The following is a 72,089-nucleotide window of genomic DNA, read 5'->3' as shown; positions in this document are numbered from 1 at the left end:
AACCGTTAATAGCGGCTTAGGCTTTATTACTCTATATAAGCTCTCTAGAAGGATTATTCTTAGTCTTAGTAAGCTTAGTTAATAGTGCTATATAGCGTAAATAGCCCTCGATAAATCGGCGGTAGAAGTTAGTAAAACTAAGGAACTATTAGAGTTCCTTAACCGTTATTAGTATAGGCTATTTAGTAATAGTCTTTATACGGCTAGGATTAGCCTTAATGCCTTTATTAGAAACTAAGAAGCCTAAGAAGGGTACCTCCTTAGTAGCGAAGGTATATTTAAAGGGCTTGCAATATAGGCCGTAGGCTTGCAAGCGGTTAAGGACCTTTCTAATAGCAGCCTAATAGTTAGCAATATTAGGTAAATAAGTGTAGATTAATATACTATTAAGGTAGACGATATACAGGTAATCTAGTAAGCTAGACAAAGCCCTATTAATATAGGATTAGAACGTTATAGGGGTATTAGCTAGCCTACAAGGCATTACTAAGTATTTAAAATAGCTATAATAGGTACGGAACGTAGTCTCTTTTCGCCGCCCTTGCGGATACAAATACGATAGTATATATCCTTTAGGTCTAACGTAGTATAGAAGTAGGCACCTAATAAGCGGTCTAATGTCTTATTAATAAGCGGGAGTAGGTAGCGGTCTTAAATAGTAATAGCATTTAGTCTACGATAATTAATATATAGGCGTAGGCTACTATCCTTCTTTAGAACAAATATAATTAGTATACTAGCGGGGCTATTACTATACCTTATTCGCCTATTAGCAAGGTTCTTATCTAGGTACTTACGAAGGATAGTTACTTCTCTTTCGCTAAGGTTATATAGTAGGCCGAAAGGAACCTCCTTACCTTCTATTACTTTAATCTTATAATCTGTCTCCTTTTATAGTAGAAGTATAGCGGCTAGATAGTGCTTAAATATATTAATATAGGTTTCTCGGATTAGTAGGGGAATACGCTCGAGTTAGTTAGGCTCTATACTATTAGGTAGCTCTTCCCCTTTAAGGAGATCGGTAGTTAGTTTAGTAGCTATAAGATTGCTAATAAATAGGACCCTAGCATTATTAGGGCATTTACTAGGGTCGATATAGTCGATGTCCTCCTTCCTAGCTATTCTAAAACGCTATTATTAGCTACTAAGGTCTATCTTTATAGTATAATGCTTTAGTACCGGATTACTAAGCACAATAGTAGCTCTATAATAGAGGTTGTCTATATCGATAGTATAGGTAGTAAAATCTAGAATGCTCTCGTTACTAATATTATCCCTTATAGCTAGGTTAATATAGTATATCCCGTAGGTCTCGTATCTAGTCTAATTAAACTAAGCAAGGATTAGTATATTAGTTCGGGGTAATTGCTTTAGATCTTAGTATTTAGCAGTGCGGTAGTTAATAAGGGCACTAACTAAGTTTCCCGGGTCTAGTATAACCGTAGTCTTATAATTGCTATCGTAGGTATTACTAATAAGACATTCCCGGATAATTGCTAGTAGTATATTAATAGTCTTACGCCGTACTAGGCTAATAGTTAGTGCAGCGCTTATTCTTCTTTCGAGTAGCTAGGAAGGGTTATCGCTACGGGAGTAGTATTCGCTATTATAAGCTTCCTTCTATAGTCGGTAGTAGTACGATTAATTCGAGCCTAGTCCTTCGGCTTATTATATATACTAAGTAAGTAGCTAGTACTATTACAATTAAAGCATTCAAGGCTAGTTAGTAGTATGCCGCTAGGTGTAAACTGCTTAGTTTATTAGTAGGGGGATCTATCTCTCTTATAGCCCCTACTTCGCTAGGTATTGCCCCCTCGATATAGCCTAGACCGGTAGTTGCTATAGCCTCGCTAGGGGGTACTATTGTTATTATTACCCCTATCGGATCCCTATTGGGTTTATTAGCTCTGCCTTAGTAGCTACCCCTTCTACGGTTGCTACGGTTATTATTATTAGGCCGGATCTTCGACTCTAGTCGTTTTTAGGCCTATATAGCCTTTTTAGCTAGGTTAACCTCGACTATAAATTCGAGGCGACTAAAGTACTATTTAAATATACGGCGGCGGTCTAATTTAAGAGTAGGTTCCTACCTAAGTTTAGGTCGTATCTCTATAATCTACGTAGAATTATCCTTAGGCGGCAGGTCGTCCTTAAGGGCCCTAAGTCGGGTTTAGAAGGCTCGAGTAGTCTCGTTAGGTTTCTATTTTGTATAGGGGAATTGTTCCTAAGCCCGCTATTGCCTTAAATAGGGGTTGCTAAGCGTATTTAGTATAGTGTCCTTATGGGTTTGCTAGTCGATTTTTAATAGGCCCTCTAGGGAGTTAAAGTAGTTATCGTAGGTTCTCTTAGGGTCTCTATCGATATATTATATAGCGTAGACGACTAAGGCGTATTCGGTTAATAGTGCTTTTAGTGCATTACGCTAGTTAAGCTTACAGTCGCGGATATAGTCGTTATACTGCTTCCTAATAGAGCTATTAAATATAGTATAGTCCTTAAGTTTAGTATCTTTCCTTAGTACTAGCTCTTCTACTATAGGTGCGCTAAGCTTAGCCGTAAGGCGTTAGATAGCCGCGAAGTTATTACAGACTTCCTTCTTACGTTAGAGGGCTTTAAGCTCGTTACGTAAATAGGTCCTTAAGGGTGCGAGGTTAGGTACTCTAAATAGTAGGTAGCTATCCCGTTAGCCTATAATAAAGCCTTAGCTTTATAATATTGTTATAGTTATCTATTTTAGTCGGTACTCGATTAATTTAGTCGAATAGGTCGTATAGGGGGCCTAAGTTAGTAATTTGCGCAGTCGGATTAGTAGTTTCTTACTATATAGGTCTTATTCTTATAGGGGGCTAGTTTTAGGACAAAGTTAAGCCGTATTCCTCGATTAATTAACTATCTAGCTATAGCCCTTAGAGGGTAGATCGAATACTATATAATATAGGTTAGGTAAGCAGGTAGATAGTATAGTCAAATGCGTATAGTATTCGATAAGGTCTATAAAGGAGAGAGAGGAAGGTTAGGAAATTAGGCTAACGCTAAGCGCTAAGCCCTACTTAAGGTACCGAGACCCTAGCTTTACTTAGCTAGTTATATACCTTTCTTATACCCTCTAATATAGGCTAATACTACCTCCGGGGTACTATTAATCCTAACCTAAGGCACTAGGACCCTAGCTTTACTTAGCTAGTTACATGCCTATTATATGCCCTCTAATACGTAGCGTAGATAGCTACTAGTACCCTTCCCTTAGTTAGCTCGTCCCGAGCTAGTAACTTATTCGCCCTTAGTATTAAATTAGGATTAGAGCTATAGAGCATCCTAAAGGGGCTTATACGTAATATAGGATAAACGCTATTATTATAGGCAAACTCTGCCTAGGGTAATAGTTTAGTCTAATTATCCTAGTTCTTAGAGCAATAGTATCGTAGATATTACTTAAGGGTCTAAATCGCGCGTTCGGTTTACCTATCGGTCTAAAGGTAGAAGGCTATACTAAGCCTACGCTTTATATACGCTTCGAAGTAGAAGTCGCTCTAAAACTAGCTAATAAATAGCAATCTACAATTGCTAATAATACCCGATAGTACTCTAAAACGCCTAATTACCTCCCTTTAAAGGATATCTGCGAGTTCTACTATAATATACTTAAAGACTTCTTCGTCGTTAGAATAATAAGGCTTATTTTTATATAGCGGTCGACTATTACGAGGATCGTAGTATATACGTAAATACCGAGCTTGCTCGGCGGGAGATTAGTAATAAAGTCTATTATTAATTCTTACTAAGGTTAGGTCGGTATAGGTAGAGTAGCGAGCTCGCTATATAGGCGATAGCGCTTTGCCTTCGACCGTTAATAGATTCTATAGGTACGGATATAGGCTATAATATCCTCGGCTATCTTCGACTAGAAGTACTTTAGATATATTAGGTCTATAGTCTTAGCTGTACCGAAGTATCTAGCTAATAGGTTATCGTAGTATATACGTATTAGTTGTATACGTAATACGTGGTTCTTAGGAATATATAGCGTATCGCCGTAGTAGATAAGATTACTACGACGAGAATAGCTAGCTAGGAGGTTAGAGCTACTTAAAGAGCCTAAGCTACCTGACGGTAAGCTTATCTCGTCTAAGCCTCTTCCTCTCGCTTACTCTAACTATTATAAGGTACGTACGAAACTAAGGATTATATTAGGTATCGCGTAGTAGGGTCTATCGTTCCTAACGATAGTAGCCGCTACTCTTACGGGACTACTAATAAAACTCTTACGTTCCGCTAGCGCCAAACTAGCGCCCCGCATTCCTATATATATAGTAGAGATACGATTCACGATTAGCTCGATATCCTCAGGTAGATTTAACTATAGAGCAAGTTTCGAATATAATATAGGGAGAAGGTTGTTTACCGTCTACGACTCGCTCTCGCAGTCGCCACGCATATCGGCCAGATTTCGCTTACTAGCCCGATATTTAATACTAAAGTTAAAAGGTATAAGGAAGGTTGCCTATCTTACCTGCCTTCCGACTAGCTACTTTATCTTTATAAAGCCCTTAAGATTAACGTAGTCGATAACTATACGGATCGTATACTAAGCGCTATTAAGGTACGGGCGCTAATACCCAAAGGACTCGATAACCGCTAGGAGCTCCTAGTTATAGGTCTTATAATTAATCTTAGCTAGGATTACTTTCTATAAGTCGAAGGCTAGGGGATACTAATTCCTATCTTTACTCTATTATAATATAATCCCCGCTAAGGCGAACGTAGAGGTATTAGTCCTAATACGTAGAGGCTTCGTAGGATTACAGTATCGCAATATCGAGGCTAAGCTAAAGGCATCCTTTAGCTAGCGGAACGCTTACTCCTCGCTTTCGCCCTACTAAACCTATTCTAGCTTTTAGCTATGTACGGCACCTTTTAATAGGGCGGATAGTAGTATAACGGTTTAGGAGTAATTAGGGATAAACCTCTAATAGAAGTTATAGAATCTAAGGAAGGATTAAACCTCCTTTAGTATTAACGGGCGTAGCTACTCGTTAATAGCGTTTACCCTACGCTAATCTATCGATATACCTTCGGTACTAACGATAAACCCTAGGAATTCGACTTCTTTCTTCTAGAAGGAATATTTCTTTCTATTTATATATAATATAAACTTTCGGAGCCGCGTAAGGATAGCGCGTACGTCTCGTACGTAGTCCTCTCGCGTTTTACTATCGATAAGAATATTATCTAGGTAGACGATATAGCAAATGTTAACAAGGCTAGCTAATGCCCTATTAATATATCCTTAGAACGTAGTAGGAGTATTAGTAAGCCTAAAGGGTATTACCTTATACTCGAAGTGCCCGTACTGCGTATAGAACGTAGTCTTCTACTCGTCGCCTCGCTTAATATAGATACGATAATGTGTATCCTATAGGTCTAAGGACGTATACTATTTGGCGTCCTTAAGCCTATTAAGCGATTTGCTAATAAGAGATAGGGCATAACGATTTTTAATAGTAATCTCGTTTAGCCCCCTATAATCGATATAGAGTCTTAGACTACTATCTCTCTTTAGTACGAATAGAATCGGCGTACCTACCTCGCTTATACTAAGCTATATTTAATTATTCTCTAAGGCTATACTTAGGTAATTACGAAGGTCGCTAAGCTCTCTTTCTAAAGAATAGTAGAAAGGTTTATATAGTAGCTTCGTACCGGGGATTAGGTAGACCGTATACTCTATGTTATCGGGGAGCTTATATCGCGCTTTAGGCGTTATAGTAAAGACGTCTTCGAAGTCTTTAAATTCTACTAGTAAGGAGGAACCCTTAGCGGTATCGCAGAGCTAGCGAACGCTAATCGTATATACGTATAGGGCGTTACGTATATCCTTCTAGAATTCCTATAGTTCCTATACGCGTATCGTACGCGCTACGGCTTCGGTCCTATAGGTCTAGGTATCTATTAAGCTATCGACGACTACCTTTTAATCGCGCCTCTAAGGCCTACTAAGAATAATACTAGGGAGGGGCATCTCGAAAGTATAGAATACTCTAGTAGTAATACGTTCTTAGCCTATAGAGTCGGCGATCCGTAAGCGTAGGTTACGGTAGGTAATACGCTCTATAGTAGTATTCTTAGTTACTCTAGAAACTATCGGTACTAGGTAGTACGGCATTAATAATCCGCTAAGGCTAGTATCGTAGAACGAATTCTTAAGATACTATATTAATATTAGTAGTATTATCTAGTAAGTATTCGACGGCGACTTCCCCTTCTTATATAACAATTACTCTGCGTACGCGCCCTATCGGTACTACTACTACTAAGCTAGTTTATTAGGATTTAGTACCTATCCCTAGCTCTTAGGAGGTGCCTTATCTTTTCCCTTAGCCTTCGAGTTATTTTTCTTTTCTTTAGCGTTAGCGGCGACCTTACGTACTATAGGGTTATCGTCCTTCTAGAGATAGCGGTTCGGATATATACTCTTATAATAGCCTTTCTAACGATAGCTATAATATTCGACCTTGCTAATATTATACCTGTCTTACGAGTTATCGCCCTTCGAATAATTCCTACCTACTCTACGGTTGCGATTAAACTACGACTTATAGGCGTAACTATTAGAACGACGCTTTTTACCTTTACTATCTCTAGTTTTATCGTAGTCGCGATCTTTACGTTTGCTAGACGGCTTATTAGGGGTCTCGATACGCATCGTAAGCTCTACGAGTTCGTAACGCGTTATTAGTACCGCGTAGTATTTAATAATCGCGCTACGAATCGCCGGCTAGAGTTTAACGAGGAGGTAGCGAATCCTATACTCCTCGCTATAGTCGCTAAGTTAGTCTTCGAGTACTACGAGCTTAAGGGCAAAGCTTTAGACTAACTATCCCTTACGCTAACGGGCTACCTTATACTCGAGAGTTACGTTAGGTATACGGTTTATAGAGTCCCCGACGTAGTCCCGATAGAAGGTTTTAAAGTCCTAGTAGGTATAATTCTATAAGTCCTTAAGGCTGTTTTTATTATAATATCGCTCCTACGTATTGCCTACAAGGTATATAATACTATAAAGTACCTTACTTTCGTCTATATAATAGATAGCTCTAGATAGCGTAAAGGTAATAGAAAGTTCTTAAAGGAATTGCCTCGATTCCTTAATCGTATCGCCTTTAAAGGGCTTAGGTTCCTTTAGGCGAGGCTTAATAGCCGTAAGACTAGCGACTACGTAGCTTATACTAGGTATAGTAGCTACGCTTAGCGTACTTCTAGAAAGAGATAGTCGATAAGAGAGAGATTTAGCTCTCTAATATTTAGGTCTCTAAATCGACTTATTAGCTAACTCTACCTCGTTTTCGTCGTCGTCGTTACCTAGGAAAGGGGTTATTATAGGACCCTCGCCGGTGGTACCGCTACTTAGAGCCTATATATCGCCGGCGTCCCTAAGGGTACGAAGACGCGCATTCTCTCGCTTAGCTTCTTAAGCTTATACTTCTAGCCCAAGTACTTCTTACTTAGCTAGGACTCGTTCGAGCCGTAGGTAGGTCGCTTCTTAGCGCGCCTAATATTCGGCTTCGTATTATTATATCGCCGCGTCGTTCTCTAATACCGCCGGCGCTTCTAATATATTATTTTAGTATTCGGATCGCTTGCGTTTATCTTTCGGGGTTCTACAGGCCGCTACGAAGGGTAGACAGTTTAGAACTATAAGAAAATAGGTCTATAGCAACGTATAGAATACCCTCTACTAATCGCAGTAGTAGATAGTAGAACTAAACCGTACGTACCTAAGAATAGGGCAGAGTGTTTGCTATTAACTAAGCTCGCCCGGCTAGCATATCTACCGAGCCGGCTACCGAGTATATCTATACGAGCGACCGGGCTTCTCTACGTATATACTAAGTAGGCTTTACGCTAGCAGGTTAGTATTATAGTATACGTAATAATATTATAAAACTATTATATAGGATTGCTAAGGCAGAATAGGAGACTTTACTTGCTTAGGTTCTTACAGTAGCGGCAGTACTCTAAGCTGTAGTAGCGCCCCTCTCTACGTTAATCTCCCTACTCCTCTTATACGTAGTATATCGACCTATCGCGGTAGCAACACTATCCATATTCTAACCCATAGCCGCGGTAGTAGCCGCCGTCTTTAATTTCGAGGCTCCACTTCAGATAGCAACACCTTATCTAATTTCTCGAATCTAGGAGGCTACGCGGAGTATATACGCCGCGCTACGGCTTTATCCGCTCGCGTACCTCCTCTATTAAATAGGCTACCGATAGAGCCGAGTTATATCGCTCTATTATAAATAGCGATTAACGATATCGAGGCAAGTATTTACTAGGTAGATAAGACGGACTAGGACCTACGCGCGTACGTAAACGAGAATTTTAAGGTAGGCTATATCGATCTCCGCGGCGCTATATACGAATAAGATAACTAGCGTATCCCTTTCGAAACGTAGAACAACTAGTATAATAGAGGCTACCGCGTCGATCGTACTATACGCGATCGTATAGTAGTTCTTTAGTCCTTTAACCTACGCTCTAGCCTAGTACTAATACTAGGCCCGGTACTACCGCCTCGATTTAGCGTAAGTCTAACCTGCGGCGGAACCTATTATCTCCGCTACGAGGCTCTTATTAGAGGGGCTCGCTATACTTCTAGCGAATCTACTTCTAGCGCTAATATATTCGATAATACATAAGAAAATATAGCGTAAGCAATAAGAAGCGCCTCTATCTCGCCTTTAGATAGTAGTACGACGGTCTAGTAACTAGGCCCTAGTAGTAGTATTACTATAGGCGGCACTATACTAGACTATTATACTACTCCTAGCCGTACTACTACTCTAGGCAGGAATACGAATATAACTAATAATACTCTATAGCGGGTAGGTAGTACTCCGTAGCGACTAGTCTTTCTAGGCGCCGATCCTAGTAAGCGGATTCTACTAAAGTATTAGGCGCAAAATATACGCGACGTAGCGTATCGTAGTTAAGACCCTACGCGGCGGCTATAAGATAATATCTTCTAGTAAGAAGCTATAGAAAAGGCTATATCTAAGGATAGAGCAGATACTACCCTAGCTAGGGTACGTATATAGAAGGAAAAGAATCGCATTGTACTACTAGGTAGTAGCGGTAATAATAGCGGGTACTAGCGGCGGTAGTAGCGGTAGTAATAGCAGGTACTAGCGGCGGTAGTAGCGGCGGTATACGAACTCCGTATAATTAGACTAGGACTCCGTAGCGATCTATACCGTTCTCCGGTAAGTCTAATACGTCTATTATATCGCTACCGATATCGAATATAGTACTCTCCTAATATATAATATTAATACCTCCTCGATTCGAAGGCTACCTACTACTTATAGGTCTATATAACTATAGTCGCTACTTAAAGGAGATCTACGACGGCAGTATAGATCCGAGATAGGCTAAGACTATATATAGTAAGGTTAGTATAGGTATACGATAGGAGATATATAATTAGTACTACGCCGGATAAGCGAAGTAGGGCTACGACTAGCTACTACGATAGTCGACTAGATAGGCTATCTAGGAGCGAATAGATAGGAGCTTCTAATTTACTAAAGTTATCTTTAATTATACTTTTAATGTCTTAGGAACGCTACGTAAATTAGCCGAGAAGGACCTAAAGGTATAGGAGAAGAAGTAGCGCGTATATAGATATAAACTCTATAATATTATCGAGAAGTTCTATCTCGGATCCGGCGATACCCTTAAGAAGCTCCTTAAGGGTCTTAATAAGGAGCGCAAGGCGAATAGTAGGTAGGTATAGAGTACGATATACGCTAACGGCCGCTCGGTCTACTACGCTAGTTATAACGGTCTATCTAAGAGCCGCACTCTCTACCTATTACTCCCCCTAGCTAATATCGTTATCGACGAAAAGATTAAGTTAGAAGTGCGCCGTTACTTATAGACTATTAGTCCTAAGGTAGCTCGCGAGTAGTATTATAGTAAGAATATAGAGTAGATACGGGCTAAGGCTAGCCCGCTATAGACTTCGATAGTTAGATAGATAGTTTTGCTTCTATAGTTTTGCTTCTATAGTTCTGCTCCTATAGTTTTGCTCCTATAGTTTTGCTTCTATAGTTTTATTTCTCCTCTAATATTTTACTAGCTCTAGTTCTTTTAGTATCGGTACGATAGACTAGATAGAGTTTCTCGAGTAGTATTAGTATTATTCTTATTATTATAGAATGCGATACGAAGGCCGAGTAGAGCTATTAGATACTATAAACCTAGATAGAAAGGCATTCTACTACTCCTCTCTTGTCCGTAGCGGCCTAAAGCACTTCCGTAGTAGTCTCCCTCTTATACGAATATTCGTCCTTTAGTAAAGGTTTTAACCTTCTAATTCGTTCGAGCTTTAGGATATGGGGTATAGGTTCGGGAGTATAGTAAATCGAAGGGCTTACGCTCTAAGAGGAGCCGTTCGCCGAGTAAGTATTTAAGCTAATACGCGTAATCCTTCGATATAATACGTATTAGTATAGCTACGCGGCGGAGATATTTTATTGTTTTTAAAAAAAACCGCTAAAGTCGAATTAAGTATTAGAACCTCGTATTAAACTTCTAAAAAATAGACGTTATATAATTAAATTATAAGTAGGTCTAATATATCTAGTATTATATCTTCGATATTTTAAAATATTGTATCTTAATCTATATCTAGTCCCGTATCGTAGGTATCTAAATCCGTATCGGGTACTACGGCTATAGATACGTCTTTATATAGATATTTTATATTAAAATCCTATACTTCCTTATAGATTTTATTAATGCCGGCCTAGTACGGGTTAGGTATAATAGGAGGATTATCTACGCTATAGCACTAATCGACTACGCCGCGGTATATAGTAAATAGACAAGCGGAGAGGCCCTAAATTTCGTAGGTTATATCCTTATAGGAATAATTAGTAGTATTCCGGATCCCGAATTCATCCTCGAAAGTATTATTTACTTATATAATAGCGAAAGTAGTATACAAAACACGATTAAATATTTCCACTATATTATTCGTCGAATTCTTAAAAATTTCGTATATCGTTTTTATACCGCAAATTAATTAATTCTAGTAATTCGTCTACTAAGATTCCTTTCCTAGGCCTACCTATTATATTTACAACGCCGCCGGCTAGAATCGCGCTATAGAGATATAGAGATACGCCCTTTAGTAGCTAAATTAGATATAGTATCTCGCGCCTATAGTTATATTATCTAGCCCCGAAGAATACTACTACGAGCTAGGGTAAGAGGCGTTCGATATAACTAATATCTATATTCCGAGTCGTATATCGGAAAGTTAGCTAGAGCTCGGTTGTGTAGAGTCGCCGATAAAGTATAGTCTATACAGGATCGCGGATGTTTAGCTATACTTACGGAATAGGTTATAACCGTAGCGGAGTCCGGCGTATCTATTACAGAGAGAGTAGCTTTGTTTTAGGTATACTATATACCTATTCCTATTCTCTCTCTAACTATACTAAAGGCCGTAAGTAGCTATTATATATAGCTACTAAGAACTAGATATATTTATCCGCGGTACGACCTATTATAGTAGGTATAACTGCTCTTAGTTTACTAAAATTAGGAGGTAAATCCGTAGGGAAATATTTGCTATAGTATATTTGCTTAATAAATAACGCGATAATCCTCGCGGAGTAGCTATAAAGCGTAACGGGACGTAGTATCTAGTATTTTAGTTTTTTCTTAGTTAATTCTTTCGTACTAAATGCCTAATTAATATAAAAAAGACTATATTTAAACCTAGCATCCTAACTAATACTCTAGAAAAGGCGAACTAGTATATAATAGAGGTTTATAGGTAGTATAGAAGAGTCCTATAACGGGCATTATCTAATCCCGCCGTTCGAATAGCCTTATACTTTTAACGTTTTTACCTTTATTACTCCGTATACGCTATAACGACTATTAATCTCCGTAAAAAAGCTATAACTGTATAAAGAAGTCTGCGACTAGGTTAAGGCGTAGCTTACGTAGTATAATATCCTCCTATACCGCGGCGTTCCTATTAATAGTACTCTTACTATAGTAAATAGTACTAAGCGGGTAGAATTCGGTTTTAGAGACCCGTAGCGGATAGAGTCCTAGCTACTACATAATAGACTTAATACGAGGGTCCTCGACTACGGTTACGACCTCGTTTTCGAAGATACTTATAATCGCTATATATATATAATATATCGACAATTTCCGAGACTATATATCTTCTCTAAGCGTAGCGGTATTATAGATATCCGTAGTATCTAGTCGCGTCTCCGATTTTAAATCGTTAATACGTAGGCTAGTCTCGGAATAGCGAATATACGAAGTAAAGCGTATAAGTAGCGCTATCGTAAGATTGCGTATAACCGACTAATTAGATATAGTCTAATTCCGAACTATATCCTAGAAATTAATATTATTATAGACTACGTACTATATAATATTATACGCTAGCCGGACGAGTCTTTCCTATATAGAATAAGTGTAAGTTGTATAATACGATTAAATAGCTACCTTCTACTCGCTTCGGAAAAGTTTCTCCTTATAGTATAGTACTATATACGTAGCGATTAAACCAATCCCCGATAGGATATCTAATGCCCTCCGCTTTACGCTATTTAATAGTAGGTACCGACTAATGCCTCTATAAACTAACTAGATTTATTATAAGAGCGAGTATAGAGGATGGGGATAGTAAGGATAAATATTCGTATATCGAGATTATACGGCTCTTTATTGCGCTATCTAACTAATACGCTACGGGCAAATTAATACTACGCTAGAGCAGTATCTCGGATAACTTCGTATATATTCTTAAACTACTAGACAGAGAATTGATTATCGAATCTGTTACTAGATTCGAGTGCTATAGCGGCCTAGTCGCCTGCTACGGCTTCGGATACCTCTATATTAGATCGAAGAGTCCTCCGCTATTTCCTATATAGGCTCTTTCTAATTAGCTAATAGAGCTTACGAATAATATTACTATTCTCGCTACTAGATAGCTTAACTTGCTTCGATTTACGTAGCTCTATATTAAATATAATAGAGAGCTAACTAACGTAATATATATAGGACTTACTCCCTAGTATACTAGCCTAGTACCGTACGACCTTCCCTATAGTAAGGTTATTTTTCTATATCTTACGTAGTACTTCTTTATAGCGCTCTCTTTTATCGCGACGAGAGTAGGGTTAGTAACGTATATAGCGGGTCGACTCGTTATTGCTACTACCTACGCTACTACTATCTATACTACTATCTACTTCTAATTATAGGCGTCGCGCTAGGTCCTTCTCTTTAGTAGACTCGTTACCTAGATACTTATAAGATATAAGACTAGAAAGATTAGAGGAGATAGATAGACTAGAAGGAGAGTAACTAGATATCTATCTATAGCGGACGATAGAGATAGATCTATAGAAGTAGACTAGAAAGCTATAGAGGATATAGTCGTAATAGAAATACGCGATAATATAGCTGTATCTACCTAGCGTATATCGCGATATAGGCGCTACGACGACGATATATTTATACCTAATTCCTTGTCGAAGAGACTTCGGGAAAAAGATAGCGATATAGAGGAAGGTATTCCTACTATAGAGAGAAGTTTTTACTATAGAAAATAGTCGTTTTAGTATTAAAACTAGGGTTATACGATTCTCCTATAGAAATATTTAATTTAATATAGGAAGTCGAAATCCCGATAGAAACAGCTTAGACGAGAATAGCGATTTCTATATTCCGCGCCCTAATTAGTAGAAAAATCATTTTCTACTTAGCTCCGTATAGTTTTTACTTAAGCCCGCTGCGGAGTAGTCTATATATAGGACGCGGACCGTGTTAGGACCAAAGAGGTTACACGTAATTAGTATGTAACTAGGCTCGAGTAAAGCTAGGGTCTTAGTGCCTTAGGCAGGGCTTAGCGCTTGGCGTTAGGCTAACTTGCCTACTATCCTCCCTCTCCTCTTAGACCTCTATCGAATACTATACTAATTTACTACTACCCTATCTACCTGCTAACATAACCCGTCTTATATAGTATTCGATCTACCCTTTAAGGGTAGCAGCTAGATAGTCCTTATTTTAAGCTTTTAGCGGTATAGCTACGAATAAGACTAATCTAACTATATTGCGCCCGAAGAACGGGACCTATACGTACTATTTTATCGAAACAACCGTACTAATCACTAAGCAAGGCCTTCTATACGGCCTATTATACTAAGTTAAGCATACTAGGCCGATATCTACTAATTCCGCTATATCCGTATCTTAGGGGCTAATAATACATTATTAGTGTCGCCCCTTATAATAGCCGGTTTATTACAAAACAACAACCGTGCCGCCGCTAGTAGCGCTAGCAACGACAACGCTAGTAGCACAGTGCCTACTAAAGTGCCTACTAAAGCACCTACTAAAGAGCCTACTACTAGAGAGCCTATTACTAGGCCTGTTAAAGAAGAACCTATAATTCTAGGTAATAATCTAGAATTGCCTGTTAACGACATTCTTAACAACATTGTTAATCGACGATATAGCTAGCTAGCCTTTAGCTCTTAACTAGTAGGGAGACTTTAAGAAGCTACTTAAAACAGGCTTACTACCCTACGTTAAGAACAATAGCTAAAGGATAATCTCCTCGAGATTCGCCGCCTATAGGAAGCCCTAACAACTACTGCTAGACTAGAACTAGTAGCAGGACCTTCTATTTAAAAGAAGGATGCTAAGCTTAAGGACTGTACCGTGTTTAATAGCTCTAGCCGCAAGCAGTATAATAATTATATACGCGATTGTAAATTGAACTAGCGGAATGCACTAAGGGCCCTGCTAGACGACTATTCGCTAGTCGTCTATACTATATAGTACATTAATAGAGACCTAAAGCGCACCTAGGATAACTATTTCGACTCCCTTACTAATTAGACCGCTGTTTAGTAGCAAGACTACAAGACTATTATGCTAGACACCCTTAGAAACCCTATACTAAGGCAACAATACGCTTAGGACTAATACCTTCGAGCTAAACAAAAGACTAATTAATCGGCTCGCTTATTTAAGGCCTATTTAAAGACCCTCGAGGACGATTTGCTAGCTAAGACCGACTCTATCCAGATTTCCGAAATACGCCCTAAATTGCGATAGGAATTAGTCCTCGAATTAGACCGTCGCCGTATGTTCGAACAAGTTAATCTAATACGTATTTAATTTATAGTCGAAGTGGAAATAGCTAAACGAGCTGTTTAGCTTTAATAACGACTAGAATTGAGGATCCGACTAGCTAGTACTAACCGCGGTAACCGTAGTGCCCGCGGAGGAAACTAAGGTTCTTACTAAGATAACAATACTAATAATAGGAATAGTAACGACCGTAGAAGGGGCCGTAGCCGACGACTATATAGAGGAGGCCGCGATAGGGGCCGTAGAAGGGGCTCGTATCCCTATAGTACTAATCGCTTAACTAATAATAGTAGCAATAGCGGCTATAGCAATCCCCTAACTAGATTGAAGTGCTTCAACTACGATAGTACTAGCTATCTACTAGGGTAATGCGACAAACCTAGGGACTAGACCCGAATTAACCGCGCTGCCGCTAAGCACCGGAAAACCCTTTTAGCCGCTAATGCTACCCCTATTAGCCCTTCTAACTATTCGAAAAAAGAATAAGCGCCGTACTAACTATTAGCCTCGTACGGCGTAAAACTATCGACATAGTGCTAGCTATTATACGCACCTGTCTTATATAGGATATATATAGAGACAACTATAAGACTAAGGTTATACTAGATCTAGGAAATTCGGTTAGCGCCCTTATTAATTACCGCCTAGCTAAGCAATTAGACCTCCGACAATTGCCTAGAACTAATATACCAACCCTTGCTTAGTTTAATAACGCTCGGCACTTAACCTATAGGGCCTACTATGTTCCTATAGTTCTAAAAGACGACCTCGGCAATAAACGCTTGCTAGATTTTACTACCTACGTAGTAGATATAGACAACCTTCTATCCGATATTGTTATTAGCAACCCTGTTCTTAAGCACTATACTATAGTTATAGACTTAGGCAGTTAATAGTAGCGATTTGGAATCGCTAGGAGAGAGGATATTAAACACATTAATATTAGCGAGTGTCCCGACGCTATCCGGGTCCTATTTATCGGCAACCTAACGCCTGCCTTAGCTAATCCGACGGCTAACCTTCTTGGTAGAGATAACGATAAACCTATACCCCCTAATAGTATAGATCCCTAATTAGCTCGCTCGTATAAATCTACTTATTAGACGAGACTTATATCGACGTGTTAAACACTACCTAGCATCGACATTGCTTATATTTAAAGAGACGGACTATAAGATCGATATTATATAGGGCAAAGAGGTCCCCTTTAGGCCCCTCTACAACCTTAGTAAACGCGAGCTTGCTGTACTGCGTAAGTACCTAGATAAGAACCTAGCTAATAGTCGAATTTAGTATAGCAACAGCCCTGCTAGTGTACCTATCCTCTTCGTACTAAAGAAGGATAGTAGCCTGCGCCTATATATCGATTATCGTAGGCTTAATGCTATTACTATTAAGGACCGCTGTCTACTTCCGCTTATTAATAAGACCCTCGACCGCCTTTCTAGTGCCTACTACTACACTATATTAGACATTAAGGACGCCTATTACCGCATTTGTATTCGTAAGGGCGACGAATAGAAAACGGCCTTCCGCACTCGTTATAGCTATTTCGAGTACTTAGTTATACTATTTGGCCTAGCTAATGCCCCTACAACCTTCTAGTCCTATATTAATAGGGCCCTGTTAGGCCTATTAGACTACCTCTATATAGTTTACCTAGATAACATCCTAGTTTACACCTATTTACCTAACATTGCAGAATACTAGGCTATAGTACGAAAGGTCCTCGACCGCCTACGGGCCTATAGCTTGTATTACAAGCCCTCTAAATGCACCTTTGCTGCTAAGGAGGTAGCCTTCCTTAGCTTCCTCGTATTAACCGAGGGTATTAAGGCTAATCCCGATCGGATTAAAACAATTACTAAATAGCCTATTCCTACGTTAATTAAGGAACTATAGTCGTTCCTTAGCTTCGCTAATTTCTATCGTCGCTTTATTAAGGGCTATTTACGGCATACAATGCCCCTAACTAAGCTTACTAAAACTAAGGCTAACCCGACTAGAGAATTCAAATAGACTAATAAGGCACAAGCCGCTTTTAACGGCTTAAAGCAACGCTTTACTAAAGTCCCCTTGTTGTACTATTTCGTACTAAGCAAACTAATCCGTATTAAGACTAACGCTTTATAGTTCGCTATATTAGCTATTATATCCTAACAATCGGACAAGGACTATTACTAGCACCTAATTGCCTTCTTCTTACAAAAGATAATTAATGCTAAGCGTCGCTACGAGACCTACGAGCAAGAGCTCTTAGCTATTATCGAGGCCTTTAAGTATTAGAGGCACTACCTCGATAGGGCCTAATATACGATACAGGTCTATATAGACTATAATAACCTCCGTAGTATTACTAAGGTTACTAGAGTTATAGGTCGATAGGCTAGATAGGCCGTCTACCTCGCTAGGTTTAATTTTGATATATTATATTAGCTAGGCGTAAGCAACCCTACTAATAGCCTATCGAGGCGACCTAATTACGATAGCGGGACTTAGCAATCTATTAATTCATTATTTCTAACCCTATAGTATAAGATTGCTATAGCCCGTATTATTAATAAGCAAGCGTAGGATAAGCGGCTTACCGGACTCCGCGACGGCTTAAAGCATATTAATACTCTTACTATATTAATAGTACGTATTAAGGCAAGGGCTAAGGACACAGATAGGAGAAGTTATAATAACTCCCTAGTCGATATCGCTATATATAGTAACAGCGATTAAAGTACTAATGTAGTTAATCCGGCTACTAGTGCTATTAGATATATACAATACGTACCTCGTTTAATAGCGAGGGTGCTATTAAATAACCTTGCAAATAGGGATAGTTAGTCGTTTATAGATAAGCTGTTACGGGCTTAGTAGAGGGACGCCTTTGCTACTAAACGTATCGATAAGCTTGTAAGTAGACGAAAGACTCGATCTAGTAAGAGTAATTAGTCGATCGACGATAAGGGTTACTTAAGGTTTAAAGGCAGATACTATATCCCCGCTAAACAATCGATTAGACAAGAACTTCTTATACGACACTATAATAGTAAGCTTGCCGGTTACTATAGTATAGAGAGGTCGCACGAGCTACTATCGCGTATATACTACTAGCTAAATAGTAAGCGGGACATAAAGGAATACGTTAACACGTGTGCCGTATACTAACGTATTAAGGCACTAAAGCATTAGCCTTTTAGCGAGTTGTCTTTATTACTAATCCCTTATAAGCCATTTGTAGAGCTTATAATAGACTTTATTATAGGTCTTCCCCCTACTAAGCGGAGAGGAAGCGAAGACATCTTTAACGCTATCCTAGTCGTTATAGACTAGTTTACTAAGGGCGCTCGCTATATTCCTGCTCGAAAGGATTAGACGGCTATTAACTTAGCTAAGTTACTATAGAATAACATCTTCTATAGGTATTAGGGAACCCCTAAGGGGATAGTATCTAACCGAGGCTTAATATTTATATCTTATTATTAGAGTAAGATATGCCTACAGCTAAGACTCAAGCATCGGCTATCTATAGCTTTCTATCTACAAACAGATAGTCAGACCGAGAGGCAGAATGCTACTCTATAGCAGTACCTACGTAGCTACATTAATAAGAACCCTAACGACTAGGTCAACCTCCTATAGCCTATAGAATTCGTATATAATAACAGTATATACCTATTAACTAAGGTCTCACCCTATATAGCTATAATAGGCTAGAACGCTGCTATACTATAAGACCCCCTATCGCTCGAGGCCGAGCGTAAGGAAAGGGAAGCGGGTTAACCTAAGATACTAGCGGCTATTAAGAGGGTCTAAAAGATGCGAGAAATTCACGCTAAGATAGCTAACAAACTAGCAAAGGCCTAGGCCTATTAGAAGGCCTATTATAACAAACACTATACGCTAATAACCTTTAAGCAAGGCGACCTAGTTATGCTTAGTACGAAGAACCTCCGTATCCGCAAACACCCCTCGCCTAATAGCAAAACAAGGCCCAAACTCGCACTAAGGTACATTAGCCCTTTCCGTATCCGAGAACCTAGGGGCACCTAGGCCTATTAACTATAGCTTCCACCTTATTATACTATCTATAACACCTTCTATGTATCCCTCCTTAAGCCGTATTACCTGCGCGAAGGGGATAAAGCACCTACTAAATCCGAGGACATACTAGCTAATAGCGAAGAGCTGTAGTCTATAGAACGTATCCTAAAGCATCGGATTAGACAAGGCAAGAAGGAGTACCTCCTAAGATAGCAAGGCTATTTACCTAAATAGGACTCGTAGGAAGCTAAAGCCTCTTTTAAAGATATAACTAAGTTATTAGATAAGTATTAGACTAGCGTAAAGAACAAGAAGAAGGCTAAAAGCTCGTAATGTTACTAAGGCCTAGAACTAATGCTACCCCCGGGGTGCTATTAGCTAACTAATTAGAGGCCGGCAAACTAGGATAATAAGACTACACTACTATAGTAAACGCGCACCGAGTATTAACAAACGCGCTATAATGCGTTAACTAATCGCCTACTCTTTTAAGGACTCTATCTCTTTACTAACGCACCCTATAGGTCCCCCTCTTATTCCTCTATTCTATCGAGGCCTCGAGGCCTAGGCAATCGGCGAGGACGGCGCGGCTAGCGCGGCTATATTAGTAACAGTGTTACGGAGTATGTTGTTAGTTAAAAAAGAAGATTAGAAGCGAGGTAAAGTTAGCGCTAAGACGACTAGCGCCGCTATTATTAACATTACTTGCTATTGTCGCTATACTTACAAAGACAACCTTACCTATACTACGGCCTAAGGCTAGAAGCGCGCTACACTAATTAAGTTAAAAGAATAGCTATATTAAAGGTTTAATTAAAACTTTAAGGCTAAGTCAAAATATTAAGGTTTAAAAGATTAAGTTAATAGACTAACTAAGGGCAAAACTATAGAGCTAAGCTAGCCGGGGTCGATCTTGCGGATAATAGGTTACTCCTCGATCTTTCTAACCCTTTAAGCGAGGCGAACCTCTACTACTACACTTATAATAGCCTTTACTTATAGAAACTAGACGAGCTGTGTTTTTTAAAAGATAAGATAAGATTAACAATTAAAGGCTACTAAACCTAACTAATTAGGGCTAGTGAAACTACGATAGTAAATAATAGCCCTCGTAATAATAAGAACAATCCCTCGTAATAATAAGAACAACCCTCGGAAGCGGACATTTCTAGGTCTTTTAAGAGTAGACGTAGAGAACTTAGTACGATATTACTTAGAATGGGGGCAGTGCTATAATACCCTATATACCTACCTATTATAGCAAGGAAGGTACGCTCGTATTGTAATTAGTCGATAGTCCCTAATTCTTATAGTTATATATTACTTTATTATATATAAGGATAGCGTAGTTAGAGTTAGACATTGTATTATATTAGAAGTAAGGTTTGATATAGTTATATAATCGGTAGTTGCGTGTTCTATTTAGCGCGGATCGAGTAGCTTATTAGACCTGCTAAGTTAGTAGCGATAGAGGTTAGAACAAAGACCGGCTACGAGGGCGCGGCCTTTAGAAGGGAAGCGTATATTAGGACTAAAGAGGTTATACGTGATTAGTATGTAACTAGGCTCGAGTAAAGCTAGGGTCTTAGTGCCTTAGGCAGGGCTTAGCGCTTAGCGTTAGGCTAACTTGCCTGCCTTCCTCCCTCTCCTCTTAGACCTCTATCGAATACTATACTAATTCACTACTACCCTATCTACCTGCTAACATAACCCGTCTTACAGACCGCTATATTCTATAAAGGCAGATTGTCTAATAATAAAACGCACTTTAGAATATAGAAGCAGGAATCGCTAATATTCTCGTCTAGTCTCGAGAGAGTACTAATACTAAGCTCTAAGGCGCAATAGTCGTAGGATACTACGCGGGCAGCGCTGTCGGGTCTGCCGCAGCTTTATATTGCATAGACCGCATCTCGCGTCGATAGAGCTTACTTTTTAGCTCGGTAGTAAGTGTTCTCGGTGCTATATTGCAAGCCTACGCGGTAAGAGTACGTTTACCTCGCCGCCGGTAGATATCGTTTGTATAGGCTAATCTACCGATTATTCTACCTCTTGTCTTCTACCGCTTTTCTACCGAGTTGTTTACATACTATTTAGGTAGATATAGTCGGTAGATTGTAATTAATTACTATAGCGTCGTCCGAGCGCGGTATGCTATATCTAGTAGATATAAGCGTCTACCGAAAACCCGGTTTAAAAGCGCGTATTCGGTAGAAAGCACGCGACCTCGAATATAGTACTATATTATTATATTTTATCGATTGCTATTACTATAGACTCTAACGCGCGCTACCGTATCGGTCTCTTGCTTTGTATAATAGCCGGCTATTAGAATGCGACGCTTACTGCCCTCCTACGCCGGAAACAACGTAAAAAGTAGTATAAACTAGCGGGTATAGTATAGACGCTTATATAGGCGAAGAAGGGTCGATATAAGGTGTTTCGGGTGCTATTCGGACCGCCGAAGGAGAGCTACGATGTAATAGGCCTACGGTAGGTAGTATTAAAGAGTTTAATTAATAAATTAGACGAGAATCTGTTAGTACGTTGTCGTAGGAGGAAGGACGATTTAACGGTTACTAAAAAGGTAATAATCTATTATAACTTCGTATACTATAACCGTACGATAATAGACCTAAGAAGGCACTATTAGCACTCGTCGCGGACCTTTTATCTAGTTATAAAAGAAGTTAGCAAAGCGCTCTATTAACTAGCGGACGAATATATATAAGAGCCGGAGTTAGCGACTTACCCTAGGCTTATAACTAGAAAAGATGCCGGAAAGTTTAAATACTTCGCGGATTGTCTAGGAGCGATTAATAGTACGCTCGTTCTAGTAAGTGTGCCGTATTTAGAACAAGGTCTATATCGTTATAGGAAGAACTTTATTACGTAGAATATAATAGCGGTCTATAGCTTTAATATAGTTGTTTACTACGTTCTTATCGGTTACGAGGGAGCTAGAAACGACGGTTAGGTATTAAAGAAGGCGTATTCGAAGGGATTTAAGGTGCCTACTAGCAAGAAGTATTTAGCAGACGGCGGTTATACCTTTAAGGATAAGCGGCTGCTCGTACTATACGAAAGGACTCGATACTACCTTCGAGAATAGGCCGCTGCTAGTAGGCGCCCTATTAATAAGGAAGAGTTATATAACCTCTGTTACGCTTAGCTTCGCAATATTGTTAAGAGATTGTTTAGGGTAATATAGAAGCGCTTCGCACTTATTAAATAAGGCCCCTATAAACACTATTCGATACGCTCGCAGTCGAGGTTTATTATATCCTATTTTGTACTCTATAACTTTATTCTTCGCTATAGAGCGCAGCCTCTCTCGTAAGAGTATAAGGTTACTAAATTCTACTCTTCTAAGATCGAGGACGACGACGATAGACTACTAGATACTATTGCCGATAGTAACGACCCTTACTAGCGCTATCGTAAGCGGTTTTCGCAGTTTATATAGGATGATTATAAGCAATATCTAGAAGATAATAGTATAGATAAGAGAGAGGTCTAAGAAGCCGAGTTTTAGGCGTAGAGGTTAGAAGCGATAGCTACTATACTAGCAATATATAGTAGCGAGGAGACCGCATTAATTTATATAAGGAATTTAGTAAGGAACAGGCCTGTCTACTCTATCTACTATATTCTAGCACTTCTAGTATCTAGCTTAACTTCTTTAATATTACTGTGCGTCTAAATATCCGGCTTCTTAGCACTCTGTTGCCTTAGACTAGAGTTCGAGCAGTTAGGATATCTTTTCGCTATATATATTCCACTCCGTACGTAACATCGATTTTGCTAGTAAAAGCTAATAATACCTCTATATAAATTAATAGTATAGACCCTAAGCTACATTTTAGACGAAAAAGGGCCCTAACTATCGGAACCCTCTACTAAAAGTTAGACTTAAAGAACTCGAAACCTATCTCTTCCGCTATTACAAACCCTCTCCTTAATAATAATATAACAACCTACTGCCGACTATATCTATACGGTATTTAGAAGCTCCCCGACGGTATATACTCGGTATAATAATAGTTATTTATGCCTATAATAGGCGCCGGTCTAGGTTTGATATCCTATAGCACTTAGCGGAAGTATTAATCTAGATGCTCCTTCTTCTTCTTATCGCGTACCTATTTCCTTATAACGGCGATATAGCCTTTATTAGGCTTGCCTACTTTAATTGCAAGTAGCGCGCGGTCTACTATACTAATGCCCTATAGGATATTATCGTCTATAAGGCGATCGGCGATATTACTAGCGTTAATATCGTACCTATACTCGACGCGCTTCTTCTCGGCTTTAATCTTCTCTATAGCCCGCTCTATACGCTCTCGCTCTCGCTTAGCGATAGCATCTTCTCGTAACGCCTTAGCATTATCTCGAGAAGCCTTTAAGAAGGCCGAGAATGTCTGCTATAGTAGAATTTGGCTCTTCTTAATTATATCGAGAAGAGCTTTATTATCCTTTATACCCTTCGAGGTAGCGTCTAAGGCGGCTTGCTTCTAAGCGGCTTCCTTTTTCGTAATATTAGTATTCGCGTAGCGCGCGGCAATAAGGACCTAACGCTCTATTTCTAATATAACTAATAGGTCTATCTTACTATTAATATCCGCCTTTACGAGCGAGTCTCGTTCTTCTATTGTTATACTATTAGGTAGCGGTAGCTCGTCCGACTCTACCTCTTCTTTACCCTCGCCTTCGCCTTCGCCTTCGCCTTCGCCGTCGTCCTCGTCGTCCTTGTTATCTATATCCGCGTCGCTATCCTACGCTAAATTATTGCTAGTGCTAGCCTTATAGCCGCTCGTAATATTTAACTCGATAATCTTAAAGAGCTCGCTTACAAACTCTAGACACTCGTCGCGCTATTGCTTATACTCTAGATACTTCCGGAAGTGCTTATTTATAACCTCCTTATTACCTAGCTTTACTAGATAGCTATTCTAACCGCTTATATACTTTAAGTAAGCAGTATAAGGATAATATTTCTCCTTAAATGTGCGCTACCGAGCCTTTAGTCCTTCTAGCTTAAAATATAGCTTAAAGGTTATACTTATTTACGTAGCTATTCTACGGTAGAGTTAGATATAGAAGCTATTGCTATAGTTTAATAACTGCTTGTCCTTTAGCTTCTTTACCTTTTTTAGGAAGTATATCTTATATTCTTCCTACTAGCGTACAACCTCTAGAAACTTATAACCTATATCCTTATTAGTACCCTCCTTATTAGCTAGCTTCGACTTCTTCGCCTTCTTAGTAGGCGTCTTCTTTATAGCGGCCTTTCGTTTAGCGGGTATTATAGTAGACTTCTTCGGCGCTATTTAAACAAGTAGAACAAGTAGTTATATCGACCTATAGAGCGGCGTTAGTTAATAATAATAATAATAACCTATCTACGAGGCTAGAGACACGAAGTACGCGCGTATTACTAAGACGGATACTACCGATGCACGGTCTTTCTAATCCACCGAGTTATCCACCGATTTGCTTACCTTAAAAAGCGGTTAAAAGGAAGAATGAAAACCGGTGGCATCTTTCAAGGTATCGTTATTCCACCGATCCACCGGCGGCGAGGTAAACGCACTCTGAGCCCGGCCATAATGATTGTCGGACGTGCCTTCTCGGGCTTTTCCACTGGCATGGTCTACCCTGTGGCCCCAGTGTATCTCAGTGAGATTTCACCGCCTGAGAATCGAGCTTTTCTAGTCGGGCTTAAAGGGGCGTGGAACACATTTGGTTTCTTCCTTGCAGGCTGGATCGGCTATGCTGGCGCATTCGCATCTGGAGACATTCAGTGGAGGGTCCCGCTCGCGACTCAAGCTCCCCCTGCTGCTGTAGAGTTCTACTGGCTGTGCTGACCTTCTTCCTGCCATATTCGCCAAGGTGGCTCATCATGCATGAGAGGTATGAGGAAGCCGAAAGCACCATAAGGTATCTGCACGCACATCGCAGCCAAGACTTTATCTCGCACGAGTTCAATGCGATGCAAGCTCAAGTGCAGCTCGAAGTCGAACCTGCTCCGTCTCTTCAGCAAGCAGTACATCCGAAGAACATTGCTTGGCACGTGGATAGTCCAAATGTGTAAGCTTTCCGGATCGAACATTATCCAAAATTACTAGAATGTTATGTACGCTAACCTTGGCTACGAGGGAAACACAGGTCCACGTATACTAACTAAGAAGTTAAATTCAAAGTAGCTTTAGCATACCTCGAGGGTTCTATAAGCCCCTATAAAGTGCCCTAAAACTACGCAAATTAGTATACAAATTAGGGTGTTGTAAATCACCCCTATAAAAGCTAATTACCTTAGATTTCTACCGTTCCGAATAGCCGTAATCGCTCGAAAACGACTAAGTCTACGCCTATACCTTAGTACTACTACTTCTACCGCTTAGAAGCGACAACCTCTCCTTAGATCCGTCGTTTTAGTAGTCTAATTAGTATAGGAGATAGCGTATAAGAGGATTAATCTATCCGGTACGGTTTAGGTAGTATACCTACGTATAACCTTCTATAAGCGCGTTTCGAAGGTATTATAGGCTTACTAATTAAAGGCTTCTAATAACGACGAGGCTTATAAGAGCTACCTAATAGCTATAGTAGATCGAGTAAAGTGTCTTTACTAGTATGTAATAGAATAGGTAATAAATATAGAGCTATAGATAGTACTATAGATAGTAGAAACAGACTGCTTAGTAAGGGCAAATCGTCTAGTAACGATAGCAACGACGATTAATACCTTAATGCCTCGTCGTTATCGCACTAACCACTTTTGCTAGCGTCTTTTAGTAGAGATAGTAGCAATCGACTACTCTTTAGTAGTATTAATTGTAGAAAGTCTATATCTAATAGGCTATTAAATAGGTTATTATCGTTAGCCTCGTATAGAGCGTCGTTATTAGTAAGGTCTAAGAAGTTTATATTAGTATTGTTATTAACTGCAACAATAACTAGAGCGAAGTTAACGTTATCGATAATATTGTCCTTATTAACTAGACTATAGATAGGCAATATACTACTATTAACGACAATAAATAGCCGTTACGGAGCCTCGACGGAAGCGACTAAAGGTACTAAAGGTGCTAAAGGCGCTAAAGGTACTAAAGGCGCTAAAGGCGCTAAAGGCGCTAAAGGCGCTAAAGTTGCTAATAGTAGTTTAAAGACAGGTTATTATAGCGGCCTATCGTCGACTAAGCGCTACTTAGCCTTACGACGAGGTATTAAATAGGCCTACGGAGCACCTTTATTAAGCTACTCTTATATATAAATGTCTATTACTAATTAAGCTATTTCTAAGTAGTACGTTACCTACTATAGTAAGGCTTCGTATTGCTATTCGTCGTTAAGCTTCGAAGCCTAACTATTATAGAAGCGGAAGAAGGTCTATATAAGCCCTTCTTATATAGAATAGAAGTATTCCTTTACTATACGGAGCTTGTAAATACTAGGACCCTTATTAAGGTCGATAAGCTATCTAGTAGGTCGATAGTTGTTATCGTTAAGAATTAGCTTACTATTATACTAGTCTAGATAGACTAGGTTGCTATTAGGTCCTTAAAAGCGACTAATATAGAGCCTATAGCGCTAAGTAGTTAGATAGCTCGTTTTATCGATATAGAAGCGCTAAATATACTTATAAGGAAGGTAGTAGCTATACTAGAAGTAGTAGAAGCATTTAGTGCAAGCGGTATCGTCTATAGTAGGTAGATACATCCGCTAGATAGGCTTGCTATTGTTACGGTCCTTGTAAGCCTATATAAGCTTATCGGCTATCTTCTTCTATATAGAAAGCGGTAGATTCTTAAAGGATAAGCAGGATTCCTCCTTCTAAAGCGGAAGCTAGCCCTAGTAGTCGATTTAGCTATTTTAAAGCGCACGCTCGTATATATAGTTGTCTAGCTATACTAGGTGCATTACTAAGCCTAATAACAGTTAGTATAGGCCTTGTTGTTAGTAGAAACAATATAGAATAAACATAGTCGAGAAATATAGATAGCTTAGCGGGAGTACCCGAAAGCCAGTCTAGGGTTTACGGCCGTTTTAAAGAATATAGGGGTAGGCTTCTTTTATATAAGATTTCGATAGTACTATAAGAATAGGACGAATACGTACCTCGCAAGCTCTATTAGCGTATCTAACGCTTGTCTCGGCGCTTTAAGTGTGCGTAATAGCCCTCAAGTAGTAACGTTGTCCGAATCGCTATTAAAAGCGGGTCTCTAAGCCGTAACTAAGTCGGCTATCGATCGCTCTATAAAGCCGGCTAGTTGTTACGGAGATATTCTAGCTTCTTCTTCGCCTTCTCGAGCTTAGTAGCCGCTCGTTTAATAAAGTAATAGCACTCGTCTTAGTCTCTAGTAATAAATATAGCATTAGATATAGCCTTAAGCGCTAGTAGATGCTTCTTAAACCGCCGTTCGAAGGTCTTTATAACGTGCCGCTAGTAAAGCCGCTGTTTAACATAATAGTCGCTAAGGGCTTGTTAGATAGCACGTTGCTTACTCGTAGAGTCGTCTATAATAGACTAAAGCGGTATCTAGTTAGACTATTCTATATAGAGGTTATTAGAAGCCTTACTTACGTATATAGGCTATCTAAAGTAGTAGGTTAAGCTATTACTATTATAAGAGTTCAATTTGACTTAGAAGTTAGTTTTAGCTATAGAACGGAGCGTTCTTATAGCCTTCTTAATAAGGTGCGCCTGCTTATAAGATAGAAGCATATAACTAGCCGGAAGCTACTCGAGATGCTAGTTGCGGACGTATATAGTAAACAGTAGCTAAAGAGGTTTGTTTATACTAAATGTGGAATCTAGTAAGAACAAGCTACTATAGTTGCGAAGAAGCTATAGTTACTAGTTAGAGGCCTAAACAAGGCTAGATTAGTAGGTGCCCTTCTTGTCGCCTACTAAATAGATTGCCTCTGCCTAACTAGTTAGATTGTAGCTATATAGGCCGAATTTGGCATTTAAGTATTCTAGGGCCTATTATAACTATCGTTAAATCGACTCGCTAGCGCTAGACCTACGTTTGTCGCTTGTTCGAGTAATAGCGGCTTTGTTAGCATTACGGACTCGATTGTATATAATTCTTATAGTACTTGCGTCTCGCTAAACCGTCGCTTGTTTAGGCCTTCTTATTTCGTTTACTAACTCGGAAACGGTAGAAGAACCTAGAAACAGGTTAATATAAGCCGCTAAGAGCTATAGACTATACTTACCTACTCGAAATTCGAGTATTTCCTTCTAAACAGCCTTTATACTATTATTAACCTATATTCTATCGATAAACTTAAGAGTATACGAATAGCAATAGTTTAGCGGCAGTAGAATAACCCGCGAGGGCCTTAGTACCGTTATATTAGTAGGTAAGTCTACTAGTACTATATTATCGAGAAACACGCCTAAATCGCTATTTTAATCCTTCTCGTAGAACTCGATAATAGTTAATTTCATAGGGTAATTGTGCGCCTTCTAAGCGATACGCTTCCGCCGTCGACTACTCGCTCTACTACTACCGCCGCCGCTACTACTATTACTACTCCTATCGATTTCCGCTCGCTAATAGTCTATAAACCGTTTATAAAGGCGATACTCGAACTTTACCCTACGAAACAGCCGCTTTACTAGATCTATAAACAGCTTTACCGGTCGACTCTTAAGAAGCTAAATATTAGTAGCAAAGGCTCGATATTCGTCGTATTCGAAACTACTTATTCGTACGCCTAACTGCTTACAGATAATATAGCCGGTTAGAAGGCGGATATTATCTACTTCTAGACGGTATTTACGGTTACGAGGGTAGAAGAATATCTACCTTTACTAATATATATTTAGTAGAAACGGGCTCTTAAACTGCGATAACAACAATACCTTAGCGATTATCTACTTTACGATAAGACGACGTACCGGCTGCTTATACTCTAGCTTACTAAGTAACGCGTTTACCTCTTCCGGCGATAAATAGTTAGCATATATAGCGATAGTAAGGTTAAAACAAGCGCGATACGTAACCGCGAGGAAGAGATAGAATAGGTCGATAAACAAGAGATAGAAATAGCCGCTATATAAGGTCTAGTTTGGCTTTATTATAAGTAGGCCTATACTATACGATTACAAGGCTTTAAATTGGCTCGAAATTAGACCTCTTAGCGGTCTATATATAGCCTATAAACAACTATAGAAACAACTATAGAAGTGGACAAGCCGCCGCTACAAACCTAGCCGCCGTAGCGGTTTACTACCCTCGCATTCTTAGTTAGTATATATAGACCTAGGAAACACCGCTCTTCTTATTACCGCAATCTACGGCTTTATAGCGCTTGTAGGTTAGATATTCTCTATCTTCCTAGTCGCAGATTATTAGCCGCGCCGACGGACTGTTATTACCGGCTAGCTCGCCCTTATAGGCTGTCTTATCGTACTTACGGTTATATCGGCATTATATAGCGAAAATAACAATCCTAACAAAGCGGGATAGCGTGCTAGGATAGCGTTTATTTTCCTCTTCGTACTGTCGTATAGTGTCTTTTTTAATAGCGCTATATAGGTTATTGTAGCCGAGATCTTTCCGCTTAAGCTGCGTACTATTAGCGTAGGCTAGTCGACGTTTAGCTAGTACCTAACTGCAATCTAGCTAAGCTATAGTGCGAGCTACGCGTTCGAGGTTATTACCTAGAAGTTCTAGTAAGCATTACGCCGTTCGCAAGCAGTTATACGGCAGCTAATAAGAGCTTAGCTTTGTCTTTATTAGTACGAATGTTTTCTCTATAGTCGTATACTATATCTAGTTCCCGGAGAATTAGCGCTTGCCTCGCGGAAGAATGTCTTTATTAATATCGACTTCTTATCGAAGCCTAAAGCAATAGTAGTAGCTAGACCTTTAGGCGCTAAGAAGTTAGTTAAACCGGCTTCTAATCTAACCTTAATTTAGCTTACTAACGCCGGCGTTATAACAGCTAAATTAGAGGCTTAGAAGCGGTAGGACTATTATATTATTAGAGACTTCTTATATAGTTATATAGACTATCTAAATTATTATAAGGCAGGTAAGTATGTCTACTTCCGAGACAAGGCCTTAAAGGACTATAGTAAGAACTACTTTCCGTTCTACGAAGCCGCTATAATTGAGGCTTATAAAGCTATCTCTTCTAGCGAGTAGAAGCGGACCGAGACTAATAAACTAGACGATAGAATGCTAGTAAGGATCGAAGTAATAGTAATTAAAAGGAAGATTAAGTTGCAGTTCTAGAAAGGCGAGGTTAAGAAGATAAGGGCTCGTCGTAGTAGTAAGAGCGACTTGCCTCGTAAACTAGCTAGCGTTAGTATCGGCTCTTAACCTATTATCCTTAATTCCTTCGGCGACGAGATAAGGCACTTCTTAGATAGTAAGCTACGTAGATCTAGTATAATTCCTAGTACTCCTTATAAGACTCCTACTCGCGCTCTTACTAGAACTAGTTTGCGAGACCCGCCGGCGATGCCTCGCAATATTATATAGTCCTCGAAGCTAACCGTCGAATTCTTCTAGTAGGTCGGCTTATAGCGCGGGTTTTAGGATTGCGACGAATTACGCCCGTATATTACTTATTTCGTATCTTCCGGATAGACGCTAGAGACTATCTATAATTTAACTAAGGACGACTAGCCGGCGGCACTTAATATAGTAGATAGAATAAGGTTAAGGTTAAAGAAAGCTATCGTCGAGTTTATAAGGAAGAAATAGGATAAGATTATAGCGGCGGAAGCAGCCGCTACTTAGGAGGGAGAGAATTTCTAAGAATTCTTAGCTTCGTTTAGGCTACAATCGCTATATATCTATAATATATATAAACTTGTAATAAGCGGGAGATTCTTGCGGTAATAGCACTTATTTTAGCCTATATATAATCGATTAATATAATACGTTAGTTATAGAACACTAAGCGCAATAGGCAAAGCTAGCGTTCGAATATATTTATTTGAATCTCTAACTCGGGTTACTCGGCGCTTTCCGCGCGCTAGTAGCGACTAGTTATATTACTCGAAATCCTCGAAGTCTACCTCTTATTCGCTATCTTTATTATCTTTATTAAATACACCCTTACTATTACAATACACTTCCGATACGTCCTTAATTATCGACGGTAAGGTATTCTAAGCCTATTCTATCTATTAGGACTCTTCCGGGTCGAGCGCTAGTATATTCTAAGCCGCTCTAGTAGTATATTCGAATTCGGCTAGATCGTACGGAATATCGACTCTATTAATATTATATCTAGTATAAGCGAAGAGTCTACGCGCCCTACGGCCTTTATACTTATACAAACACTATAGTAAGTAGTCTTAGAACCTATAGAACTTTAGAAGCTTATCTCTATAATTTTTAATAACTTTCTTTAGTAGATTAAAGCTCCCTTCGATAGGGTTTAGATCCGGCGAGTATAGCGGTAAGTACTCGAGATAATAGCCGGCTTCTAGTATTAGCTCCTTTACCCTTCTACTATAGTAGATACTAGTATTGTCTATTATAAAGATTATCGGCGGACTATCTTTAAGGTACGGTAATACCTAATCTTCGAGCTAGGTTTAAAAGCGCTCTACGTTAATCGACCCTTAGTAAATATACGTATAGGGCAGATACCCGTATACCGTAAAAGCCGGTAAAACTAACTATCTAACTTCTCTCTTAGTATACTAAACATTAATACAGGTTATGCCCTTCGGAGACTATCTATACTTGCGTTAACCTATCTTCTAATTGCTAGTAGTCTCGTCGATAAACACTAGTCGATCTACCGGCTATTTAGCGCACCTAATCGTCTATAACGCCCTTAAGAAGGGATTGCGCTCCTTCGCCTAACGCTTTACTTCCGTCCGAGTTAGACCTATCTTCTGCTTTAATACCTTCGTTAGTAACCGCGGCTTAATCTCTATACCCTTACTATCCTCTAAGATAGGCTTTAAATATATAAACTCGTCCTAAAGAGCTTAGATTATCTTATTAAAGTATGCGTCCGGATAGTCTATAAGGAAACTATATAGGAAGTCCTATTCTTTAGCTAGCATTATAATATAGTATATATTACGAGAGGTGCTAGTTCTAGGTATATATAACTCGCTAAATAGCTTCTACTTAGTCTAATAGCGATATACTATCCGTACGGATAATAGCAACTTCGAGAAGGCTAGTATTTGCTTAGGAGACATCCCTTTGCTAAATAGGTTTATTAATTGGCCTTGCTAGTCGAGATTAATATGTACCTTCTTTACTATAGCGGCGACAGCTATAGTAACGATAATAATACCTCGGAAGGGTCTATACTACTAAAATACCGACGACACGATATCTACGATATACTAGAGGATTCTATATATTAGAAGGAGGAGAAATAATTCAGAAGCCACTAAAAAAGCGGTGTAGTTCCTCTCTCGGAGGTGCAGGGTTCTCCCCGCACCGGCACTGACAAGTTGGAAGCGACACATAGTATCGAGGTCGGATAAGCTTTGCCAGGAATGCCTGAACCCATCTCAGCCTTGCGATTGGAGGCGCGTGGTTGCCCTACATACGTGGAAATGTTGCGGTCGCTTGAGCCTTGAGGATGGGCTTTTGAAGGCTCCGCACAGACAGCTATCAACTACCGACGGCAGCTCGACAGTCGGTCGCTATGCAACGCGTTTCTTGCAGGAGGCGGCAACGGCAGCCGTTTGGAGCAAACATACGTGCTGCGATTGCGGAGAGCCCCTCCACTTCCACTCGGCGTCCCGGATTAATACGGATTCTTCTCCGACAAGAACCTCAACCTCCTGCCAGCATTAAGACTTGATTCATACAAAACTATTGCCAACCCCAAGATGACGGGCGTCGAGAACACTTTTGCATCAGACAACATGGCCACTCAAACGCAAACAAGCACGCCATCTGTCAGGGGCAGCGAAGTCAACCAGCCATTCACTCCTAAGCTGGCCCACCATGACCCAACACATCTACCCATACACAGATTCATGACGATAGACGGCTTACTCAAATCACACGCGGCAGAAGTAGAACAGATACCGTTGATCTGCTATCCGAAGTCAACAGCTTCAGATTTCGAAGAGCACACCGGCAAAGACATCGACGCATATACAGATGCTGCAGTCCAGTACTACCTGAACAATGGCCTCACTCCTGCGGATCCAGCAGCGAAGAAGGCACCGGTGGTCGCGCTCCTTGCAACGTCGAGCTTTGAATATGTCGTCTCTGTCTTCGCTCTGAACAGATTGGGCATCACGGCACTCTTTCTTTCCACCAGGTTGACAGCGCCAGCCTACGCTCGGCTCTTGGAGATGGCCGGTTGCAATACTCTCATTGTGCCCAATGCCAATTTCAAGATTGTCGATGAGATCAGCGTCTCAGGACGGCAAGGCCTCACCACCATTCCTATTCTTCAACGTGAAGACTATCGAGATCTTGCGTCTCCGGCTCCTGCATTCAAGCGCCCTGGATGCGTCGATCTTGCAGAAGAGGCCAAGAAAATGGCATGGATATTGCACTCTTCAGGCTCAACGGGCTTCCCAAAACCGATCTTCCTCAGCAATCTGGCCTGCTTAGCCAACTTCAGGAAATCGTTCGGCCTCCGGGCTTTTTGCTGCTCCCCACTCTTCCACTCCCATGGCCTGATGGAATTAGGTCGAGCTTTTTACACTCGAGCAGCAATGTACCTGGGTAATCACTCATTACCGGTAACCTCGGACAATCTATGCGCTGCAATTAGTGTAGCAAAGCCGCAGCAGGTGTGCGCAGTGCCTTATGTCTTGCAGTTGCTAGCGGAGAAAGATGAAGGCGTAAAAGTGTTGGCGGCAGCGAAACTGGTTCTCTTCGCCGGATCCTCATGTCCGGATTCTCTCGGCGATCGTCTAGTTGCTGCTGGAGTGAATTTGGTGGCGAATTATGGATCGACAGAAATCGGTCAGATCATGACTTCATTCCGTCCTCCTGGAGACACTGAATGGCAGTATATGCGCCTGCTTCGCCCAGCCGCAGACCACACCTTGATGGACGAGATTGCTCCAGGGGTATTCGAGTGCGTGGGGTTAGACGGGCTGCCATCGAAAGGCCCGAGCAATAGCGCGCCGCCCTATAGCGAGAAGAATCCCGAGAGGAGTTTCCGGACCAGCGATCTATTCACGCGACATCCCGACCCGAGAAAGTCGAACTACTACAAGTATCTGTCCAGATTGGACGAGAGATTGACTCTGGTTAATGGAGAGAAGGTGCTGCCAATCCCCATCGAAGGGGCCATCAGGCAAGATGAGTTGGTGAGAGAGGCGGTCGTGTTCGGGTTTCAAAGAACAGTTCCAGGAGTGCTCATCTTCCGGTCACAAGAGGCCGGTCTGAATTTGAATGACGAAGACTTCCTTGAGCAGGTTTGGCCGAGTGTTGAGAAGGCGAATCTGCATGCTGAGACATTCAGCCGTGTGCCAAAAGAGTTGGTTATTGTGAAGGGCGCCGATGTGTTGTATCCGAGGACAGACAAGGGAACTTTCATCCGGGCGCAAGTCTACCAGCAGTTTGCAGCCGATATCACCGAGGTATACGAGGCATACGAGAGAGGTGGAGATGACCAGTCAGGCTCAGGACTGACGTTGGACGTTGCAGGTCTGGAGGAATGGTTGTTGTCCAAGTTTCGGGAAGAACTTGAGATTCCACTTCCAAGCACGGAGACTGACATTTTCTCCGCTGGTGTCGACAGCCTGCAAACCACACGACTGTGGCGGAGCATCAAGAAGGACCTCGATCTCGGCAAAGGTGGAGCTCATCTTTCTCAAAATGTGGTATTCGACAAGGGCACTGTCGCGTCTCTCGCTCGACACCTGTACCAGCTCCGAACAGGCGAAGCACCACCTGATTCTGAGCATGAAGATGAGGTCGCGATCATGCAACAGCTCATAGATCGCTACTCATCCTTCACTACGCACTTTCCGACTCTCGCCACCCAACCAAAATCTCAAGTCGTGCTGGTCACGGGAGCCACAGGTAACCTGGGAGCGTTCATTATTTCAGAGTTACTTGCCCGGGAAGATGTCACCGAAGTGTGGTGTCTCGTTCGAGCACCAGGACAAGCCGCCGCTGGAGACCGGGTGATGTCTGCGCTTGCTGCGCGAAGCATCCATGTTACAGATTCTGAGCTTAGCAAGCTCCATGCAGTCCCTTCTGATCTGTCACAGACAAATCTCGGACTTCACTCAAAAGATCTCAGTCATCTCCTGAGCAACCTGACCTGTGTCATCCATTCCGCCTGGGCTGTGAACTTCAACCTCGGAGTCAAATCGTTCGAACAGCACCACATCCGCGGAACACACAATCTTATCAACTTCTGCCTGCGATCGCAACTTCCCAGTATACCATCGTTCTATTTCTGCTCCTCAATTTCTGCAGCGTCAGGCACACCGAAACCCGCCACAATCCGTGAAAAACACATCGAAGATCTGAGTCATGCGCAAAAGATGGGCTACGGACGATCGAAGCTAGTGACCGAGCACATCACTCGTGCCGCAGCGAAACGAAATCCAGGCATGCAATCAAGAGTGCTGAGAATAGGACAGCTGAGCGGAGACGCAGGCAGCGCGAGTTGGAATGAGACAGAGGCGATTGCATTAATGATCAGGAGTGCTCTGACGACCGGTTGCCTTCCGGAGCTGAATGAGAGGCCAAGCTGGCTGCCAGTAGATGCTTGTGCGAAGGCTGTCGTTGAACTCTCACTGCCAACATCTCAGCCAGCGGGTGATGCTGAGGACGTTGTGTATCACCTCCTGAACCCATCGACCTTCAGCTGGAGTTCGGAGCTCCTGCCCATGCTCAGACAGCATCGAGCCATGCCTTCCTTCGAAGTCGTGGCACCGTCAGAGTGGCTCGAGCGACTAGCAAATAGCGTCACAGATGTGAACAAGAATCCTAGCATGAAGCTGCTGGATTTTTGGAGAGGGAGGTACGGTGGTGCTTCATCGACAGGGAAAGCAGGTGAGGATGCTGAGCCAGCCGGGCTGACCTTTGAGACAAATGTCACCAGAGAATGTGCCACATCCATTGCAGCAGCTAGAGATCCGGTGAGCATTGGCTTGGCATCTAGGTATATCGATGTTTGGATGAAGAAATGGCGAGCATGATGATAGTCGCTAGAGGATGTGGAACAATTTATGCTGGCATACAGAGGTGGTGGCGTAATAGCCGGGAAGAGTGCGATTAGAATTAGTCGCTGCCACGGGGGCTCGTACTGAAAGTCATGACTGGAGAGGGTATCTCTTGCGGCAATAGCAAAAAAAAAAAATGCAACGCTTCGGCCAATCATTCTTCGGACCCGTACTCGTGCTCATGGCAAGCGGCGACTCTCGGTTCCTTGGCTTTGCGCTTGCGTTTGCGTTTCTTCTGCCCTTCTTCGCCAGCCTCCTCACTCACTTGAGGTGCCACAGTGGCCTGGTCACCTGCCTGTGATTCTTGCTTGGATTTGCGGAGCGCAGGCTTGTGGCCTTCGTGTTGCTTCTTGTCTTTCGCATTGTGCTTCTTCGACTTTTTCACGCTGAGGGGGTTTGGGCCTTTCGGGCCGTTGACCTTGTACTTCTTCGGCTTGGGCGCTTGTTGCGCCTCATTCTCTTTGTCGTGATCCTCATGCTCGTCGTCTCGTTTCCTCTTCTCGCCTGTGCTATTCGGTCTCCTGGCATTCAAGCCTGCCCTGATCTTGGCTTTCTCAGCTTGCTCCCGCACTTCCTGTGTCGCGTCTGCCATGGGCTCGAGGATCATGACGCTCCTCGCAATGTACACCAAGGGCACACCCACTACTTTGCGCATCTTTCTCCTCACTTGGTCATCCTGCACGGCGACAACATATCTGTGCTTGTTGTTGCCCGTTCCTTTCGGATCGACCACGCTCTCGATACACTGCAATGCACTCAGAGGCTCTTCCAGCTCATGATGTCCACATCGGCGGCGCTCTGCATCTTTTGCGACTGATATCCAGGCATCTTTCTCCGGCGATGCAGGCTCGTTGTATAGATGGCGTATGCAGCACTGTGTGATCATGGGCTTGATCTCGCCGTGGAGAGTGTTCTGGAGCATTTGGCCCAGCTGCATCTTGAATCGTGCGGCATCTTTGATGATGTCGGCATCGAGGATGACTTGGTAGGGCTCGCGGAAGTTGAAGTTGAGCTGGTACTGCTGCATCAACTTGCGATACTGTTTGGAGCGTTTGCCTTTCATGCCGGGCGACGGGCGATACTTGTTGTGAGAAGTGGAATCAATCTCTTTCGGGGTGACGGCAAATCCGCCAGATAATTTTGATTTAAGCTCATCCATCAAGCGCGCGTTGGGCGGCGGCGGGTGCGGATGCGGATGCGGATGCGGATGCGGAGGCGGAGACGGGAAGGCTGCAGGAAGGTTTCGCTCGGCATGCAGGTGTATACTGTATACACGCACACGCACACGTGCCACTGCCTGACTTGCGGTGGGCAAGACAAAGCCGGTCGAGTTCCGCGGGTCGTGAACAGAGCGAGCTGCGAATGGAAATCGCCCCGACGCGCAGTCGTTGTTCCTGCAGGCGATGCGACTGCAAGCCCGCCATTCCCTGCAATTCTATTGTCGCGACGGCGAGCAGCATGCCTGAGGCCGAGCATGCCATCTCCGAGCAGCACGCACACGAGAGCCAGAGCCCAGAACATGTCCGCGAACCCGAAAGTCCCAAGTTGAAGCGACTGCGAGTGCATCCGAGGCGCAGGCGCAGCGAACAGTATGGCCAGCCCAAGCCAGAGCCTCCCGAGGCAGACGAATTCGGATTGCCGGTGAGGCCTCCTCGAAGGCGGCACTTCACCTTGGACTCGCTCGACAGTCCCCACGCCATCAGGCAGCAGGCCATGGAGAAGGTCGATGGGCATGTCAAGCGGGAAAAGATCGACGGCGCAGCTGCGCAGAATGCCGCCGAGAGCCAAGACGACGGGCAGGCGGATATCAATGGCACAGGAGACGCATCCAGACCTGCCGTGACCAAGGAGCACGAAAGCCCTACTGCTGGGAAGGAAAGCGAGGACCACGTCTCTCCACCACAGAAGACGAGCACCAGAGCACCTGAATCTCCCACCTTTTCTCGTCATGCCAAAAATGCCTCCGTCAGCACTGTCGGCGAGTTCTCCCACCAGCAGATGGCCCCTGGCATGTCCGTGGAAGAAGCGAAGGCAGCTGAAGAGGATGAGTGGCAAGACATGCCGGCCTTGGCGACACATCGCATCTACGACGACTGGGGCAAAGTGCTGGCGAAAGAGTTTGATGAAGTCGAGGACGAGCAGGTCGCGTACGGTACGCTGGGAGGTGCTGGCAAAGGCTACACGCGCGTTCAGATGGACGAAGATGCTCAGAGTGCCACCAGCATGGACGACAACACGGCGTATCTGTTCAAAGACGCCTACACCCGTAATAACACTCTAGACGAAGACGATGAAGAAGGCAGAGATATCATCTCTCAGATGCAAGCTACGAAGGAATTGTTGGACGATGGGCAGAAGATAGCCTACGTCGGCGTTGTGAGGCTCTCCATTGCCGCCATGCAGCAAGACTTCGACCGGCTTGAGCGAACCAAGAACGCCAAGAAAGCTGTAGATTATGCCGGCGGGGCCCTCAAGATGTGGTCACAGAAGACCATGATCCGCTTATATACTCACATGGAGATTGACGCGAGAGAACAAATCATGGTCGAACAGCTCGCTGAACATGGAGTCTTGCCTGCCGACCTGACGCCCAGGCTCATGGCGAATGCACGCGTGAAAAATCCGAAGGCAGAAACGGAACAAGAGTCTGAGCCCTCTTCTTCACGGCCCTCAATGGCATCGCCGAGACCGTCAAGTACGATCGAGACGCGTGTAACGTCTACGACCATTTCCGCGCCTCCCTCCAAACCAGGAACGCCTGCTTCGCGAGATACAGAGACACCACCGCCAGCCTATGAAGAGCACACGGCTGGCGAGCTCACCATTGAAAATCCGGACGACTACGAAGATGCGAAGAACCTCGACATAGACATCCGATGGACAGTACTTTGTGACTTGTTCCTCCTGCTCATAGCAGATAGCACTTACGATGCCCGATCGAGAACGCTTCTGGAGAAAGTCGGCGCCGCGCTTTCTGTTGGATGGCAGGAGGTCTGCCGTTTCGAGAAGCGCGTGACCGATGCACTCGAGATGCAAGAGCAAGCTGAGAAGGAAAACTGGAATGAGGAGGAGCATCTCGAAGCACGCAAGAAGGCAGCCAAGAGGAAGCGCCTCATGGTCATGGGTCTTTGTACCGTTGGTGGTGGTTTAGTCATCGGCCTCAGTTCTGGACTTCTCGCGCCTGTCATCGGTGCCGGATTGGCAGCTGGCTTCACTGCAGTTGGAGTCACCGGGACCGGAACCTTTCTTGGTGGCGCTGGCGCTGCGGCGCTCATTGGAACCGGTGGCACATTGATTGGAGGCCGCATTGGCCAGACGACAAGTAGCAGAAGAACCGCCGCTGTATCGACCTTCGAGTACAAGCCGCTCTTCAATAATAAACGAGTTAATCTCATCGTCACGGTGGCCGGGTGGATGACAGGTGCCGTCGATGATGTCCGGCTGCCCTTTAGCACGGTCGACCCCATCATGGGCGACATCTACTCTGTGAATTGGGAGCCAGAGATGCTGCAGAGTACAGGTCAGACAATACAAATCCTGGGCACCGAAGCTCTCACGCAAACCATACAACAGATCTTGGGTGCTACAGTCCTCGCGACGCTCATGGCTGGCCTTCAGGCCCCCATCATCTTAGCAAAGATATCATATCTCATTGACAATCCTTGGACAACAGCTTGCTCTCGCGGGGATGCCGCCGGCCTGATCTTGGCAGATTCAATCATCGACAGAAATCTTGGTCTGAGACCAATCACACTCGTTGGCTTCTCACTCGGGTCTCGAGTCATTTTCGCTTGCCTGAGAGAGCTTTCCCGACGTGGTGCGACGGGCCTTGTGCAGAATGTCTACATGTTTGGCTCGCCGGTGGTTGTAAAGAAAGACGAATGGATCAAAGCGAGATCAGTCGTGTCGGGACGCTTCGTCAATGGATATGCCACGAATGACTGGATCCTAGGGTACCTGTTTCGCGCAACGCAAGGTGGTATCTTGCGGGTTTCTGGACTTGCGAGCGTCGACATCGAGGGTATTGAAAACGTCAATGTCACTGACGAGGTGCCTGGTCATATGGCCTATCGTGGTATGATGCCCACTCTATTGGATAAAGTTGGTTGGCGGATGGAAAGTCTGGAGTATAGTGAGATTGAGGATCCGGATCCAGAGAACCATGAAAAGCGCCAGCGCGAGCTGATCAATGAGATCGAGGAAGCCCGCCGACAACTCGAGGAAGAGCCTCAAAAGAAAGGGTTCAAGTCGTGGTTCACGAAGAGGAAGCAACCACAAAAGAAGTCGTGGGAGACCTATGACGAAAGGAGTCAGAAAGTGCTCGAAGGCGATGATAAAGAGTCCGAGCAGCATGCTGCCGAGACGGCCAATGTCATGTTTGACGTTGAGGCTATCCGTGCCGAAGCCCTGAAATTGGCATTGCAGCAACCCGGTGACATCGAAGAGATCAAGAAACATCTTTCCGTGAAAGAGATCCAATCCACGCTGCCCGTGCTCAAGGTGCAGCTGCCGAAGCCTGCCACAGCCGATGGCAGCACGACCGACAGCGCTTCGCGACATGAGTTCAAGCAGAGTCCGTCACACGATGGCATAGTGCGCAGGAACGGCGACGCCAGCGCCAATGGGACTCTGTCGCCCATTAATGATGGCGCATCCAGGAACCAAACGTCTTTCGAATCAGATAGGCACGAACGGTCACATTCCTCCTTGACGGGCGCACGAGGCTCAGAGCATGGTTCGGCGCCTCAGTCCAGATACGGCACTCCAGAGCCACATAGGGCGAGGTTTGGGACGCCCGAGCCCCAGAAACCAGAGCAGAGCTGGGACCAGCGAAGAGTTGTGAGTGAGAGACTCAATCTCCGAAGCATCACAACCACGCCCGCTCCAACCAGCAGTGCGATAGCGAGTCCGAGTCCGCCTGTCTTGAGTCCTGACCACAATCCCTGGTCAGCAGATGCCGATGATCCAGATTTCGGGAAAGAACAAGAGGTGAAAATGACCTTTTAACTCCTGAAGCATTCGCTACACGACGGGCAAGCATAACAGGCGGCTCTTCGACGTGCATATTTCTCCAGCATCGAATTTCATGAGGCAGGTGGGGGTTCCTCGCTTGGATGTGTCGGGAAACCCGCTGACTTGGCACACCTTTGCATCTCCAAGTGGATGCTGTACATCAGAGATCTAAATGAGCGGCTACTCGGCCGGGAGTCGGCCCCAGAATTTAACACACTACATTACTCGGGTTATCTCGGCATGCTACACTATAACTCCCCCTCTCCCCCTTCCCCCCCCCCCCCCCTTCCAGCTGGCATTCACAATGTAAGCACGCAATGTGTAAGATGCCATCTGCAGTGTCACTGTGCACAAGGGACAGGGTATGTATATTTGGCTCAGCATGAAGGATCCCACAACACGAACCAGGCGCAGCCTCGATTTGTGGCAAACCCCAGCTCGCTGCGCCTTCCCCATTACTGTTATCTCAAATATCAGCGCAAGTGCCCACGCGTGTTTTGCAGTCGGCACTATAGAAGACCTATGAGCTTCTTCTGCTATCATTCTTGACTGTTGAGGCTCAAAGGAAGACCACGATCACTAGTCCTGCCTCAGTATACCGTTCGAGGAGCGGCTGACCAAAGTCCAGCTCTACTCTCCAGCCGACCGCTCATAATGGCCATCTCTTGCCGGGCCACATTCACCTTCGTCACAATTTTCCTGCTATTTTCGTCAGTCTCGACATCGCCTTTCGACGGTGTGCAGCCGGAGAAGCAAACAGTCCTGAGTCCAAATAGCGACTGCCTCAACATTACCACTTTCACACCTGACTGGTTCCTGCAAAACACCAAACAATCTTTCCGTCGAGAGTTCATAGACAAAGCCGTCTTCTACACCCGCGGCGCAGGCGAACGAGCGAGGAAGCTAGCCTGCTCAGACCCTTGGAAGTATGTCACAATCTGGGACATCTGGCCATCAGAGCTCTACGACTCTTCCAATCACGTCTCGAACAAGCTAAGATGCATTCACAACTCGAAAAATACTCAAAGGAACTTCTTTGAAAACATGTCTTCGGCCTACGCACAAATGGCGAGGTCGCACGCCTATGTCATGCACACTTTGTCTGACTTTGCAAGCCCGCCCATGGAAGGTATTTGGGGAAGGATCGAGTTGGATGTCTTGACGCAGAGGACCGATGTCAGTGAGTTGTGGAAGCAAAGCGACGACCAGAGCCTGAAGGAGACCATCGAGATCTCGAGAAAGCCGGCAAAGCATGTTCTCGTTAGTGCCATGGAAAGGGTGGGCGAGCTTTGGGGCCAGGCGATGGGCGACGGCCAGAAGCTGAGAGGAAGAAGCTTGGAGGAGGAGGAGGAGGAGGAGGAGACTGCGAGCTGTAGACTCTGGGACGCGAAAGTGATGAAAGAGCTGGATGCCCTCTTCTGATTGGTGTCAGGCTCAGAATCATAGATGTTGGTCGAAGGACTGCAAGTCATTATTGGGGCGTTCTCTTGCACAGGCAAGAGTCCATGATGCGTGCATTCATTCCAATTCCTGTTGACACAGCAGCGAGCATGAACATGGACTTGCGGACAGAGTTTTCCGCTCCCATCGCAACACCACCACGCCAGGGATATGTGGTGAAACCTGGCTAGAGGCAAGTGCTAAGTGGGTAAAATCGGCCTATAAGTAGTGTGACACGGGTTATGCAAGCAGGTGGATAGTGTAGTTAAAAGCGTGTAGCATTCGAAAGGGTCTATAAAGGAGGGAGAGGAAGGCTAGGAAGTTAGGCTAACGCTAAGCGCTAAGCCCTACATAAGGTACTAAGACCCTAGCTTTACTTGGCTAGTTATATGCCTTTTGCAAACCCTCTAATATAGGCTTCCCTTCTAAAGGGCTAAGGCTACGCCCTCGTAGCTATTTTTTACTATCCCCTCGCTAAGTTACTAATCTAATAAGCCGCGCTTCTTACGCGCTAAATTAAACGCTTAACTAGCTAATTACATTACTAGTAATCTTATTATTAAACCTTACTTCTATATCTATTATATAATAGCTACTCTTCTAATAAAGCTTCTACTACTAACCCTATAGTAAGGGTATATTAACGCTATTATAACGTAGTAGCCTTAACTAGTTATAGAATCCTTAACTATACTAAGTTAAGGGAACTAAGGTTATCTTAACTTAGTATATCTAATTAAAATATAGACCCCGTAGTAGTTCTAGTTAGTTTAGTTTAGTTTGCTAAGACGAAATTCTAGTTTAGTCTAGGTTAGTTTACTAAGTAACTATAGGAGTAGTAGGTTCGGACTATAGAATTTATCGGGTTCTAAGAAGTATAGGAATATATACGTAACTTAAAGCAAGCCCTTTATAAGACCTAGTAGTATAACCGGTAGCGTAGCCGGCATTTTTTAGTTATACGAAGATCTATAGACAATTAGCTAAGGGCACTAACTAATTAAGTATTTACATATATATAAGCTATTATAGTATAGTTTAGAAACTATACTCCTTAGGTATAAATTTTATCCTTTCGCTCCCTATTTAATTCCCTAACTACTTAGTAGAATGTCTTTATCTAGATCTAGGTAGAACTTATCGATTTCCCTTAAAGCTCTTCTTAAGAAGTTCTAATACTTTCCTACTAAACTATTTACTAATATTAAGTACTAGATTAGCTCCTTCCCCGGCATCGGTATAGTATATAAAAGATCTATAAAGTAGCTCTATACTACCCTATACTAGTTACTCGCTATACTATATCTGAATTCTAGTTCGTTCCTTAGAACTCTTAGTTATTTAGTAGATATAAAGGGTAGGGTAGGAAGTAACTCCGTATTATATAAGGAGGTAGAGGCTACTATTAAGGAGTGCTTTTACTTATAGAAGATAGTAGAAGATATAGAGGCTACTATAGATCTAGGTACCTCGTTAAATTTCTAGTAGATAGAGTATAAGGATATTTAGAGGGTATATTAGGTAGAGTTACGAAAGCAGGTATATAATATAGTCTAGAAATTAGGGATAACTCCTATAAATATTATTTTTAGGTTCTGAAACCTTCCTCCTTTTTCCCTATTTTCTTTTTATAATAATCTAAACTATTATAAATTAATAAGAATAGCTATCTTCTTTTAGTTCTTTATAAGACCCGGTAGTATAGCTAGTAGCGTAGCCGGCATTTTTACTCCTTAGTACTAATAGAATTTTCGAAGACTTCTATTCCGTACGGCTAATAAAGCATACTATACTATACTATACTATATATATATATATATACTTAGAGAGTATTTAGAGCGGGGTATATAGCGCCGTATAACAGCGGTATATTTCGTATATCGAAACGCTTATAGATAATACTAGGAATATCCTTCCTACTAGAATATCTATCCTACCTACTACTATCTCAAATATAGACATTCTAGCATTTAAGAATCTAATCGAGGGCTTTGAAATCCTTATTTATAATCGTAACGCGCTTCCTATAGATAGCTATAAGGTTAATAGCTAAAATAGTATTAGTATAGTTTAAAAAGAGGTAGAAGAGAAACATATATTCGAAGATACGAACTAGGTAGGCTTCTATAGCCTCCTAAAGGGCTTCTATTACAGAGGCTTAGAAGCGATAGTCTAATATACTACCTTAGTTAATTTTACAAATAAGTAGTTAGAAAGGAGCTTTACGGATTAGGAGTTTACTAATACTCTAATACCTCCGAATCTTACGAAGGGCTACCGTAACGGCTAAAGAAGGATTAGTAAAAAGGAGTAAAAATACCGACTACGCTACCGGCTATAGATAAAATTTACTTCCTAAGCGCTATCGTCGCTTAGTACGATTATTGCTACTAGTAGTAGAAGCGCTAGTCGTTGTCTTACGCGGAGCCTTACCCGCGATACGCTTTCTAGTACTAGAGCTAGCGGTAGTAGTAGTAGCCTTCTTACGTAGATATATTATACTCTTTCTAGTAGGTCCGGTCTTATTACGATCCGTAGTAGTAGTAGGTCCCTTCTTACGAGACGTCGTAACTTAGTTAAGTAGACTCGCTATTATAAAAGTTATCGAATTAATAAAAGAGTACGTTATAAAGGTATAAGAAGGCGCGCGCAAAGCGAGGATATAGTAAAGATAGTAGAAATAGAGCGTAGAGATATAAGTATTAATACGAAGATTATATATAGCGAGAGAGGTAGTATCGCGGTATCGCTAGTTAATAGATTAAGCATCGCGTAAGCCTATATTCTAGTAAAGTTAGAGTAAGCAAAGAAGGTAGGTACGGCTAAAAAGGGTAGGTACGGCTAAAAAAGGCAGGTACGGCAAACTTTAAAATATAGCTAGTATAGTAATATAGCGAGAGCCTCCTTTTACTAAATAGTTAGCGTAATAATAGTATCCTACTATAATATAGATATTCTTTAGTAATTCAATTAGATTCTAAACCGGCTTTCTTATCTAGAAGTCGAAATACTTATCTACTAGGTACTAAAACGGCGACTCGCTTAGACCCTGCAGTAGTTCGGTTTCCGAACTACTAAACATATATAGTTTGGTTTCTTAGCGGCGAACTAGCTCCCTAGTTCCGGTTTAGTTTTTTCGAACTATATAGATTCCTAGTTTAAACTAGAGACTATATTAGTTTTACTATAAGGATACTCTTATTCGACCGCTAGGCTGCTATAATAGTAACTCTGTTATATTTACTACGCTCTTTTGCCGTTACTAGGGCGTAGTTGCCGTTACTAGGGCGTAGTTTTACTATAAGGACACTCTTATTCGACTGCCGGCTACGATTGCCGGCTATAATAGTTACTAGGTTATATTTACTACGCTCTATTACCGTTACTAGGGCGTAGTTGCCGTTACTAGGGCGTAGTTGCCGTTGCTAGGGCGTAGTTACTATTACTAGGGCGTAGTTACTATTACCGGGGCGTAGTTGCTATAGTTGCGAAAGCTTACCTATATAACGTTACGTAGGTAGCAATAATTAGGGCTTCGCGATATTCTTATACCTTTTAACTTCTTCCTCTATATCTATACTGATAATAACTACTATACGCTACGCCCCCGCCCCTTTTCCTTATAATAGTAAGAGAGAAGCGCGCCGCGCGCTAAATAGAAGATAGAACTAAAGATCGCGAGTTTGTTTTACCTAAGTATCTAACTAAAAAGCGTAAGACTAAAGAGGAGTACTCTACGAAGAAGAATTCCGTACGAGACCGCGAGAGAAAGGAGAAGATAGATAAGGATAAAAGAGCTAAGGATAAGAGAAGAAAGGCGCGGAATAAGGTATTCTATCGATAGCTAGCGCCTATAGAAAAAAGTAAAGGTTAGAATAAGAAGATAACCTAAGAGAAGGCTAAGAGGAGGAAAGAATTGCGGCTAGTTTTCGTCGTTCGAGCGTAAAGTTCGAGTAGCCTAAGTTAATCTAGCTAGCGGCTATAGCTAGCAGCTATAGCCGGTAGCTATAGCCGGCATATTTTTCTTTAAAACGTTAACTAATAGCATTTAGACCTATAGCCGCTACCTCTATCGATACGACCGATAGTAATAGAGATATTTAGATAGCCGAGAATAATAATACTAGAGTTTAGGATACCGCGATAGAGCTTAATACTACGAATAAAGGAACTAAAAAAAGCGAGGAGATACCCTACGTCGATCTAGTAATAGGTATAGTCTTAGGGCCTAATACTATAGACAATAAGCGCTAGGAGTAGATCGAGTATAGTTAAAGAGACGAGATACTAGTAAAGGGCTAAGGTATAAGTCCTATTAATCTAGAAAATTATAGTTAAAGCTACTACGAAAAGCTAGTATAAGAAGGGTATATTAGTAGGTAGATAGGGTGGTAGTAGGTACAAGTAGTATTCGATAAGGAACTAGGAGGAGAGGGAGGAAGGCAGGCAAGTTAGCCTATTGCTAAGTGCTAAGCCCTGCCTAAGGTACTAAGACCCTAGCTTCACTCGGCCTAATTATATGCTAATTACGTATAGCCTCTTTAGCCCTAACACACGCTTCCCTTCTAAAGGCCGCGCCCTCGTAGCCTATCTATATTCCAATCTCGACCTCTATTACTACTAACTTAGCAGGTCTAATAAGCCGCTTAGTCCGCGCTAAATTAAACGCACAACTACCTAATTATGTAACTATATTAAACCTCACTTCTAATACAATGTCTAACTCTAACTGCGCTATCCTTATATACAATAAAGTAATATATAACTACGAGAATTAAGGACTATCGACTAATTACAATACGAGCGCGCCTTCCCTGCTATAACAGGTAGGCGTACGAGGTATTGTAGCACTGCCTCCGTTCTAAGTAATATCGTTCCGAGTTCTTTGCGTCTACTCTAAAAGACCTAGAAATGTCCGCTTCTAAGGGTTGTCCGTTCCGAGGGATTGTTCTTATTATTACGAGGACTATTATTTACTATCGTAGTTTCACTAGCCCTAATTAGTTAGGTTTAGCAGCCTTTTAGTATTAACTAATTATATCTTTTCAAAAACTTAGTTCTTCTAGTTTCTATAGGTAAAGGCTATTATAAGTATAGTAGTAGAGGTTCGCCTCGCTTAAAGGGTCGGAAAGATCGAGGAGTAACCTATTGTCCGCAAGATCGACCCTAGCTAGCTTAGCTCTATAGTTTTTGCCCTTAGTTAGTCTATTAGTCGCTTAATCTTTTAGGCGGCTTAAAGTTTTAATTAAAGTTTTAATCAACCCCTTAGTGCCTTAGGCTCGTAGTATAGGTAAGGTTGTATCTATAGGCGTAGTAATAATAGCAAGTAATGTTAACAATAGCGGCGCTAGCCGTCTTAGCGCTAACTTTACCTTGTTTCCGACTTCCTTCTTCGACTAATAATATACTCTACAATACCGTTACTAATATAGCCGCGTTAGCCGCCGGCGCACTACTAGCTCGTAGCGCGACACTATTACCTTTATTACCGTTATTCGCACGCGCGCGCACATCGCCCTTATCGAACGCTTAGGTCTCGAGGCCTCGATAGAATAAAGAATAAGAGGGGGACCTATAGGGCGCATTAGTAAAGAGGTAGAATCCTCGAAAGAGCAGTCGATTAGTTAACAGTTATAGTGCGCTCGTTAGCACTCGTTGCGCGTTCGTTATCGTAGTATAGTCTTGTTGTCCTTTGCTACTAACAATTGCTTGCCTCTAATTAGTCGGCTAATAGTACCCCGGGGGTAGTATTAATCCTAGGCGATATTATAGGCCCTTAGCCTTCTTCTTATTCTTTATACTAGTTTAATACTTATCTAACAACTTAGTTATATCTTTAAAAGAATCTTTAGCTTCCTACGAGTCCTATTCTAGTAAATAGCCCTACTATCTTAATAGGTACTCCTTCTTACCCTTCCTAGTCCGATACTTTAGTATACGCTCTATAGACTATAGCTCTTTACTATCGGCTAAGACTTCTTCTAACTTAGTAGGCGCTTTATCGCCTTCGCGCTAGTAATATAGTTTAAGGAGGGATACGTAGAAGGTATTATAGATAGTATAATAAGGGGGGAGCTATAACTAGTAGGCCTATACGGAAGAGCCCTTAACTTCTCGAATGCGGAATAGGCTAATGTATCTTAGTGCGAGCTTAGGCCTTGTTTTACTATTAGGTAATAGGTGTTTGCGGATGCGGAGGTTCTTCGTACTAAGTATAACTATATCGCCTTGTTTAAAGGTTATCGGTATATAGCGCTTATCGTAGTAGGCCTTTTAATACTCTTAAGCCTTTGTTAGCTTCTTAGCTATCTTAGTATAGATTTCTCGCATCTTCTAGACACGTTCTATCGCCGCTAGTATCTCTAGTACTTAACGCGCTTCCCTTTCCTTACGCTCGGCCTCGAGCGATAGTAGGTCTTGTAGTATAGTAGCGTTCTAGCCTATTATAGCTATGTATAGTAACACCTTAGTCGATAAGTAGATACTGTTATTGTATACGAATTTAGCTAGTTATAGGAGGTTGACCTAGTCGTTAGGGTTCTCGTTAATGTAACTGCGTAGGTACTGCTATAGGGTAGTATTCTGCCTCTCTGTTTAACCGTTAGTCTGTAGATAGAAGGCTATTAATAGCCGATGCTTTAGTCTTAGCTATAAGCAAATCTCGCTCTAATAGTAAGATATTAGTGTCGATCTACGATCGGATACGATCCCCTTAGGGGTTCCCTAATAGGTATAGAAGATATTAGTCTATAGCGCCTCTGCTATATTAATAGTAGTCTAATCCTTACGCGCCGGGATGTATCGAGCGCCTTTAGTAAATCGATCTACTATAACAAGGATAGCATTATATATATCCTTGCTACCCCTACGCTTAGTAGGAGGAAGGCCTATAATAAAGTCTATTATTAGCTTAGCAAATAGCTTCTTTAGAACCGGGAGCGAAGACAACTCGCCGAACGGCAAGTGCTTCGGTACTTTAACTCGCTAGTATACTATATAGGTCTGTATATACTCCTTTATATACCGCTTACTATTTAGCTAATAGTATATACGCGATAGTAGCTCGTACGACCTCTCTATGCTATAGTAACTAGCGAGCTTACTATTATAGTGCCTCTTTAAAAGCTCTTATCTAATCGATTGTTTAGTAGGGACATAGTATCTACCCTTAAACTTTAAGTAACCCTTGTTACGATACGACACTATTGTATATACGATAGCAGGCAGCGGTTACTATCGACCGCTACGGTCGCTATTACTACTAATAGTAGGACTATTATATAGATAGCTTGCCTCGCGGTACCTTAGAGAGGGCATTAACTTTTATACTGTATAACCGTTACGATACCTTCGTACTATAACCGTATGCCTAGCAACTTAGTAGCTTCGCTTAACACTTAGTTGGCTTCTATACTAACTACTAGTCCTCTACCCGAATCGACCCCGGTCGTTACGGCTACGACAAGAATCGACGCGATTAGCTACGGGTCCTACCGATCTTCCGCCGATTACTACGATTTAACTCTTACCTGTTATAACGGTACCTATTCGATTTACTACCCTTCCGTACTATACCCTACCGACGCGCGAGCGCCTTATCGGCGATCCTATTAGTACCCCGAGGAGATAGTAGTAGTAGTTTCTACCTTTAGTAGCAATTGCCTACTATACCTAGGTCTAGGGGTAGCCGCTTTCCCTAGGAGGACCTACCCTAATAAGCTACGCTCCTCCGCCTTTAGTCGGTTCTTCGTTATTATCCTCTATCTAGAGACTATCTCGCCTCTACCCTCTTACTAATAGTTTACCCGCTTACCGTAGCTCCTTCGGACTCGCTTCTAACTCTAGTAGAAGCCTCGAAATTAGCTAAGCTAGCGGTTTATCCGCTGCCCTAGTACTATAATCTCGGATTGCTAGATATAGAGCCCTATATCCTACGCATCTGTTCCTATATTTAGAACTACGTCGATTATAGCGAGAACTTCGCGACCTAGCTTAGGGCAAAGTACGGCCGAATCGACTTGCTTGCCTTATACGTTCTATACTATTACCCGCTCGTAGGAAATCCGCCGCCTCTATAGGCTAAAATCGAGGAACTCTACCTAAACGCCCTTAATAGTTACAACTTCCTAGGGCAGTAGGTAGTAGATAAAGGAATTCTAACTAAATCGGTTAAGGAGCTTAAAGCCGCGCTCCTAACGGTGCGCGATTTACGCTATTACCGTTAATTCTACCTAGATATCTATCTACTACCTATAATAGAGTAGCGCCTACCGGCCCGACCGGCTTAAGTTCTACCGTAGCCTACGGTTTCGCCTATTACTACGGTAGAAACAACCGTGCCGCCGGAATAGCGTCCTAGTTCGCCTAATAGCTCGCTTAAATCGGTTTTCTTACGGAGGCTACTTAAGCTACGATACCTAGCGGACGAGAATCCTTAGAAGCTAGGGGGGCCTCTACCTAAGACTTCCCCTAAGGAACCGTTAACCGGGCCTTCCGATCTATCGACGTCGCCGTTCTAGGACATCGGTCGCGGCTAATTGCCTCTAATAAACGATAGCCTCGCCGACCCGTAGGCTAACGAGCCGCGTAGTCGTTTCTAATATCGTACCCCGGTAGATACCTCGTAGATAACCGAGAAGATCGATAGGGCGAATATCGCTATATAACAAAACTATTAGCGTCGTAATTATCTTCTCGAATTAGCTAGACGGAGAGGAGTCTATCTTAACGAAGTCGTATTAGACTTTCTAATAGAATAGGCGATTTTACCGCTATCGGCTACGCGTAAGCTAAGTCCGCCCTAGCCGAACCTAGGTTAATACAATTACTAGTAGAGGGTAGACGTATATATAAATGCCCGTAGGCATAGCCGCTTACGTCGGGGCGGGTTTGCGCTAGGCGATTCGCCTAGCAATCCGCCTAGTAATCCTCCTAGTAATCTACCTAGTAATCCTCCTAACGATCCTCTACTACCGCTACCTAGTAACTTCGATCCGGGTAATTCCTCTCGTAAGCCGACGTAGGGTTAGCCTTTGCCCTTTCCGCTATTAGACTTGCCGGGTCTACTATAGGAAGGTAAGAAGCAACGCCGGAAGCACCGTCGGTATAGGGATAATCCGAGTAAGGATAGATCCTTATTAGATAGTAAGGATTCGGACGACTCCGATTAATCCTCGTCGGATAACGATACCTCCTTAGATACTAGTTATTATAGACACGCCCGCCGTCGTAGATACTGTTAGCATTATCGGGACTACGTCGCGGAATCGCTAGTTTCTAAAGCGAGTTATATCTAGGGGTACTACGCCCGCCCCTAGCGGCTATAGTTCGATCTAGCGTATCTTAGGTTCTTCGATCCTCTACTTAGCGTTACGGATTACGGCGAGGGAGACTACGCTTTAGTCGGAAATAAGATAATATACCGTTCGGTATATGCTTTTATCGAAGCGGCTAAGGATTATACTTATATTATAGGGCGAGAGACAGTTCGTCTTAACCTCTCCCTTTACTTTCGAGAGGTAGCGCTTAGTTAGTATTATAGTTACCTTTCTAGCTGTAACCGAGTAAAGCTCTACGGCGGACACGGTCTAAAGCGCTAGGAACGTTATCTTAGTAAGAAATAGAAGGTCCCTCCGATAAAGGCGATAGATCTCCTCGATAAGTAATACTACGACCGGTAGGATATCGCTTTAGGGCGTTTAGTAACGGACTTTATTATTAAGACGGTGCGACTCGCTAAGGATACTAGTATACGGAAATCGAACTAGCTCTTAGAAGCTTATCGTCGAATAGACCCGCGCCTCTAATTAAACATAGACGAGCTAAATTGTCGTATAAAGGTCGATAAGTAGGTTACGTACTATAAGAAGCAGGTATTAATCTAGGAGCATATACTTTCGTTCTCGTCTAATCGTCGCTAAGACGCTACGACTAGGAACAATAGCCGCGCTAGTAAGGCTGCCTAGTAGAACCGATACAAAGGGAACGCCTCTTATACCCTAGCGAGCTTCGCTCTAGTAAGAGTATCTCCTAACTACTAGAACCGCGATATCGACCGACCGAACCTACTACGCCTTACTAACGCCTATTAGTAGAATCGCCTGCCTAACGCCCCTTAGTAGAATCGTCTACCGCTAGTAGGAAATAGTAAAGAACCGTCGAAGGGTAGTAGCCCTACCTTTCTTCTAAAAGACCTAAAGCGAGTCGATTCGCGCCTATTTAATCGATAGAATAGAAAGCGTAACGATCGAGCTCGTAAGTAGGCTAACTTTGCCGATAATAGTAAGAAAGTAGGCGATACTATAAATAATACTAACTAAGCCGACGACGGCTATCGGGAGGATAGTTAGGAGGATAATAGGAGAACCGACGTAGATAATTATAGCTATTTTAGTAACGCCGGAGAAGACGCCGACTACTTTACCGACCTATACGACTCCGATCCGGGCTTAGGAGCTTACTTTATAGGCATAGGCGACCGCTCGCTATTAGCGTTAAACTCGGTACTATAGGCTAAAGCGTCCCTACTAGCGGCGATCTAACTATTTGCCTCTACGAAGTACGCTTATAAAGTCTATAGGCGGCGATTTAAGTTAGGCAACCTTCTATACTAGTATATTTGTAAGAAGTATATAGAGGCGACGACGCCTTCTACTATTATCGAACGCGTATCGGCAAACCTAGAAGTAATTTAGTCGAAGGCGCCTCCGTTAGCTTAGTAAGGTTACGTATTCCGGAATTAGCAATATATAACTTTCCCTCTTCGGTTATTACTATCCGGTGCATCTATATAGGTCTGCCTAGATACCGGCTATATACTTACTATTACGGAAAAAGACTTCGTTTTAAGCTATCGCCCGGACGTAGAGGTACGTAAGCTACGCAAACTAATCGAAATCGGCGGTATTACCGGCGCGTATCGCTCCGGGGAATACGTCGTATTAGATATATTTGTCCTAGTAGCGAAGACGGACGGTATAGTCTCCCTAGTACGAATAACTCGTAAGGTTTACCTAGTTCCTAAACTAAAGGCAAAAATCCTAGTCGGTATAGATACGATTGCTCTAGAGGGAATAAAGATCGATATTCCCGCGCGGACGGTTACTATAGCTAGTTAGGACAACGCCCGCTTTAAAGTAGCTATTAAGCGCAAGAAAGGGAAGTCGGTTTAGCGCCCTATAAGGCTAGCGGAGGACGTAACATTAGCGCCGCGTACGGTCGCCCTCGCGCTAGTTAAGTACGGCAGTAACCTCCCTAAGGGCTAGGATTTTATTCTTAACGCCGGTTTCTTAGTCTAGCTAACTAGCAATATATAGGGATTGTCGTTACAAGCTCCGCTGTTAGTAACGGCGTATAATTAGGTCGTAGACGCTAATTTTTCTTATATATATATTCGTAACGATACGACGACTCTAGTAACGATTCGAGCCGGATAGCTACTCGGTTCGTTAAGTAATAGGACTATTGCTAGGGCCTACTATATCGACGTAGCTAACTACGGACTAGCGGGATTAAGTCCTAACGCTTTTACGGCTACGCGGGATATACTAAATACACAGCGGGAATACTAGCACGCGTTAGGCGTAACGATCTATAGTAACGATAACTAGGTAGACTAAATCGCTATAGCGGTCGAGCGGTACCTAGAGCTTTTTACGGATCGCTAAACGGTAGTCGATATTCCTAAGTACGATTACATACCTATCCCTATAGTACCGAACTACTTAGATCTATTGCCGCCTCCTCGTATAATTAACCTAGGCAAGAGGGACCGTAAGGTAGTAGACAAGATATATAACGACTTACACCGCTAAGGGAAAATACAATATACGACCGAGCCTACCCCCTTCGGCTTCCCGGTATTCGTAGTTTAGAAGCGGGTTACTAACAGTAAAGGCGGTATAATTAATAAGCTACGGGCGGTAGTCGATATACGCGCCTTAAATAAGGTAACGATCCCCGACAGCTATTAGATACCGCTCTAGGCGGATCTCTTTATATAGTTAGTAGGGTGCTAGTATATTAGCACTATAGACTACCTAACCTTTTTCTACTAATAGGGCGTAAAGCCGGAGGATCGTTACAAATTAACGATTAATACTTATCGTAGCTAGGAATAGTATAAGGTCGCTATTATAGGATATTCGAACAGTATCTAATTCGTATAGCAGAAGCTAGATTAGATCCTTCGCGACTATCGCAGCTTTGCGCGAGCTTATATCGACGATATCGTAGTGTTTTCGCAGACGTTGCCTAAGTATCTCGATTATCTAGAAGCGGTCTTCTAGAGATTAGACGCCGTAAGGATTAGCATTAGTCCGAAGAAGACTTTCTTAGGCTTCCCCTCTACGACCCTTTTAGGTTAGTACGTTAGCGGCCTCGGTCTAGCTACGAGTAAGGAGAAAATCGTAGCGATTACTTTACTTTAGTTCCCGGAAAACATATAGAAGCTAGAGCATTATCTCGGTCTAACTAATTAGTTGCGGTAATACATCCTATACTATGCGTAGATAGCGGCGCCTCTATAGGCGGAGAAGATACACTTATTAAAAGAGGCGCTAGTTACCGGCAATAGTCGTCGCCGGTACGTCGCTGTTACGACGCTAGATAAGAACGATTAGCACCGCGACGAGCTAGTAAAAGCGTTTCGCTTATTGTAATCGATGTTCTACGAGCCCTCTTTCCTATACTATTTCGACCCTAACTGTCGCTTATACGCTAATATAGATTCCTCTAAAGAGTTTAGCTATAGCGCGGTGCTCTACTATATCGATAGGGACCTAGACCCTATTCTATCTAAGGGAAAGGCGCAGTTGTTTCCTTACTACAAGGTTTAGCCTATTCTATTCTTAAGCCGAGGCCTAACTTAGGCGGAGATACGATATTAGCCGATAGAGCTCGAATACTCGGGAATCGTATAGATAGTAAAGAAGGTAGGCTATTTAATATATACTTTATTAAGGCCGACGACTATCTTTATAGACTACTATACCGCGGTCGGTCTTACTAACTCGGTATCGATAACTACGACTACTAATATAGGCAAGTAGAACCTAAAATTAGTAAGGGCATCGATATTCCTTTCCTAATATCGAGTTAATATAGTTTACCGTCTAGGGCGGATATACCTAGTTCTAGACGCCCTTAGTCGACTTCTAGGGGATACGGAGTCGCCTATATTAACGCCGGACGAAGAGAACTTAGACCCGCTCTCTTACTATACTAACGTTACGCCCTCTTCGGCCGATCTAGAGGAAGTAGCCTACTTCTATACGATATTAGTAGAGCTAGATCCGGATTTCCGACGTCGGTTAAACCGAGCGTACGATAACGACGAATATTAGTCTAGGGTTTTGCGACTAGTTCGATAAGCGTAGGCGCGGAATACTTTAGAGCGTCTCTATTCGGAGGGAGCTAATATGCCTTCGGTAACGAAAACGCTAGTTCGGTATAAGGGTAGCAAAAATCCGGACCTATTCGCAGGTAATAAGTTTAATAGTCCGTTAGGTATTCGATTCTTCGAGAGGGACGGCCTCTTATATTTCTATAACTAATCCTTAGGGCGCGAGCGACTCTATATCCCTCGGGCCTTAATAGGCGAGATCTTCGAGCAGGCTTACGATAACCGTTACTACTAAGGCTTTTAGCGCGTCTTCGACCGTATTTAAGCTTCTTTCTTTATATATCGACTCGCTCGCTACCTTCGCCTCTATTTAGATTATTATTACTAGTGTCTCCTTTTACGCACCCCCCGATACGCTCCTTACGGCGAACTTTACCCGATCTAGAATACAGAGGGCCTATACTATACTATAACGATAGATCTCGTAACCGCCTTGCCGGTTACGACCGATAGATTTAATATACTATATACGATTACTTATAAGACGTCTAAGCGGGTAGCAGTCGTCCTAGGCAAAGAGGACTAGAAGGCCTACGACTAGGGCATCGCTCTAATCGATAGGCTTTGCTTAATAGATATAAGTATACCGGTAGTACTTATCGCTAATCGTAATCCTCGCTAGCTAAGCGACTTCTTTAAGGGCGTTTTCTCGCGCCTACGTACGAAGCTAGCTACGTCTACGGCCTACTATCCTTAAACCGATAGTTAATCCGAGCGAACTAACTAAACGGTCGAGACGGCAATTCGTTACTAGTTAGCGGATTATCCTAGCGAGGATTAGACGACGTTTATCCTATAGCTATAGGCTACGCTTAATAACTCTCGTAATACGACTACCGGCTAGTTGCCGAACGAGGTTGCTATAGGCGTAAGAACGAATCTCGACTCGCTCGATGCACTATACGACTATCCGTATAATAGGGCGGTAGCGCGTAGTCGTATCTAGAAGGAAGTCTAGGACGCGATCGCTTAGGCGAACGTAAAAATAAAAGAACGGTATAATAGCAAGTATAAGCCCCTATTCCTTAAGCTAGGTAACTGTATTATACTTCGCCTATACTATAGTTACGAAGTGCCTAGTTAGTCGTACAAGTTTAGCTACCGTTTTAAAGGGCCTTTTACGATTCTCGAGAAGGTCGGACGGCTAGCCTACTATCTCGAGTTGCCGCTATTAATGTATATCTATCCGGTAATATCGGTTTCGTAGTTAGAAAAAGCTCCTAAAGACCTAGATCCTTTTAAGAGAACTGTTAATTACGAGCCCCCGCCCGTTATAGCTAAGAACAGTCTAGGTTCTAGTAATAAGGGCGATTCTTACGAAATCGAGCGCTTTCTAGGGCGAAGGACCGTCGTCCGGAGGGGCTAGCCCGTTCTCTAATACCTAGTAAAGTAGAAGGGGTATAGGAGCGCCTATAATATATAGTATAATATCGACGACTTAACGGGCGCGGACGATCTATATAAAATCTACGATAACGCCTACCCTCTAGAGGAGGCCCCGCTATCCCGTACCCTCCGTAGGATAGTAAAGCGGACGAGAGCGCGCTAGCCTTTTTTAGAGGTTGCTAGCTCCGCCGATAAAGGCGAGGCCGGACAATCCCTCGTAGTTTATTGTAAATCGATACGACTCCGTAGCGCGACTCCTTCTTCGGAGTCGTAATCCGCCTAGGCGTACCCTTATATCGTTATCGTAACTACGTTACTTAGGCAACCGTTATACGTAGACGCGGGCTATCCCTTATTTAGTATCGATCTTTCCGGCATCCTACGATAAGAGAGCTTTTTATTAATTACCGACGACGAATAGAAACGGCCCTCGAGCGCGATAACTACGTCCGTCGCGGGGAACGTAAAGTAGTAGCTTTTTAGCAAAAATTTCTATAGCACCGATCGCGATATAAGCGCCTAAACGTTATATTATTCGAGGCGGATTTATAGCGCGCGTCTCGCCTATACTATAAGGCCGATACGTTCGACCCCCTCTAAGGAGCGATAGCTAAGGAATATCGTAGAAGCGAGGATCGAGAACCCTAGGATACCGCGATAGGGAATAGTAAGGTTAACGCTCCTCGCGGGGAACCGCTACTATTAGACGGTCTAGGATCGGCCGGATAGTCCTTGTTTGTTACTAGCTTAACGCCTACGCCTAAGCTAGAGAGTAGGGCAAGCAATAAGGATATAGTATTAGATACTATAGTCGAGGATTATACGGCCGCGCCTAAGCTAGATAATATAACGGATAAAGAGGTTATAGTATTAGATACTACGGTCGAAAGTCGTACGGCCGCGCTAGAGGCAGATAATATAACAGATAAAAAAGATATAGTATTAGACGAAACGGTCGAGAATCGTATAGCCGCGCCGGAGCCTAAGGACGTAACGAGTAGAGAGGATATAGCCTTAGATCCTTCGATCGAGGTTCCTACGCTCGCGTCTAAGCTTAAGTATATAACGAACAAAAAGGATATAACGCTTAATACTGCAGTCGAGGAACGTACGGCTACGCCTAAGCTAGAGAATTTAGAGGGCCCGGTAAAGGATTCGGTAGGTAGAGAAGACGTAATAGCGGATTAGATCGGCGAGTATCGTAGAGAGATAGATAACGCTACGCTTAACCCGTAATAAACGCGTCTAGAGGAACACAGTACTAACCTAGCGTAGACGCTAGAGGGCTTTATAATCCTCGCTATAGTAGAAGGCAATCTTCGATAGACCTTTCGTAAGGCGCTATCGCTTATTTCTACTAACGGCAGTTTAAGCACTAGCGAGGTTTAGGCGGTATTAAGCTACGCTACTAAGAATAGATATATACGGCCTTTTCTAATGTTTACCGAGGACGGATTAGATATAGAACTATACTACGTATTAACGGACTCCGGTTAATAACTGTTATAGCGATACGCACTATTGTTCTTAGGCCGTAGTCGTATTAACGATACGCTAATAGCGAGCTTAGTACCGTTGCCCCTAGCTAATAATATAGACGAATCCGATTTAGAATTACTCGAGGTAATAGCTCGCCTACAATCGTAGAGGACGCTAGGTAGCGAGTTTAGTACTATATAGCGTTAGACTATTGCTAGCCTATCGATAGTGCTTCCGAATCTAGACTATCCGCTCTCTAATATTAGACGGTTTTCCTTTTTGAAATATTACGTACCGGCGGTTATCGCGGCGGTTAATCTAGATTACGTTTTCGATAGGAAGTCGTTTATATAGGCGGTTACGGCGCTTACTACGAAGAAGAAATAGTTAACGGAGCTAGCGAAGGCGTTACTAGGCGAGGGCCGATAGACGGGCCGAGCGCTCTATAAGGCTATAGCCGACTACTTTATCGATAAGGACGACCCTCCGCCGTACTATTTAGGTAAATAGGAGTTTATTTAGAAGGGCAAAGCGTTATAGGTCGAGATTCTAGAGGCCGAGAAGCTATAGGATATCGTACTAGGCTTCTTTACCCTTTACCGAGACGCCGCTACCTACGCGTCTAGTAGCCCGGTTAACGGTACGGAAAGCGGCCCGATTAATCCCGTTAGCGCGTAGCCTCTTAATGCGCCTTCGGCTTTAGAATCGGTACTACCGTTAATAATACCCGTAAATCGACCGGCTTTACTAGAATTACTATCTCCGCTAGCGCGTATACTTCCTAATTTACCGCTACTATAGGTACCCGCCTCCCTAACGTAGGCGCCGAGTAACGGCTCGCTATAAGCGCCCGTACTAGCTCCTCCTAAGCTCCTAGCTACTCCGATCGAGTCGGGTTTTAAGGAACCTCCGGTCCTATCCCCTAAAGAACTCAAGTTCGAGCGGTAGCGGCTTCGAGGCTAGCGCGCGCGCTAGACTTTAATTAATAAGCGTCTCCTTCGCGCTAACGAGACGCCCGAACAAGCTATAATCCGGTAGTACGTAGAGTACGAGGACTATAATAAGAAAGTCGATGCGCTAATCGCCGCTAATCCTATAGAGCGTAATAAGAATAGAGACGTACGCTTTGTCTAGGCCGCGAAGCTCGTACGTAACGCGTACGCTAAGGACGCTAACAGTCGGCTACCTAATCTTTTTCGCCTACGCCTATATAAGCGAATAGTCGAATACTATTTAGTAAGACTTTAGTATTACCTATGTTATTTGTACCTTATAGCTAGCGATCGGCGCTTCTAGATTCTACGCGAATTGTATTAGTATATAGGCAAGCTAGTTACCGATTTTAAAAACCTACTCTTTACGCAACCGTACTCCTTCTAAATCGTAAACGACGATCTCGCCCGTAAATACTCTATCTTTAGGACCGACCTCTACTTAGACGGTTACGATACGTAGTAGGAGATTTACGCGATACGCTTTAGCGAGTACGTAGCGCTTATAACGGCGGGCGAATTAAAGGAGCTTCCTAACCTAGCTAACCTCGATACGAATTTTCTACTAACTATTACTTTCTACTACGCGAAGTTATAGTACCGACTCCTAGCAAACATTACCCGCTTACGCGAGAACTTCCTTAGCTTAAGTACCTATACCGGCGACCTACGATTCTAGCTAGCACCGTCTCTAATCCGTAATAGAGCCGTCGGTCTTATAGTACGCGCTATCTTATACTTCCTATAGACGGTCGACCTTGTATAAGAGTAGTTCTACCGCTTCGTCCTAAAAGAATATCGCGATAGCATTATAGTAGGCGGTTACCCGGTCCTATATAAGCGTAGCGAGAATAGTAAGGACGTATCCTACCGCGACTACGGTAAGGAATACTAGAAGACAGGTAAGCGACCTATTAGCGAATACGTCGGAGCGACGAAGCATTATAAGATCGACCTAACTACCTATAGCGAAGTCTAATTCTTATAGATAGTAGCTACCGGACGACTCTCGATAGTACGCCTGCCTCTACTAGACTCCTAGCTTAAGGACTATACGGTTTAGCTGCTACTAATCGGCATAGAACTTAGTGCCTAGTCGGCTATATAGCTCTATAAGTAGTACGAGTCCTCCCTAAATTCTAGTAGTCTGCCCTACCTATACCGTCGTAACCTAGGTCGCCTAGCTATTACCTAGGACGTCGTCGCTTATACCTAGCGGTATATTACGGTCCGTAACGCCTATACGCTTCGCGGCGAGGGCTATACATCCGCCCTCTATACTAATAAGGCGCTTATAGACACGAAGGCTACTAATACGTCGCGTACGGAATAGTACGCTTAGCTTATAGGTAGCGGTCGCTACTAGAACGGTACCTATGCCGCTAATAAGGGCAAAGGCATACCTCTACTACTCCTTAACTGTTAATGCCTAGTAGACTTTAGCCTAGTCTACTAGCTAACTTAGATCGATCCGGTATACGCCTTATCTACCTTTATCGCCTATATCTAGACGCTTAAGGACGGCGCTATCCCTAATAGATTAGAGCCCGCGCTAACGCTATAGTTCTACAATTTGCCGAAGACGGCCTCTACTAATCTAGTCTTCGATCCTTTAGGCGTCTAAGAGCGTATTATATAGGGCAATACTATTTTCAAGTACGATAAGATAGTAACGAATAAGAATTACTAGTAGTACAATATCGACTATACTTAGGATCCTATAGGCGCATTCCTAGTGCCGTTACCCGACTACTCGCTAGACGAGACCGACTTTACTAATACGCGCCTTTTCGGTAAAATCTTCCCTTCTAAGCTCGCGACTCGGGCTAAGCCGCAACCTCCGGCCGTTACCCCGCTAACTAAGGCGATCTAGCTAAACTCCTCGTGCGTATTACTATCGACTAAGTCAAACACTCGCTAGAAGCTAACCGCTAGCCCGTTCTTAGCGCCTCGCCTACCGTCGAAGATACCGCTACCGTCTAACCTATTCTCTACGCCTACGAAGGCTCTAGTTGCGGCTTAGCTACTACCGCCTAACAATACAGTTACGCAGCTATAGTACAAGCTCCTATCGCTTCCGATACGCTTACTACCTTTGCCCGCCCTATAGGAAAACACTATAGGCGCCTACGGACAATACTAATATAATGCGACGGCAATTAGTATACGTACGCTTAACTTACAAGCTCTCTACTATATACGCTAGTCCGAGTTAGTAGTAACCGAGGTGCACTAGCTTTAATAGATACTAGCTAAGGTATAGATCCGCGAAGCAACTAAGCGCTAGATAGCCTAGTAGTATCGTCTTTCCGCTACGGTCTTAAAGAAGTCGCTTACGCTATCGCTAACCTATCTTTACTACGATTTCTTACGCGTCGCGCCGTAATAGGCAATCCCTATACTATACCTAATTAACGAGGACGCTTTTAAGCTACTCGGCGGCGTATAAGGCAATACTACTAAGGATAAGATCGCGAAGCTTAACGTATAGATAGCCGACTACTTTAAGCTATACGGTGCTATACGCGACGCCGATACGCTACTATTGCTAGGTACCGACTTCCCTAATATCCCTATCGATTAGTTAGACCGCGCTACTACTATAGCGGACGTAGTTAATATCTCGCTATCCGATAATAAGACTATAAAGACCGTCGCGCCTTAGCCGCAGCTAAAGGCGGTTTAGACTATACCGACTAGCTTACGCGACGCCCTTCGTAACCGTCGTAACAAGCAAGTATAAAACCGACGCAGTTATCCCTAGAGAGACACGATTCTGTACCTAGCATTACCGTTCTAGCATACTGTTTAGGCTTAGCCTTTATACGACGCTATTACGCTCTTTTGCCTTAAACCTTCCTACGGTGCGGCCTACTAAGGACCTTTGTTTTAGGACACTATAGACAGTGCCGACCTTTTTTACAAAGAGGGAGGCTGTTACGATACGATACTATTGCATATACGATAGCAGGCAGCGGTTACTATCGACCGCTACGGTCGCTATTGCTACTAATAGTAGGACTATTATATAGATAGCTTGCCTCGCGGTACCTTAGAGAGGGCATTAACTTTTGCACCGCACAACTATTACGATACCTTCGTACTATAACCGTATGCCTAGCAACCCTTGTCGTCGATCGACTAATTACTCTTACTAGATCGAGTCGTTCGCCTACTTACAAGCCTATTAATACAGTTAATAGCAAAGGCGTCCCTCTACTAAGCCTATAATAGCTTATCTATAAACGATTAACTATCCCTATTTATAAGGTTATTTAATAGCACCCTCGCTATTAAACGAGGTACGTATTATATGTATCTAATAGCACTAGCAGCCGGAACTACTACAACCTCTTCTATAGTGCTATCGCTATATAGGCTATTACTGTAGATAGCAATATCTTTAATCGAGTTATTATAGCTCGAGCGATCTACGTCCTTTCTAACGCGCACTAGAAGAACGACAACTCCGCTATAGTATTTGTTGCCGCCGCGGGGTCCGGAAGTCCGCTTATCCTACGCTTGCTTATTAACAATACGGGCTATAGCAATCTTATACTATAGGGTTAGAAATAATAAATTAATATACTAAGTCTCGCTGTCGTAATTAGGTCGCCTCGATAGGCTATTAGCAGGGTTGCTTACGCCTAGCCGATATAATATATTAAAATCGAACCCGGCGAGGTAGACGGCCTATCTAGCCTATCGACCTATAACCCTTATAACCTTAGTAATGCTACGCAGGTTGTTATAGTCTATATAGACCTGAATTGTATACTAAGCACTATCGAGATAGTAGCGCTAATGCTTAAAGGCTTCTACGATTGCTAAGAGCTCTTACTCGTAGGTCTCGTATCGACGCTCTATATCGATTATCTTCTATAAAAAGAAGGCAATCGGGTGCTAATAGGTGTCGTTAGCCTATTGTAACATAATAGCTAATATAGCGAACTGTAAAGCGTTAGTCTTAATTCGGATCTGTTTACTTAGTACGAAATAGTGTAATAAGGGGACTTTAGTAAAGCGTTACTTTAGACCGTTAAAAGCGGCTTGTGCTCTATTAGTCTATTTAAACTCTCTATTTAGGTTGGCCTTAGTTTTAGTAAGCTTAGTTAGTAGCATTACATACCTCGAATAGCTCTTAATAAATCGGCGATAGAAGTTAGCAAAACCGAGGAACGACTATAGTTCCTTAATTAACGTAGGAACAGGCTATTTAGTAATAGTCTTAATCCGATTAGGATTAGCCTTAACACTATTAGTTAATACGATGAAGCTAAGGAAGGCTACCTCCTTAGCGGCGAAGGTGCATTTAGAAGGCTTACAATACAGTCTATAGGCTCGTAAGCGATCGAGTACCTTACGGACTATAGCCTAGTACTCCGCGATGTTAGGGGAGTGTATATAAACTAGGATGTTATCTAGGTAAACTACACAAAGGTAGTCTAGTAGGCCGGACAAGGCCCGATTAATATAGGACTAGAATATAGCAGGGGCATTAGCTAGCCTAAATAGCATAACTAAGTACTCGAAATAGCTATAGCGAGTGCGGAAGGCTGTCTTCTATTTATCGCCCTTGCGAATACAGATGCGGTAATAGGCGTCCTTAATATCTAATATAGTATAGTAGTAGGTACTAGAAAGGCGGTCGAGGGTCTTATTAATAAGCGGGAGTAGACAGCGGTCTTTAATAGTAACAGCGTTAAGCCTACGATAATTAACACATAGGCGTAGGCTACTATCCTTCTTTAGTACGAATAGGATAGGGGCGCTAGCAGGGCTGTTACTATACCGAATGCGACTATTAGCTAGGTTTTCCTCTAGGTACTTACGCAATATAGCAAGCTCTCGTTTACTAAGGTTATAGAGGGGGCTAAAAGGGACCTCTTTGCTCTCTATAATGTTAATCTTATAATCCGTCTCTTTGAATATAGGCAATATCGATGCTAGGTAGTGTTTAAATACATTAATATAGGTCTCTCGAATAGGCTCTAGTATACGAGCAAGCTAATTAGGGTCTATGCTATTAGGGGGTATAGGTTTATCGTTATTACTACCGAGCAGGTCGGCGGTTAGATTAGCTAGGGTTAGGTTACTAATAAATAGGACCCTAATATTATTAGGGCACTCGCTAACATTAATATATTTAATGTCCTCTCTCCTAGCGATTCTAAATCGCTACTATTAACTGCCTAAGTCTATAACTATAGCATAGTGCCTAAGGACAGGGTTGCCGATAACAATATTAGATAGAAGGCTGTCTATATCTACTATATAGGTAGTGAAGTCTAATAAACGCTTATTGCCGAGGTCGTCTTTTAGAACTATAGGAACATAGTAGGCCCTATAGGTCAAGTGCCGAGCGTTATTAAACTAAGCAAGGGTTGGCATATTAGTTCTAGGCAGTTGTCGAAGGTCTAATTGCTTAGCTAGGCGATGGCTAATAAGGGCACTAACTGAATTTCCCAGATCCAGCATAACCTTAGTCTTATAATTAGTTCTATGCGTGTCCGATACGAGACAGGTACGTATAATAGCTAGCACAATGTCGATACTCTTACGCCGCACAAGGCTAATAGTTAGTGCGGCGCTTATTCTTTTTTCGAAGGTTAGCCTATAGGGGTAGCGTTAGCCGCTAAGAGGTGCTTTCGGTATTTAGCGGAAGCACGGTTAATTCGGGCCTAGTCCTTAGGTTTGTCGTATTAGCCTAGTAGATAGCTAGTACTGTTACAATTAAAGCACTTTAATCCGGTTAGTAGACTGCCGTAGCTGTTGTTATTGTTAGCAGAACGGTTAGTATTATAGGGATACGAGCCCCTTCTACGGCCCCTATTACGGCCTCCTCTATATAGCCGCCGGCTACGGCCTCTTCTACGGTCGTTGTTACTATTCCTACTATTAGCATTGTTGTCCTAGTAGGAACCTTAGTTTCCTCCGCGGGTACTACGGTTGCTACGGTTAGTACTAGCTAGTCGGATCCTTAATTCTAGTCGTTGCTAGAGCTAAACAGCCCGTTCGGCTGTTTCTACTTCGACTATGAATTAAATACGCGTTAGATTAGCCTGTTCGAATATACGGCGGCGGTCTAATTTAAGGACCAATTCCTATCGCAATTTAGGGCGTATTTCGGAAATCTAGATAGAGTCGGTCTTAGCTAGTAAATCGTCCTTAAGGGTCTTTAAATAGGCCTTAAATAAGCGAGCCGATTAGTTAGTCTTTTGTTTAGCCCGAAGGTACTGATCCTAAGCGTATTGTTGCCTTAGTATAGGGTTTCTAAGGGTATCTAGTATAATAGTCTTATAGGTTTGCTATTAAACAGTAGTCTAATTAGTAAGGGAGTTAAAGTAGTTATCCTAGGTACGCTTTAGGTCTCTATTAATGTATTGTATAGTATAGACGACTAGCGAATAGTCGTCTAGTAGGGCCCTTAGTGCATTTCGCTAGTTTAATTTACAATCGCGTATATAATTATTGTACTGCTTGCGGCTAGAGCTATTAAACACGGTACAGTCTTTAAGCTTAGCATCCTTCTTTTAAATAGAAGGTCCTGCTACTAGTTCTAGTCTAGCAGTAGTTGTTAGGGCTTCCTATAGGCGGCGAATCTCGAGGAGATTATCCTTTAGCTATTGTTCTTAACGTAGGGCAGTAAGCCTGTTTTAAGTAGCTTCTTAAAGTCTCCCTACTAGTTAGGGGCTAAAGGCTAGTTAGCTATATCGTCGATTAACAATATTGTTAAGAATATCGTTAATAGGCAATTCTAGATTATTACCTAGAATTATAGGTTCTTCTTTAGTAGGTCCTATAGTAGGCTCTTCGGTAGGAGGCACTTTAGTAGGTGCTTTAGTAGGCACTTTAGTAGGCCCTATGCTACTAGCGTTGTCATTGCTAGCGCTGCTAGCGGTAGCACGGTTGTTATTGCTTCGTAATAAGCCGGCTATTATAATAGGGGGTAACGCTAATAATATATTATTAGCCCCTAAGATACGGATGTAGCGGAATTAGTAGATATTAGTCTAGTACGATTGACTTAGTATAATAGGCCGTATAGAAGGCCTTGCTTAATAATTGGTACGGTTGTTTCGATAGAATAGTACGTATAGGTCCCGTTCTTCGGGCGCAATATAGTTAGATTAGTCTTGTTCGTAGCTATACCGCTAAAAGCTTGAAATAAGGACTATCTAGCTGCTGCCCTTAAAGGGTAGATCGAATACTATATAAGAAGGATATATTAGCAGGTAGATAGGGTAGTAGTAGGTACGAGTAGTATTCGATAAGGAACTAGGAGGAAAGGGAGGAAGGTAGGCAAGTTAGCCTATTACCAAGTGCTAAGCCCTACCTAAGGCACTAAGACCCTAGCTTTACTCGGCCTAATTATATGCCAATCACGTATAGCCTCTTTAGCCCTAATAGCTAGTAAGGATTAGAATCGAGACTAGTCGTCTTTATATTCTCGATATAGAGTAGAAGTTTCTTTATTAGTATTAGAGCGAAGCCTTTACGTCTATAAAGGCAAAGTAGCTTACGATTAATACGATCGGGGCTAGGTATCTAGGGACGGTAGAAGTATTACTAAAGGAGGAAGGGGTATAGGTAATTATTCTATACTCGGTATATATAGCTAGCGTTCGTAGCCGGTAGATACTAATAGTTAAATAGAAAGCGTTTCTCGAGGATAGAGTACTACTACTATATAAAATCTTTACTAAGGTAGAGAGGGCTTATATCCGGAATCTAAGCTACTAGTAGGATAGGTTAGCGTTAGAATTCTCTAAATCTCTATATAAGCCTCCGAAGCATTACCTATTTTAGCGATACGGCTTTATCTCGACTACTCCGTAGGTATCCGACGAAGCTCGAGCGCTCTTTAAGGTCTTTACTAAGAAGCGGAAGGAGTTTAAGGATTAGGATTAGTTAATAGAGCTATTAGTTAGTCTTAGGTTTCGTAGTTAGACTCGGCCTAAGTATTTGCTTATCGAGTGTCTTATACCGAAAGAGGATAGATTAAGACTAAAAACTAGCTTAGATTCGTTAGGTATAGTAGCTCGGTTCCGTTAGTAAGAGAGAGTCGCCGTATAGAAGGCAAAATTTAGGTAGTTAGGATAGCTAGGAAAGAAATTCTAGTAGTTAGGCTAGCTAGGGTAGCTAGGAAAAAAAATCTAGTAGTTAGGTAGCTAGGAAACAAAAAAAAAGGTAGCTAGCTATTTACTACCTAGCTCTTCCTAACGATACGATACTATAAAAGAAAGGGTATTTCCCTATAGCTACTAGTATATATCTACTACTCCTAAGTCCTTGTTATAGTAGCTACCTAGAAAGCACCGACAAGTCCTATAAGCTAGCCGCTATACTATAAAGTGATATCGGATTTGAGTTGCCTTAGTAGTAGGGGCCCCTAGCGAAGCAGGTCGCCTAGTTAGCCGCCTATTTAGCCGTATAACGTAATATCTTAGGGACTCCCGCGGAGGCCGTATATAGCAGAACAATACGTTATATATTAATATACGAACGACGGGACTATACTAAACTACGCGTACGCGTATACGGACGATAGCAAGCGAGATATATAGAGTCGTAGGATAGATCCGAGTAGTAGGAAGGAACCGGAAGGTAGGGAAGAGCTAGGAGAAATATATTTGCTTAAAAGCGGTTAAACGAGTTCGTATACGCGCGCTACGTAAGTTAGCTAGGAGATAAAGGCGCTACGAGATAGCGGACAAGCGGGATACGCGCGCGCGTGCTTAGCGCGTAGGGAAGGACCTAAAAGCAGAGGTTTACTAAGAAGTTAGCAAGTAGGATATACGTACTTACGCTTACGCGTCGGACGCGCTAGACGGCCGTAGGGCGGAATACTAAGGAAGGGGCTCTCCCTCTAAGGTACCCTTCTTCCTTTCTTCGTAGTTCGTCTTATATAGATAGTAGCTATATTAATTTAGTGCTCCCTTTAGTTTAGTTTAAAGTTTCGTATACATTCTTACTACTTAGCCTCTAACCCTTATATTACGAACTGCCTTAAAAAACGCCTCTATTAAGATAGATACGCCCGACGAATAGATTTAAAATACAAGACCTAACGAAGTACCCGATTTTTTAAGCTTAGTATAGAATAAAATCCCCGCTACGCGCGAGTAGCTAGATTACGCCTACGCTACCGACCCGGAACTGCTCGCTAACCTACTTAAGGCTTATAAAGATACTCCTCGTTTCCTCTCGGTCTCCCGTACTAGCCTTAGTACGGCTCTTAACGACGCGAATACTTCTATCGCGGAAAAAGAAGACGAGGTAGGCCGCCTCTAGTCGTAGTTCGCCTCTACTCGCCTAGGCGCCGCGGTACCCGCTTCTTACCTATTTATATCTACTTCGAATAAGAGTAAGAAGCCTAGCGACCCCGAACGCTTTACTAGTAAGCGTAAAGTATACGAAGAATTTAAGATATAGGTTAAGATCCGCTTTCTCGCTAACGCCGACTACTATCCGACTAAAGCTTTAAAGACCGGATTTATGTTTTCTTTACTCGGTAGCTCTGCCCTCGATTCCTACCGTAGCCTCTTAGAAAATATAGAAACTACTATAACGGCTACTATCTAGAAGGCCCTCGACGCTAGTTTTAGCGACCCCGACTATAAGCAAACTACGCGCCTAAACTTAGATAAACTTAAGCAAGTAAATAAGACCTACTAAGAATACTATACCGCCTTCTAATACGAGATTAGGTACGCCGAATACCCCCCGGACGTCGCTAAGTGGATCTTAGTACGCGGCCTTAGCGAAGAAATAATGCTATAAGTCCGTAATAAGGATACGGAGAATCTAAATATTACCGAACTATACGCCTTACTTACGCGTATCGATAATACGACTCGAAACTTCGCGAAAATTATCGCTAACCGCGGAGGCGCCCGTACGAATACCGGTCGCTTTACGTCGCTATTCGCTATACTACCGTCGAAGTTATAGATAGCTTAGACGCCGGCTTTAGCACTAGCTCCTACTATAGCCCTAATACCGCTAGGCGCCTAGCCTACTACTAAACCGATAGATTTAAGCGCTACCTCGCTCGGCGCCCGTCTACGCGCGCCTTTAGTAAATAGTAAGCTTTCGGAAGAAGAGAAGTAGCGTCGCCGTACGGTAGGAGAATATATCTACTACGGAGTAAAAGGATATATTGCTCGCCTCTACCTGTCTCTCGTCGGCCGGCTAAATACGCTAACGATATAGCGAGTCGCCGCCGCGAATATTACGACTCTAGATACGCCTTTACTAGCTAGCGCTGCTCCGAGCGGCTAGGGAAAAGCTTAAACCTTATATATAGTCGCTTATAAGGTTTATTCGTTCTAAAACTAAGAGTATCTACTACTACCTTCCCTTTCTCTAGCTCGGCTATAGAGAAAGAGTTAGTCTACTAGCCTTTCGTAGTAGAAACGTTAATAGGAAATTAAAAGAAATTATTAAAAACTGTAGCTCTTATTAATAACGGCGTAACCGGCTACTCGTTTATAGATTACGACTATACGAGAGAGCTCGGCTTAACGTTCTAAGACCTTACGTACGCTCGGGAGTTAGAAATGTTTAACGGTACGACCGCGGCCGCCGGTAAGGTAACCTAGATCTGCTACTTATCTATTACTATCGGCCCGTATACCGAATATATTATGTTTTTCCTTACGAAACTCCCGAAGACTTACCCCGTTATTCTTAGTCTTCCTTAGCTTAAAAAGCATAATCCGGTTATCGACTAGGCCTCCGAATCTCTATCCTTTACGAGTAAGTATTACGCTAAGTACTACTTTAACGAATCTAGTTCTACCTCCGATACTCCCCGAGATCGTACTGTATTCGCTATTAGCGCGGCTACCTTCTCGCGTCTTACCCGCGATAAACGTACTTAGATCTTCGCTATAATAATATAGGATATCGAGAAGGCTATTCGAAAGTTCGACGAAGAACTAACGGATCTAAAAACGAAACTACCGAAGGAGTATTAGTACCGACTCTACTAGTTTTCGAAGAAGAACGCCGATATTCTACTACCGTACCGGCTAGGTATCGACTATAAAATAGAGCTAATCGACGGTAAGCCGCCGCCGTACGGTCCTCTCTACTCGATATCTCGAGATAAGCTCCTTATATTAAAGAAATACCTAGAAGACAACCTATAAAAGGGCTTTATCCGCCCTAGTTCCTCCGAAGTAGCCGTACTAGTTATATTTGCCTAGAAACCTAGCGGAGGTCTCCGCTTCTATATAGACTACCGGGGCCTTAACGCGTTAACGAAAAAGAACCGCTACCTAATTCCTCTCGTAAACGAAACGCTCGAACGTCTTTCGAAGGCTCGCTAGTTTACTAAGCTCGACGTAATCGCCGCCTTTAACGTAATCCGTATTACCGAGGGAGACGAATAGTTAATAGCCTTCCGAACCCGTTACGGCCTTTTTAAATACCTAGTCTTGCCGTTCGGGCTCTATAACGGACCTAGTACGTTCTAATTATATATTAATAATACGCTTAAAGAATTCCTAGATACCTTCGTCTCGGTATATATAGACGATATCCTAATTTAAAGCAAAACGAAAGCGGAATACTACGAATATATCGAAAAGGTACTTTAGAAACTCGTAGAAGCTAGACTATATATCGATATCGATAAGTGCGAATTCTATAAGTAAGAGGTAAAATTCCTCGGCCTTATTGTCTCTTTAGAAGGTATTCGAATAGATCCCGGCAAGATCGAAGCCGTTCTAAACTAGGGAGTACTACGAAACGTAAAAGAAGTCTAGGGCTTCCTCGGTTTCGCTAACTTCTACCGGAGATTTATACGGAATTTTAGCGGAATCGCCCGTCTACTTACGGCACTTACGCGGAAAGACGTTAAATTTAAATAGTCTCCGGCCTATTAAGAAGCCTTCGACTAGTTATAGTAAAGTTTTACGACCGTACCGATCCTATAGTACTTCGACTTCGATAAAGAAACGCGCCTAGAAAC

The 72,089-nt window shown here is 42.7% G+C and overlaps 4 protein-coding genes across 4 annotated transcripts; 3 read left to right on the top strand and 1 right to left on the bottom strand.

Moving 5' to 3' along the window:
- Positions 1–32,877: 32,877 nt before the first annotated feature.
- On the top strand, positions 32,878–36,373 carry MYCFIDRAFT_156894 (uncharacterized protein; the record flags this gene model as incomplete). Its single annotated transcript, XM_007932105.1, has 1 exon — positions 32,878–36,373. Exon 1 carries the CDS (start codon positions 33,080–33,082, stop codon positions 36,371–36,373), a length of 3,294 nt encoding a protein of 1,097 aa, XP_007930296.1. The 5' UTR covers positions 32,878–33,079.
- Positions 36,374–36,393: 20 nt separating this feature from the next.
- On the bottom strand, positions 36,394–37,470 carry MYCFIDRAFT_212270 (uncharacterized protein). Its single transcript, XM_007932104.1, has one exon. The coding sequence runs from the start codon at positions 37,458–37,460 to the stop codon at positions 36,552–36,554; it is 909 nt and encodes a 302-aa protein (XP_007930295.1). The 5' UTR covers positions 37,461–37,470; the 3' UTR covers positions 36,394–36,551.
- Positions 37,471–38,377: 907 nt separating this feature from the next.
- MYCFIDRAFT_123897 (uncharacterized protein) lies at positions 38,378–41,005 on the top strand (the record flags this gene model as incomplete). Its single annotated transcript, XM_007932103.1, has 2 exons — positions 38,378–39,092; positions 39,150–41,005. Coding segments are annotated over 2 exons (2,571 nt in total), but the record flags the coding sequence as incomplete, so codon positions are not given.
- A 1,059-nt stretch (positions 41,006–42,064) lies between these two features.
- MYCFIDRAFT_199331 (uncharacterized protein) lies at positions 42,065–42,832 on the top strand (the record flags this gene model as incomplete). The annotated part of the gene is made up of 1 exon (XM_007932102.1): positions 42,065–42,832. One exon carries the CDS (start codon positions 42,065–42,067, stop codon positions 42,830–42,832), a length of 768 nt encoding a protein of 255 aa, XP_007930293.1.
- Positions 42,833–72,089: the final 29,257 nt, after the last annotated feature.

This window comes from Pseudocercospora fijiensis, assembly GCF_000340215.1.
Source record: "Pseudocercospora fijiensis CIRAD86 unplaced genomic scaffold MYCFIscaffold_8, whole genome shotgun sequence".
NCBI lineage: Eukaryota > Fungi > Ascomycota > Dothideomycetes > Mycosphaerellales > Mycosphaerellaceae > Pseudocercospora > Pseudocercospora fijiensis.
Note: the sequence above shows the minus strand (reverse complement) of the source record. Positions and strands in the feature narration are given on the sequence as shown.

Bases quoted from the DNA above. Each gene is read 5' to 3' on its own strand.
- MYCFIDRAFT_212270 (XM_007932104.1), bottom strand. From the start codon at position 37,460: ATGAAAGGCAAACGCTCCAAACAGTATCGCAAGTTGATGCAGCAGTAC.